We start from the raw sequence: 72,089 nt of genomic DNA on the forward strand, positions 1-72,089 counted from the left end.
TATATATCATATGAAAAAATTACATATTGAAAATTGGAAACAATTGGAATTTAAAACAAAACGATATACTGAATGAATTGCTTTTAGAAAACAGAACAACAAACATAGAAACACATTCGAACACAGTAAACATTAAATCTAAAAAAACAAACATTAAATTGGTTCTGCTATTTATCTATTTGCTCCTTCTGCTCCTTCCTCCATCTCTGTCTCTGGCATTGCGGAGCCATGTTTTGATGGCAGCTTCCACCTCGGATGCTGTGGCCCGGCTGCTTTTTGTCACAGCATCTAAAGAAAACAATTGAAATGTAAGTGCAAAGTATGAGTTAGCCACAGGTGGAACTTTTAAACTAGCCTGGGAGCAGAAGTTAAATTCGAGTTAGAAGTTAGATTACAAATAATAAATTAGCATAATTTAGCTAGGCTAATCTGTTTTATAATCAGAAACACAAAAATTGTCATAAAATATTCTCATTTGGCATTTATAATTAAATTCAAACTTTTGATTTTGTTCCCCTTCTAGGGTCTTTTTGCATATGAACATTACATACTGTACCTATGACTTATGACATATCCCCAAAAGCCAACTTCTGGCCAGAGCCCCGCCAGCACAGTTGTTGGGCCAATGGGGTGGTTAGCAGGCGGACAAGGATCCGTCTTCTGTTGGCAGATGTGTTGGGACCGCCAATTGTTGCCAGATACTTGGCCTAAACAGAGGTGGTAATACATTAGTGTATTGACAAGACAGCAACAAACTGTATTAGAAAATGTAATGAACTTGTGATCATAGAATATGGTATTTTAGGAAACCTAATGTACCACTTCACTGTAGCAGGTCTCCTCCTCAAGCATTGTTTCCACCTTGCTGGTGCATATTGTGGGCGGCAGTGTAGCATAGTGGTTAAGGAGCAGGACTCGTAACCGAAAGGTTGCCGGTTCAATAACCGCTGGGACACTGCTGCTGTACCCTTGGGCAAGGTACTTAACCCACAGTTGCCTCAGTAAATATCCAGCTGTATGAATGGATAACATTGTAAAGAACTGTAACCTATGTAAGTTGCTTTGGATAAAAGCGTCTGCCAAATGAATAAATGTAAATGTAAATATTGCCCATAGGCAGATGTATGCCCTCTGGTAGAATGGCAGCTGGAGAGGTGCGACTTGCGAGGGACATTAAGAGCTGCTTGATAACAGCCACCTCTTCTTTTAGGTGTTCCAGCTGGCTTATTATGTGCCTTTCTGTTGCTGTTGACACAGTAAGTTATAACATGCTATATATAAAACCCCACTGTGTTACCACAGTAATAAGACGCAACAATAGCATTTACTATTGTAATTTACAAATACATAAATAAATATGAGACTTGCAGGTGCCAAGAGAGAAAGACAGACAGAGAGAGAATATAATCTTTTGGAAAAATGTAGCATAAAAACATATGAGTGCTAACTCTTCACAGTTCATTTACAGTTTTGTGAATTTTAATTTATTTGTGTAATTTGTTTACTTTAACTTGTGAGACTAATTCAACAATATCAAATTTGTTACAGTGATATAGTGTAGCCAAGCGGAACCTAATATTGGGATAGTGTCCCCGTTAGGGGCAGAATGAGCGTGACGCACTTCCCCCCTAAAGTTTATTTATTTTTCGTGGTTACATTCGTTAGACCTCTTTCGTCTGCACACAAGGCGAGACGTGTACTGGTCTGGTCTACTGATCCATGTGTCTTGTGAGTATGAGAAGTAGATTTAACTCTTGTATAGCGATAATCTTCATTGAAGCGATTTTTTAAAGCATTCGTGGATGCAACTAACTAAATGCTTCCAACTTCGGTTGTTATCAAACATGGCAGAGAGTAACAAAATATTATCGAAAAGATCTTTAAGACGGCATGTAAAAAGAAATACAGAGGCCGTTGTAGCTACGCTACAGTCAATCACTAGGAACACTCACAACACCTTCATTGAGGATTCCAACACAGCCGTTTTGCCGATGGAGGTAGACAGTTGCGACGGTGATGCAGGAGGAGACTGGTTTCGTGCCACCTCCGGTCAGGAAGAAAACACAAAAAGTGATTATTATAGCTCTGATGAGCAAGACTAGGACAGCAACATTGATGACAGTAATACTGACAACTTACGTGACGATTTGAGGGCATGGGCAGCAGCAACCAACATACCTCTCACTCATCTCTCCAGTTTTCTCTCTGTGCTTAGGAAGCACTTGCCAAATGCCAATCTCCCAAAAGATGGCCGCACACTCCGGTCAACTCCAACCAGCACAGAGGTGCAATCAAAAGCAGGGGGCTCCATGCACTATTTTGGAGTAGCTTTAAAGCCCAACTACACAGTGACCATCACAGTGATGGTGAGATTGCTCTCATTAGAATTAACATTGGAATGGTCTCACAATTTGTGTTGGATTTCATGCATCTGGTATGTTTGGGACTTATGAGGAAGCTCATTTGGCTGTGGATGCGAGGCCCTCTTCCATCAAGGATTGGCAACCAGTCAATAACTGCCATCTCAGACAAACTGGTCCTACTTGGAAAAAAATTGCCCAAAGAATTTGGTAGAAAGGGAAGATCACTGAGAGAAGTTGATCGCTGGAAAGCCACTGAATTTCGAATGTTTCTCCTTTATACTGGTCCCATTGTGCTCAAAAACACACTGCCCAATGCTATGTACAACCACTTTCTCCTGCTGCATGTTGGCATAACCATTCTATGTAGTACACATTTATCTGAACACTATTGTGATTACACAGAGAAGGTTCTTACTGTTTTTGTCCAAAACTTTTCAGTCATTTATGGTGATTTTGTAGTTTATAATGTCCATGGTTTGATTCACCTAGCAAATGATGTCAGAAAATTTGGGCCCTTACCAAAAATTTCTGCCTTCCCATTTGAAAACTATTTGTATCAATTGAAAAGAAAGATCAGAAAGCCAAACCAGCCATTGAAACAAATTGTGAAACGACTCACTGAACAACCCCTAAACATCAGCAGTGTCAGTCAAAGTCAACGTACAAATGTCCTTTGTGCTAAGGCACCATCAATACACTGTCCAGTCTTGCGAAGTCCACTCTCCCACTATCCTGGCAACAAATTCACATCAGTGAATCACTTCACAATGGCAATAACATCATTTTGTGTGGTCACAACACATTCAAAATTGAACAAATATTCAACGCAGATGGCAGTATGTACTTTTCAGCCAGAAAATTTTTATACCAACAGTCATTTTTCACTTCCCCGGTGGACTCTCTTATTCTGGGAACTGCATTTGTTAACAATCTCTCTGCAGAGGGTGTAACTTTATCTGAGAACAACATTGACGCCAAAGTGGTTGCAACGCCATAATGCCGGCTGTGCAAAACCAGGAGGACCCTGATGAGACATGGGCGGAGTATTTTGTCAGGGTGCTGAAGAAATATGCTGTAAACACAAACACGCACACACACACAGAGAGAGAGAGAGAGAGAGAGAGAGAGAGAGAGAGAGAGTTTGAGTCATCATAGTGCCATTGCATTTCCATACATGCTACAATATGGTAACTTGTTCAACTAATGTTTCTCTCAAATACAAATTCTTATGAAGCAGCAAGGAAAAAACTGGCGAGGGCCACTAAAAGGGACTCTCACTTCTGAGGATGAGGGTGTAAAAAGAGCTAGAATGTACCAAACCTTTTGCTGGTCAGCAACAGAACTGAGAATTTCTGAGATGAATACATTAAACATGAATATCGAAGTCACAACAGAATTACTGAAGTAATGTGAAACATTTCTATTGTTCTATAAAACATTTTTGTTCTTACCTACAGAGCGCGACCAAATGATTTTGAGGGCCTTGGAGGAGATAAAGGCGCAAGTGCGTCAGAACACCCTCCTCCTCCAAGCGCTGGCCAAAAAACAGCCAGTGCAGAGAGCATCAAGTCTGTCCGAGGAATTCAGATTCCCTATAGAGAATGAAGAGGACTTGAAGAGGGTGGAGGAAATATTAAAGGAAAAAGCACAGGAGAAAGCCCTGGTATGGTTAATGTTCTTAATTTGTCAATAATTTCTCACTAGCTCACTAACACTCTCATCTTCTTCTTGGTTGCCCGTTGTGTCTATACTGGAAAAAAACGTACTCTCAAGTGTATGAACCTCTTAATCTACTTTACTGAAAGCATGCCAAACAGATGGATGCTTTTTGACCCTGAACCATTTTCAGTGTCTACTCCATAGTCCACTCAGATGAAGACGGTTCAGGGGCAAAACGCATCCGTCAATTTGGCATGCTTCCAACAAAGTAAATTAAGAATTAAGTACTGTTTAAATCTCTGCTTTTTCTCACACCCAAAGACTCTGAAATGCTGGGGTTGAGCACGCCTGCCTACCTGCTTGCCAATTGTCTCTGTCATTTGTTGTTCCACTCAGTCTGAATACAAGGGGGGGTTCCAGTAGGAGAGCGTAGTAGGCCAGTCTATATAGAAATTTGTTTACAATAAATAAAATAAATAAGTTTAAGTACCTGCCTTCTAAGCATATTAATTAGATGATTTTAAATTAAACGATACAGCCTTACCTCGTAGTTACCAAATGTCACACTCAAACGGGCACCATGAGCGATAGGCTATGCTATTCCTTACATAGGAAAATCCAAACTGACCTAATTATGTCGCGTGGCTCATGCATTAGGTGTCACATGCATTTCGCAATAGTAAGCAATATGAAAATTGCATTTTGCAATCGGCAATGCAATAAATACTACCAAGGAAATATACAAAGTGCAATGCAATCCTCAAATTAATTTGAATCATTTTGCTTCGAAATTAAAATGAAAATTCATTTAATTGCATTTACATTTGCCACGTCAATACTTGTAGTAACATTTCGTTTACAAAGACAAGTCTTTGGAGCAAAGGCATCAAAATTCAAATGCATTTTCATACTGCATAACCAGTTTGAACATTGCAGGCCTAATGGTCGGCGGAAATTAAACAATTAATAACTAAACAATTAAACAATTAAAAACTTTCTTACCTCATAGTTTCCAGTGATATCCTCTTGAACAGGAACGTGCTCACGTAAGGCGCCTGGCACTCGATCTGTCACTAAATGGTTGTGTATCTCCTTTTCTCCACAGGTGGTCAAACGCTGGTTTATTTCAGTTCAAGCGATTCCAAGTAAGTAGGGTAAAGACATGCGAGCACACATGACAAACAGCCTACATGCAAGTCTTTTCCATTGGTCTTTGAATATGTAGCCTATAGCCTATACATTGATCTAACGTATTTTTGTATTTTCTCAGGAACTAGGATCCGGTCCTGAAGACCTCCTGAAGACCTCTCTCTTTATGTATTCATTTATTTATTCATCCATTCATCTATTCAAACACTTCAATAAATATTGATAATATCTATAACAACTTGTAGCCTATCTGTCTCAATTGGTTAAGATATGTTTATCAGTGAATAAATTGGTTATCAGCAATAATTTTCTTGTTATGCCATAGCCCTATTATGTTGGTACAGACCTTACAGCTCACGAATAGGCATGTCTTGAAAAATTAGCCATTGCACATGATAACATGTCATGATGACCTGTTCATTATTGATTTGCGTAGTCTACATTGTAGACTCCACAATATTGTCTAAAAACCGAATTGAAAACAAAAACATAAAAGACGTCGGCAATTGGTTATAAGCCAACGTCTTGCCAACCAGAAACAAGCTGGATGGTTGGATTGTGACGTAGTGCAGATTAGTCGATGTCCAACGTAGAAACAAAGTACCCCGACAGCCAAAATGACGTTGACCCAAAGACCCAACGTTTGTCAAGCCGTTGTTCCAACGTCGGGCCAACGTATGCTTGCTATCTGGGGTAGGGTATTTAGCTCTCTTAGCGCGGTGAAGTTGGCTGGACGTTTGATATTAGGTGAATATTTGATTTTAATTTGTCTCCGATTCAGACTCGACAATGTACTTCAGCTTGGTAACGTGACCAGGGTCTAGAAAGGACACTTTATGACAATGTAGGCTAGGCTGTCAAAAGAGCTTCACGGTTCACCTAATGCTCTGTCGCTATGGTCTGTAAGGGACCGTCCTCAAATTACACCTTTATGTTTGATCGGCCTTCAGCAGTAGCCAGGACTAAGCTACAAGCGGGTACTGCCATCTACTGGACATTTAGAATATGACACTCCCATTTACTACATTCCTCCCCACTTCGGCTTTTTCCACACCTGAAACACGAAAATTACAAATATTTGCAGCATTAGAACAAAAAAAGTACAAATATTTGGCATCATTATAACAGTTTCATAGCATTTAACTAGTGTGTCACTTTATGTTAACATGACTCCAAGGTATAACAACTGACTTTTTTTTTTTTACAGAACACTCAGCATTCATAGTCCTTCAAATTTGGTTTAAACACCCTCCGTTGTGACCGTCGTGCCGATGTCACTGTCTTTGGTGGCTCTCTTGATGTGCTTGGGGATGGGATGTCACACACTGATGTTTTTGTTGTTGTTTGATCCTTCCCTTCCGAAGCACCACTATCACCCTCAGCACAACAACTCTCTGACACTGCAATAGCATCATCGGGTTCCATCGGCACCACTGGTGGTTCCAAGATCCTAGATTCTACTACGTCTTTGTCATCAGGTCTCGCCAGTATCTGGTCTACGTGTCTGTGTACCATGTTGCCATCTCCTAGCATGACCTTGTAAGAGGGCCCTGTGACTTTGGTAATAAAACCAGGGATCCACTTAGACCCATGACTGAAGTTTCTTGTGATCACAGCATCTCCTACCTGGAAATGTCTCCCTAATCCAGGCCTGTCATGATGTTTCTTTTGCACACACTGCTTCTGTTCCACTCTTGCTCTGAGATCGGGATGAGCTAGGTCTAGCGCTGATCTTAACCTCCTCCCTTGTAACATTTCAGCAGGTGACAGCCCTGTGGTGGACTGTGGGGTAATGTGGTAATTAAACAGCACCCTTGATACTATAGTGGTAAGGCTCCCTTTACCAGCCTTTTTCATCATCGACTTGAATGTTTCAACTGCTCGCTCTGCACAGCCATTTGAAGAAGCTTGGTAAGGAGCTGACGTGATGTGTGCAATACCATTCTTCCACATGAATTCCTCAAATTCTGCATTCACAAAACAAGAGCCGTTATCAGACACAATCATCTCGGGTGATCCTTGACTACTAAAACTTTTCCGTAGACAGTCAATTGTGATGGCTGAAGTTGCTGAGGTCACAGGGTAAGCATCCATCCACTTAGAGAGTAAGCATCCACCAGGATCAAAAACAGGTGGCCCATTAAAGGTCCCGCATAATCAATGTGTAACCTCTGCCATGGTTTACGCAGCCACTCCCAGGGGTGGAGAGGCGCTGGTGCTGGCTCGTTGCGATGTGCTTGACATGTGCTATATCTCTTTGCAAGATCTTCAATGTCAGCATTGAACTTGGGCCACCAGAAGTAAATTCTCGCTAACGATTTCATCCGGGTGATACCTGTGTGACCCTGATGTAGCCGGCATAGCAATGCTTCATGCCCTGGTGGAGGTATGACGACACGTGACCCCCACAGGGCACATCCATCCTGGACACTCAACTCTGTTTTCCTCACAGCATAGGGCTGGAAAGCTGGATCTGGGTGTTGTGGTGCCAACCGTGTTGAAAAAACTGTGTAACTCGGGACAACACAGGGTCTTTGCGTGTCCATTTGCTCATTTCAGCTGCTGACACCAGGGGTACATCCTCCATCATCAGTACTCTATCCTCTTGCTCTCTCTTTGTTGACTGCTGAGGCAGAGGCAGTCTACTCAGAGCATCTGTGTTGCCATGGTATTTTCCTGGCTTGTATAAGATCTCATACTCATACGCTCCCAATGTGACCGCCCATTGCTGAATACAGGGGGACACCATTTGAGGCACTGCTTTTATCTCACTGAAGAGAGGCAATAAGGGTTTGTGGTCAGTACAAATAACAAACTTCCTTCCATATAAGTATTTATGAAAACGCTGGATACCAAACATCACGGCCAGACCCTCTTCAGCTGCCGTAAGTGTTCCTGACATGAAGCTCATTGGTCTCTCCTGCCCGTCTGGCATGCGATGTGACAAAACTGCACCCACTCCGTAAGGCGAGGCACCACAAGACAGGATTAGATCTTTCTGCCTGTCATAATGCACCAACACTTCAGAAGATTGCATGGGTTATTTGGACTCCTCAAAAGCCCTCTCCTGTGTATCTTACCACTTCCATTGTGATCCTTTTCTTAACAGTTTACGCAAAGGGGCTAACACTGTTGACAGATTTGGCAGGAACCTGTTGTAGTAGTTGAGCAGGCCTAGGTATGCTCTCAGCTCCGGGACATTTGTTGGTGCTGGTGCTTTCTGAATGGTCGTTACCTTGTGTGGTAGAGGGTGAAGTCCAGCGGCATCCACTTTGTGTCCTAAGAACTCCTAAGAACTGCTCCATAAAGACACATTTGTTGCACTTTAAGTGTAGGCCTGCTTCCTGTAGCCATGCCAGGACCTTGTTCAGGGTAGCCAGGTTTTCCTGATCACATCACCCTGTTAGCAAGATGTCATCCAGGTAAACAGCTACATTTGGGATTCCTGCCATCAAACTCTCCATCATCCGCTGAAAAATGGCTGGACTGGAGGACACCCCAAAAGGTAGGCGATTTACCTTGAACAGGCCCTTATGTGTGTTGATAGTGACATAGGGCCTTGATGCCTCATCAAGGGTCACTTGTTGATATGCATGGCTCATGTCCAGTTTACTAAACTTTTCACCCTCTGACAGTTTCTCAAATAAGTCCTCCAATTTTGGTATTGGATACTGCTCCAACTTGGAAACTAGGTTTACTGTGAGCTTGTAGTCTCCACAGATATGCACAGAACTGTCAGGTTTCAGCACTGGCACAATTGGTGCTGCCCACTCTGAGAACTTAACAGGCTCAATTACGCCCTCCTTTGTGAGTCTCTCTAACTCAATCTCCACCTTCTTTCTCGTGGCGTATGGCACAGGCCTGGGCTTGCAGAACTTTGGAGCAACACCTTCTTTTATATATATTTTAGCTGGTGGGCCCTTCCAGGTTCCCAGTTCCTCTTTGAATACCTCTTAATTCTGTTTTAACACATTTTGCAATGTTAGTTCAGGCTGCTCCACCGTATTTACACGCACACAGTTCATTTCTAGCTCCAAGAGGTTTGGCCCTGTGCCTGCTACAACCACTACTGGTAACTGCTTAATTTGGTCTTTGTACTTTACAGTTACTTCTGCAACCCCTAATGTATATACGCTTTTGCCTGTATATGGCAAATATGTAAATGTATATGTTTTCAGCGTCATTGAGCAGTCTTGCAGCGCTTGAGTGCCCCCTGCTGTCAATAACTTGCCGTACTCCGTCTTCGTCAAAATTGTCACGCTACAGCCAGTATCCACCTCGAACTCTACGATTTTACCGTTTATGTTTAGCTCTACGGAAATGGGGTCAACTCTTGGTATTTTTGGTTCTTTTAGGCGGTGCATAGTAGACACCTCTTCATCACTTGAGTGATTCTCGAAGGATTCGGTCATGTGATGTGCAGACTGCTTTTTTTCTTCCCGATATCTTTTACAGGATGCTTGTGCTTCCCTCCCCCCTTAAGCTGTTGCTGGTCTGCAGAAGGAGGGGACTTGCACATTTTCTTCACGTGTCCCTTTTTTTCCACAATTATGGCACTTTTCATTGGTAAAACGACAGTCCTGTGCCATGTGTTCACCCCCCCATCTATAACACGTTACTGACGCCCGTTTGCCTTGCCATTTGTGTCTTGCATCCACATTATGCACTGCCACTTGTGCTGCGGTTTTGCTTACAGAACTATCCATCGTCTTCGGTTGCAGCTGCAGGTCACGCATCCCTTGTTGCCGTTTCAATAGCTTGCACGATTTTCAAAGCTTTTTCAAATGTTAGCTCAGGCTCCGCTAACAACCTCCGTTATATGCGATCGTCGGCCATGCCGCACACGAGCCTGTTGCATAGCATCTCATTCAATTTATCCCCATAGTTCCAATGTTGAGCATGCTCTCTTAGTACTGCCACATACTCTGCCACAGTCTCACTCGCCGCTCTGGTCCTTGAATTAAACTTAAATCTTTGGACTATTTCGCTGGGCTTTGGGTTATAATGTGACTGAAACACTTTAGTCAAGTCCTCAAATGACTTTGTACCGGGCTTATCTGGGCTTAGCAAGTTTCTCATCAAGCTATATGTCCGACTGCCCACTGAGCTCAATAATATAGTGTCAGGAGTTCCTCCCGACATGACCGCGCTGCACTCCCTGGGAGAGCGAGGGGGCTCGGGATGGAATAATTGGTAATTGACGGTGTTCGCTGCCTGGTGTGTGCTCCGCACCTGTTGCCTGTCTGTGTAATTTCGCTGGGACTATTTAGGCAGGTGAGTGGGAGTAGCACGGAGAGACGCTGACGGAGGTTGTCACACGGGGTTTTAGCGTGAAGCTAGGTTTTTGTGATTTCTTTCTTTTGAACGTGCCGGCACGGCTGAGTTTAGGGTTTGTTTTTTTGGTTTGCCGTTTTTTTTCTTTACGTTTAGCTTGGGCTCTGGGAGTCGCGACCCAGAGCGGGTTTTGAGTTTGCTTTGGTGTGCAGGGCCGTGTTTGTTTGTGTGTCTTAGGCGGTCTCAGAAGAGCGGCGACCGAAGGGGCTCCAGCGGCGAATCCCTGAGGGAGCGGGGAAAACATCACTTGGTTCCGGACGCAGCCGGGGTCAAAGAGAGCCCCCACCCCGTGGAAGCGCGTGCTGGGGAGGTGGATCCCCTAGCTGGAAGGGAGGTGGCACCACGGAACCTCAAGAGAGTGCGTGAGTCACCAGCACGAGGTGGAGAGGGAGGGCTGACCGGCTGCTGCTCTGTGTCTCCCTCAGTGTGATCCCGTGGAGCCGGCGGAGTTACTACCGGGGAGAAGACGTGGGTCGCCGCCGCAGCCGCCAGCCCCCGCCGGAGTGATGCGGGGGCCTTGTCTGGAGTTTAATTTTTTTGTTTTTTGTTTTTTTGGGACGTAGGCGAAGCCCGGCAGTGTGGCGCGGGCTGAGCTACGTCCCCACTTATATTTTCGTTTCATTTTGTATGTCTTGTGTGGTGTGCGTGTGCGTGCGTGCATGTGAGGAGCCTCCCCCACAGCGGCAGCACTTCCCCCTCGGCAGTGGAATTGAGTAGTCCTCTCTCTCCCGGCGTCCAGGTGGGCGGGGACGCCAGATCACGGGTGTGTGCAGTGAGGCTAAGTGTGTGTGTGGGGATTCCTTTTTTTCTTTTCTTTTGGTGTGAGCGGCTGGGTAGCGTTCCCGCCTGTTTGTAGCCGGGGAGGGCAGACAGGGGTGGATAGAAGGATAGGGGGAAGGGCTTCGCTGGGAGAGGGATAGTGGCGTCTCAGATTTTATGAATTGTGTTAAGTTTGTGTCTTTTTTAAAAAGAATAGAGTTGCTCCTACTCACCTTGTCCTGGCATTCTTGTGGCGGGCGGATCCCTAGGAGGGCAAACTATCTGGGCATAGTGTCACTCCTGACAATAGCCCGCTTCCTTCATGCACCAGTTATCCCATTTGCCTCGAAAAAATGCTCCAAGACCTCACAATACTCCTCCCAAGTCTGAGTCTGACTGTCAAATTCAGTAAGATTTCCTACCATGGTACCAGCCATTTCGCTGTCAGCGTTAGCCTCTTCGTCTGACTTTAGCCGAAAACCCGCGTTTCTGAGCTCGCAAACTGTTTTTCTTCATTAACAGCTTCCACCAAGCTCACCAGTTTCCTCGTCGCCAGATGTGATATTCTTACCACTAAAATAAGGATGCGAGGACAACGGAGTACAGTGTACCCTTTTTTTACTAAACATATGCGGGGATCATTACAGAGGGGAAAAACAACGCAGGAGCTTTTACTTCACTGCAACACTCTTGTTAAACACTGCTTCTCAAGCGGGTATCTACTGGACATTTAGAATATGACACTCCTATTTACTACAATGACAAAAAGAGAGGTTAAGCATCGCAGCGACCGCAGCGGTAATGAACATGAACAATTCAAATGTTAGAATTTAGAATGTATCTAATATATTACAACAAGGGCATTTGGATTGTTTTGGCTTTATATATATTGTAAAGATAATTCTGCTCTTGATCGCGTTATGAAAGAAAGTGTATCAAATGTGAAAATGTTCAAAGAGAATATGGCATTACAGTGCTATTATACTGTTTCCTTTTTTTCCAGTGTTTCCTATTTTTCTTATAGGATAGTACTGGCTGCTGTTTTGCCTGGTTACAATTGTAGACCCACACTAGTTCTTTTAACGCTGACGTCGAAACGAATACTAACTCGCTCAAGTAGTGCCGTCTCCACATAGTTTGCCGGTAGCTAGCACCGGCTACTTCGGTTGTATCTCTGTACGGAACTGCACTTACTTGATAACGGGCGTGCTCGCCATTACATTGTTTATGCTTCCCGGTTGACAAACCAACTGTGTATCAGGTTGGGGCTTGGGGTGTACATTTTTTATTGTTGCTCTATTTTGTTTTTAACTGTGCAGTCGGTTTGGGACTCCGTGCTGGTGTAGGAGGGGATGATCGCGCGCTTCGGAAGGTGGATCTTTCCTCACCGCTTGCTGTGTGTGCGTGTGTATGTACACGAATGTGTGAAGACTCTCAATTGAACGTACTCACTCGCTTGTATTTCACTTCGCTTTTTGCAGTGTGTGTGCCACCATCACTAGTGTTTCCTGTTCCTCTTCTTGCCCTCTAAGTTGCCCTCTCTCTCCCCGCAGCGCCCTTACCCGCATGCATCGCAGTAACGCCCCCGACGGTTGTAACTTCTACTGTATTTTTATAACCCGTGGTTTTTGTATGGTTTTGTTACTTTTATCGACTACTTTAATAAACTTGTTTGATTGCGGAACTCACGACTCTGTTTCACGCACAAGTCCCTCCAACTAAATGAAGCAACAAAGATCTTAAAAGGTGTTATTTCTTTGGGTGAAATTCCCAAAGTTGCGTAGTTGGAATTTGGCACCGGTTACAATAGAATAGAGGTTTACACAATTTTTTAAAAAAGTAAACTTTACATCCATGTGACTTTTTGCATATCGAAGTCCATTCTGGACTCTCACAAGGTATTCAAATCCAAAAAACGGAAAGCAAAACAAGAGATTAGATGCGTTCCCCATTTCACCTACATCGCTCCCCAGTGGTGGAACGAACTCCCTGTCCCGCTACGGACAGCTTCTTCACCCCATTCTTTCAGACGGGGCCTGAAGACGCACCTCTTCAGACTCTACCTGGACTGACCCAGCACACAATTGCTGCCCCCCCGCCCATCAGTGCTGTCGTAAATTGCTGTGCTTTTTAAATTGTGCTTTTTAAATTGTTTCTTGTTGCCGCCTTTACCCTGACGCTCATTGCGCCGTTTGAAGTTGTCGAAGTCCGCCGTTTGAAAGTGTATCATATTAGTTGCCCTATAGGCTGTAATTGTACAAATCTGATCGTACTGTGTCCTCAAACAGACCTTGCTCTCAGCTGAGAACTGTCTCATTGTGGAACTGTACACATCCTGTGCCCGTACTGTCGCTATACTTGCTGTATGCACTTTTGTAAGTCGCTTTGGATAAAAGTGTCAGGAGTGACACAATGCCCAACCAGTTCACCCTCCTAGGGATCCGCCCGCCACAAGAACGCCAGGACAAGGTGAGTAGGATGGCAACTCTATTTTTTTTGGTTAAAAAACACAAATTTAACAGAACAATTCATAAAATTTGAGACGCCGCTATCCCTCTCCCAGCGAAGCCCCTCCCCCCATCCTTCTGTCCACCCCCGTCTGCCCTCCCCGGCTACAAGCAGGCAGGAACGCTACCCAACCGCACACACCAAAAACAAAAGAGAAAAAAAAAGGAATCCCCACACACACACACACACACTCAGCCTCACTGCAAACACCCCGTGATCTGGTGTCCCGGCTGCGTCCGGAACCAAGTGATGTTTTCCCCGCTCCCTCAGGGATTCGCCGCTGGAGCCCCTTCGGTCGCCGCTCTTCTGAGACCGCCTAAGACACACAAACAAACACGGCCCTGCACACCAAAGCAAACTCAAAACCCGCTCTGGGTCGCGACTCCCAGAGCCCAAGCTAAACGTAAAGAAAAAAAACGGCAAACCAAAAAAACAAACCCTAAACTCAGCCGTGCCGGCACGTTCAAAGGAAAAAAAGAAATCAAAAAAAAACCTAACTTCACGCTAAAACCCCGTGTGACAACCTCCGTCAGCGTCTCTGCAGTGCTACTCCCACTCACCTGCCTAAATAGTCCCGGCGAAATCACTACGGACAGGCAACAGGTGCGGAGCACACACCAGGCAGCGAACACCGTCATTAGGCAATAATTCAGCCTGCTGCACACCCGAGCCCCCTCGCTCTCCCAGGGAGTGCAGCGCGATCATGTCAGGAGAAACTCCTGACAAAAGCGTCTGCTAAATAAATGTAAATGTAATAATGTTATTAATAAACTATGCTCTGCTTTTGTTGAGCATATATTAAGGTGGGATCCTTTTCTAACAACAATTCAAAGTAAAAGTTCTCCTGGCACCTGACTTGGCTCTTGTCTGCGAATGACACAATGTAATAATGTCTACATCAATGGCGGCTGGTGAGCTGGAAACGTTGTAGCTTTTGCAAGCACACAAACTACGGACAATCGCGCTGTTTCGCGAGCATAATCATTTACTCCATTTACGTGACTGGTGTCAATTATTCTGTGAATTATTTGTTTTATCTTCCTTGATTAACAATACAGGGGAACAGGTTGAAAGTAATGATAGATTTAAAGGTAATGTTTCAGCCTCCCCTGTTTCGAGCTCACCAGCCACCACTGGTGTACATACAATGTAATACAATGTAAAACCATGCACACACATATGTTTTCAAACGATTACATTTGCTTATATTACAAAATTACTACTCAATAAACATGAATACAGTAGACAGTAGTTTATATACAGTAATTTCTGCTCTCTGTCCTCTGAAAACATCAGCCACTAAACCTCTTCCAGCTCAAGATATTTAAATCGTCCCATAACATCTGTACGGAACATATGAATATTATACCTCTTGTTATACCTCATCTTAAATTGCATTGAATTGACGGCAAAGTGGTCCAAACTACAGTTCACACATTGAGGCAATTTAGGTTCATGCTGTTTGAAGTGCAAGTACTATTTAGGGGTACAAACATTGCATATGTGGCTGAACACTATGAAGTAATCTATAATAAGACACCACACCAAACTACGCCCCCTAAGGACTTACACCTTAAGATTTGTAACCAGCAATTCGAGTGGAGAGGCTCCCCAGCACGCAGACAAGTTGTATGAGAATGAGACAGAGACGTGTATTCCAGTTGACTGGGCAATTTTATTAAATAAATGACAAATTCTGAACAGGAATATTTCATTAGCAACAAGCCTTTATTATAAAAATAGATCCTATCGATAAAAACACTTTAGCTAGGGACAGGGCAGAGAATGGAAATCACAAGACCGGGGTACTGGCTGTCATAAATAAAAAAAAAAAAACAAGCCAATGCACTAGAATATAAATATGGGCCAATGAATGCAGTTACCTAGAAGGGTGGAGGCCAGCTCATCAAACTCACTCCAAGTGTCCCAGTACCTAGGATTACACACCACAAACACACACACACACAGCAAGCCGTAGGATAATGTGAAGGTGCTTGTAAATATTACGCCTAGTTCACCTCATGCAGTGCAGAGAGAAGGGAACCACCATCCAGTAACCCAAACACCGGCGCAGCTAACTGTCTCCTGCTGGTAAAAGCGAGAAGTAGAAATTATGATAAAATCCTATGGAGCTGAATATTGAAGCAAGGTGACAAGCCAGTACCCAGAAGTTGAGAGCCAGGAGCAAAAGAGCTCCCCAAATACAGCTGGCAGCAGCTAAAACATTGCCCAACCAACACCTCTATTAACAATAACCTAAACATTAACCAAACAACTGAAAAAAAAAAAAAAAAAAAAAAAAAAAAAAAAAAATACAAAGAAACAAAAAAAACAATACAAGAAAAAGTAAACAAGCACTTATAATCAGGCAAAACAGCAATGGCAGACACCTGTGAATACGAGCACACGGTTAACATAAGATAGCCACAATCTTAATTATGGGGCTAATAATTAAGCCATATATTCAGTTTTACCGGGGGCCGGTAATAAGTTTTTAATGGCCGACGCATCATACCTCCAACATTCAAGTAGGCACGCACTAACCCGTAGCCCGCGTACGCTGCATCAATCTATAAAAATAATTTATAGTTTAAAAAAACGAGCGTACGCAATCGACATAATTAAACAAGGAAAAGACTTTAAATACCGTTGTCACTGTTTCTGATGCATGCCTAAGAAGCCGAGCATGGAAGGGGGGAGAACTGGTAACTGTTTGGGGATACAATATATCATGAATATTATTTCAGAGAAATATTGAACTAAACTGAAACATCAAATAAGACCAACCTTTCTGCAGTCCCCGTCTATTCCCGCAGATAGAGAGTGGAGTGGAGTGAACGCATCCCGAATAAGCCGAGTCTTCCTTGTTTTAACCTCGCAGACGCTAGGTTAATTGCGAGAACAGAAACAGCTGTAAGGAGGGGGGACTTGCGCTTCTGGTAAACTACGGTGGCCAAAGAGAGACACTTGTCCAAGAAGTGCTGCCACTAGCTGGTTACACATAGATATGTTCTTGTAAGTACTATATTTTCTTCAGACATCTACAACTTAGTATCCGCAATGGAGGGAAGAATAAATCTAAACCCGATACCCCGGTCTCCTTGGGGGAACTAGCCTTGGGGATGGAGTGAGGCGGATGCTTCGGAAAATTGGGACCAATGGCCTCTACAGCATAAAGGGGAGGAATGGGAAAAGCTTTCAGCAACCTGAGTATTTGTGATGCTGTAATACATAAGTCATGTGAATGTAAAGAAGATGACCATGTTACAAAATAATGAAAGGGGAATTGTCAAACCATCACAGATCTTGGTGCCACTAAATAAGAGTAGAAAATGGTTAATTTTCAAAAACCAGAAACAAATTATGCTAGGTATGCTTTTTTGGCACCCTTGATTAGATTAAATCTGGAGGACAGCCAATAACTATGGTACATATTTTAGGGGGGATATTTGTCATTTTCTTCATATTTCTGGGCCATGCTGTACATTTTGATGCATTAACCTCTAGGCAAATTCTTATTATGCTCTATACACTGTTTGTTCTTTAACATGTTGTCAATTAACTATAATTACCATAAATCAGATCAAACTATCAGGATCTCCTTACTTACTTTGAAACCTCTGTAATGCCGGTCCCAATATTTGAGAGGGGTGGTATTAAAATTTCTTTTTAGATGGTTTATTGTAGAAGGAATTGAAAGAAATCGCAGAGTAAAGCAAAAATAAATAATTGAACATAATTAAAAGAGAAATTGATAGAAATAAGCATTTATAGCATTAAAGACTGAATGTAATGTAATCAGACATATGTTGTAAACATCTTTTCTTATTGTAAGTAAAGTGTACACTGTTAATCATTTACATGTACATGTATTTATATCATTGCAGGTGCCTGCTCCAAGGCCTATCAAAAGGTAGACTGCAGGGTCATTGAGGACTGCATTGCAGTAACCCTCAAATATGCTCCACACTGTGGGACAACAAACAACAGTGTGAGTTAATATGAACTATAATATCTGTGCTAAAGGTTTTAGATTGGTCACTGGTGAGTTGTAGGCCAGTATTTTAATCTTATAAATAACACATGAGATTAATTAGTGAAGTTACATGAAACCTTTTAGTTACACAGCCGTTCAGAAATTCTTGCTTTTGTGATTACGAGTCTAAAAATAGGCTTATTAAAGAATCACCACCTACAACTACGGTGACCAGACATCCTGATTAAATCGGGACAGCCCCTATTTTTCGAGGCATGTCCCACGTACCAACGTAGTTAGCCCTTAACCCAAAAATTAGAATGACATTTAAGTTTTGGTTGCTGTAAAGTAAGCACTTTCTACTGACATCACTGTGAATCGTGTGAAGAGTAGCGCAACTCATTGATCCAAAAGACTTTTACTGTAGATCAATGGCACAGCCTAATGTAACATTAGAGGGATAGGATATGTAGTTCTTTTATTCATTAATGTAATGTTACGTATTATATGCAAACATCTGTTGCTTACTGTCAGACCAAAAACTTTGCGTGGGAAAATCAAGTGAGTGCTTTGCAGGCAGGCAGCCTAGCTGTCAAAATACACTCCAGAGAAGGACCAGCCACAAAGAGACTTTAGTACAGGCAGGAATGTGAGAAACAATATGACTGGGTTCGAGCTTGGTATGAGTCCAAAAAAGCATTCTGCAAAGTCTGCATAAAAGACTTCGGTGTGTGCATTACAGCCTACACAAAGAAGAAGAATGGACCTTTTTTTTTTCAGAATTTGCGGTTGTCTGGATTTTTCATCATAGTCATCTAACAAACAGCTCCCTTGCAACTGTACATGCTGACCGACTCCAAGCATAACATTCTAGGCGCTATCTGCTGGATAGACAATGACTATTAAGAATAATAATAATAATAATAGTAATAATAATAACTAGAAAAGTGCATTTCCTGAAGAAAATGCAGAGTGTGATTGCGACCCAGCAGTGAAAACGTGCTAACATATATGAGACGATCGCTAGGATGTGGCTAAATGGTTGCTAGGGTGTTGCTAGGTGGTTGCTAACCTGTTGCTAGGTGGTTGCTAGGGTGAAAGGTAACCCCAATATTGTTGATTGTCGGTCTGTACTGGAATTGTAATCTCATAAACCAGCGTTTTCAAAAACCACAAGCAGAAATCGGCTTTATTAAATTGCAGTGGCACTGTCTGGAAAATGCAACTTTGCAATGTCATTGTTGTTGCTGTGTTTTCCCAAATGTTTCGCTAACAAGCTAATTATCTGCATGCTTGTGTTTAAGTGACAGATTACTGACATGTTTTCCCCAATTGTCCATGCTAATAAAATCTAGGCCATTAGTAACAGTAATCTCGATTGGTAATACATTTTGATTAAAATTAGGTTTTAAATATGTAAAAATGTTTCCCCCTTTTCTGTATAAACACTACTCTGTTCTGTGATGTTTGTGAAATGTGTTGAATGACAAATACAGCTACAGCTGATACAGTGCATAAATACTATTACATTATTTGTTGGTTTGTAGTAATCAACTCAACAATTAATTCAATTCAATTCAATTCATTTTTATTTGTATAGCGCTTTTTACAACACAAGTTGTCACAAAGCAGCTTTACATTGTTCCCAGGCCTGAGACCCCCTGAGAGCAAGCCTAAGGCAACAGTGGCAAGGAAAAACTCCCTATCAGGAAGAAACCTTGAGCAGAACCGGGCTCATAGGGGGGCCCATCTGCTTCTGGCCGGCACTGGGCAGATAGAGTTAGAGACAAATTATGCAATGTACTTTAAGACATTTATGATTGACAGACAATAGTAGTTAACAGTAGAGTGATTATAAGAATGTCTCCTAGGATGTCCGGTTCTTGGAATGCAGTTGGCTTTGATGGGCAGGGCAGCGAGGTAGCAGGACTGGAAAACGGGATGAGACGCTCGGGCTACAGCTCCGGACAGGAGCCCGGAGCAGGGATAGGAAGCAAACAGAAAACAGTGGTTAGTGGATGATAAGAATGGCACGGATGTAGAACAGAGAGGCAGGAGAGGAGGGGCAGTGAAAAAGGTGCCAGTGTGCAACAAGGAAAAAACCCCGGCAGGCTAACATTATGGCAGCATACCTAGGGGACGGGAGGCAAGGGATCGGCATAGTCATGAGGGCAACCCTAAGACAGTCATCACCAGATCATGGCACAGATCTGTTAGGCAGGCCTCCATGTTTGATATATTCAGAGGGACATCGGGTTTGACTGATATGTATAACTGAGTGTCATCTGCGTAACAGTGGAAATTAATGTCATGTTTATGGATGATATCGCCAAGAGGCAACATGTATAACGAGAAGAGCAGAGGCCCAAGCACAGATCCTTGAGGTATACCATATCTTACTCTGGAACGAGCGGAGGATTCGTTGTTAATGGAGACAAATTGATATCGTTCTGATAGATAAGACCTAAACCAAGATAGGGCCTGTCCACCTATGCCAACCAGGTTTTCGAGGCGGTCGAGGAGGATACGATAATCGATGGTATCAAAGGCTGCACTTAGGTCTAGTAGCACAAGAAGAGAGATACAGCCATTGTCACAGGAGAGTAGAAGGTCGTTGAGCACTTTCAGGAGAGCAGTGTCCGTACTGTGGTGAGGCCTAAATCCGGACTGAAAAACTTCCAAAATGTTGTTAGAGTGTAAAAAGGCACACAGTTGCTTTGATACTGCTTTTTCCAGAATTTTTGAGAGGAATGGAAGGTTCGAGATGGGCCTATAGTTTGACAGGTCTTTGGGATCAAGATTGGGCTTTTTCAGAATAGGCTTGATTACTGCTACTTTGAAGGGCTGAGGTACGTGTCCAGACGTAAGGGAGGCGTTAATAAGATTTAATAGCGGTGTGCCAATTGCAGGCAGTAGCTGTTTTAGGAAGCCAGTTGGTATGGGGTCAAATTGGCTGGTAGAGTTATTAGATGAATCGATAAAAGAAGAAAAGTTGCTAAATTCAATGAGTATAAAAGAGTCAAAGCGTGAGGCGAGCCTAATAGACATACCTACATAATCTGGAACAGGACTGGCCAGGCAGGAGGCAGAAGTCGAGAATTTTTGTATTGTGTCTCTTATCTTTAAGGTTTTACTATCAAAGAAGTTCTTGAAATCATTGCTATTATAAATTGCTGCTATGGTAGGGTTAACTGATGCAGGACTCTTGGTTAATCTGGCGATAGTGCTAAACAGGTACCTAGGATTGTCCTTATTTCTCTCAATAAGGGTAGAGAAATATTTGGATCTGGTAGCTGTGAGGGCATGCTTGTAGGTTAGGAGACTTTATTTCCACGGCAAGAGAAAAACCTGTAATTTGGTGGAGCGCCATTTTCTTTCAAGTTTTTGCGTAGCTTGTTTGAGAGCACGAGTATGGTCGTTATACCAAGGTGCTAGCTTCTTGTCTGTGTTCTTCCTTTTGAGGGGAGCAACGGCATCCAGAGTTTTATGCAAAGTAGAGTCAATACTGTCCACGAGTAGGTTAATTTCAGTTGAGCTAGGGTTTGAACATAAACTAGAGGAGATTTCGTTGTGCAGGTAGTATGATGTAGGGAGCTCGTCGATAAAGGCATTTGCTGTAAGAGAGCAAAAAGTGCGCCTAGAAGATGATCTAGGCTCCGAGTATGTGAAGCACGTTAGTGGTAAATTGAAAGAGATGAGATAGTGGTCGGATAACACAGGATTGTGTGGCATAATTTCTAAATTTCATAATTTCTAACTGGTATCTGATAACTGATATCTGTAATATCGGTAATATCTGCTCCATGTGTGAGGACCAAATCTAGAGTATGGTTGCGGTAATGTACAGTTGTGACAAACAGTTGTGGTCTGTTTTGGTTGTACATGTGCTGTCATAGTGGTTTTAAAAGTCTTTGGAGAGGGCTCACCCAGTCCGCCGGGTGGTGGAGAGGGCTCAGCCAGTCTGCCGGGTGGTGGAGAGGTGTACGAAAGGCTCTGCGCAAGCGCAAAGTTTCATACTTCTGATGTACAAGACCCAACGAGATAGGAAGAAGAAACAGGCCAGGTAGTTGCACAGCGCCCTGCAGCAGTCCAGAAAAGCAGCCTCCATTCGCAACAAGTGTGCGTCGTTGATTAATGCAGGATTGTTTCTTACTTCTCGGTACACTAATTCGTATTGTTAATGTTGGGTTTTCTCGTTAATCGACGCACTTTTCCTTTATTTAGCAATGCTATATTCGCCGTGTTTATGTGTATGTAAATACTGATCGTGTGCCTGTAAATTATACGCGAGTATTTGTATATCCTATAGTTTACGTTACCGCCGTGCATGTTAGTACACAAACGTTGTGTTAATTTGCTAAATACCGTCTCTATTATATTAAGTTGGTAGCAATCGCGGTTGTATGCTACATGCTGTTATTGTGTATGATTCAGCGCCTCTCTAAGTAAATGTGCAGTTGAACGGTGGCGCTGCTGTTACATAGTTTATATTGTAATCGGTAGCCACGTAGTGCATGTTAATGGAACGCTACCACCACTTTAGAAACCATGTATAAATATGTTTAAAGTATATTTCTTGTAATAAGCAGCATGTTTCTTGAAGTAATCCATATTACACTTGACTGTTTCATTTGCAGACAGAATACTCTACAATCTCCCTGTGGCACTACCAGAAAGAGTGCCCATGCGTTACTGTGCTGTTTTAATTTCCTCCCATGTCAGATGCAAATTCCTTTATTAAACAAAAAAGACTGTCATCCTGCCTCCTCATTGTGTTCTAACCGACACCCCGTGGCGAAGGCTATATCCACCTGAACAATCAATTACCTCCTATAATCACCTCTACAACAAGAGGGCTCAGCCAGTCCGCCGAGTGGTGGAGAGGGTTCAGCAAGTCCGCCGGGTGGTGGAGAGGGCTCAGGCAGTCTGCTGGGTGGTGGAGAGGGCTTGGATGACTCTTTACACACCAGCAGGTGTGTTGTCATGTCATTCTTCCTGATAATGGTTCTGTCACAAAAAGGGCAGTGAAAATGGCCTTGTGTCCTGCAGTCCAGTGTACACTTGCAAATGACGTTGTCTACAAAAGGGGAACAGTTATGAATAAAGGACATGACCATGATTGAAAGAATGGTAAATCCATGAACTACAAGATTATAACATTACCATAACTTTGAAAGACAATGCAGTTCTGATATGTTTATCTACATGAAGCTGCACTCTTATCAAACCGCTGGTTGCCTTGAAGTTGAGGCAGAGCAGACAGTGGTATAGTTTGCAGCAGGTTGTACATCTTATTACTGCTGGCTTAGTACCAATTGGTAGAATGGAAAGGTGCATCTGCAAAAACAGAACATAATGTAAGAGCTGGACTAATATGCACGACAGTCAATACCTTGGACCAAGACTTAAAGAAGTAGTGCATGTGTGACTTGTCTGTCATCTGATTACTGTTCTGTTAATGCTATAAAGAAGCTTGTGAAATGCTGGACCATGTACATTGTGAAAGGAGGGGACTATGTTAAAAAGTTGGGTCTTATAGTAGAAAAGACATGATGAAAATACTGTCCTTTCCTACCCCTTTGCAATGTATTACAACACAGGCAGACAAAAAGCAGTAGCACAAAGTTATTTAAACCCCCAAAAAAAAAAAATGCAATCACAAAATGAATTCAATTCAATTCAAAATCGTAAGAGCACCTGTCATCGGTTGGGTTATTCGTGACGAAATTGAATGATTGCTATCGTACATAACGGACAACTGCAGTACCTCCCCTATTTTTTTCCCTGTTTCCACAGACAAACCACAAGTCCCCCAGTCATAGTGTAACGTGGATTGTCTCCCCTCTCCGTGGCACTCCGCGTTGTGTTGTGTGTGGAACAGGGACGCCACAAAGGACCTGATTTTAAGAATTTTATTTCTGACAAAACACAGGGAAGAAAACAAAATCAGGCACGGAGCGAGCCAGGCGCGTCACACTCCTCTGCCTCTGATAAGTCGCAAAAGAGCACAAAACGAGTGCAAACAATTTACACAAAATAAACAGAATATAGGGAAAACACAAAGCATGGCATACCTGACAAAACACAGGGAAGAAAACAAAATCAGGCACGGAGCGAGCCAGGCGCGTCACACTCCTGCCAACACACAGGCAACCACACTTTAAAATACTAGCATCCACAGTCGCATCCACTAGTAGGCTATGCAACGGAACTGTATAGTAATATCCCTGATACCTGCAGCTGCGCTAGCTAGCTGCAGCATGGCAAACTCAATATGCAGCTGAAAACTCTAAAACTCGCGCATATTACGCACAACATCCTGACATTCACTGCTGAAAATTTCCCCATGACAATATACAACAATTTAATGGTTGATTTATTAAAACAACAAAACAGCACAATGACACACGTACCTCTGCCTCTGATAAGTCGCAAAAGAGGCAGAGTAAGGGTAACCTTGTCATTTAAGGTGCCAGCGTGGGAAAACCACACCCACTGTCAGGAAAAAGATACAATATGTAACAATCCTTGAGAAAAAAAAATCACCGTGAGAGGGGAAATTCAGGGAATCACATTGCCCCTGCTACACTCACCCCCACTGACTTCACTGAATTTCATCAACAGACTCCACATGACATAAAGCAAAACCAAAATCAATAAAAAAAAAATCATTAAGTATGTAGATAGATGTACCCCAAAGCAAAGACATACAGTCTACCAGCCAAGAACGCTGTCCCACGTAGGACTAGAGAGGTGAGGAGCCAGCTAGAGGGGTTAACTAGTCCCACACCAATCACAGTGAAGGTGCCATATACACCTTACAAACTGGGGATACACTCCATCATACAGTAACAGTCTAACGTGATAGACAGTAGATGGCAATACCACTCTCTCACAAAGAGAGATACAGAATGGAGAGGAGAGACTCAAGAAAGAAAAAAAAAATGAAAGGAAACTTATCACAATACCCATGTGACAACCATAAAGAGAAAGTGAGCATTCTCTAATGAGTTCCTCTAAAAAGACTCCCAACCCACTGAGCAGACATGGTCTGTATGAGCCGGTTCACTGGCTTAATCAATCTACCCCGTCTGGTGCGAACCCCTGTCCGGCCTGGTGACACACATGTAGTGGGGACATCCGTGTATGTAGGGGAGTTAACAGACGGCAGGAGGTCAGTTGACAGAGCTTCAGTAGCACCCGTATCAGAGGCAGCACATACAGGACTATCACATACTGAGGACACTGAGGTATTTCCTATTCCCACTCCCATCGAGTCTGGAACCATAACATCCCCTCTGTCAACAGCCGCTGGCCCAAGATCGTCCGTATCACAGCTACTTGTGCCCGAGCCACCAGTAAGACTGGCAACCCACCTCACAGTCCTGTCATCTGTGTCAATGTCCACACTGGACTGCAAGCTACCCGCAACACTCATGCTGCCCCCAGAAAATGACACATGCTCGTCCCCCTCATCTGTCTCAGGAAGTGGTAGAAAGTTAACTGGCATGATGAGGTTCCTGTGCACTGTCTTCACACCCCCAGATGAACTCCTGATTTGGTATGTGTGCGTGTCCTTGTTCTTGGAAACTACAGTGTACAGTGTGCCATCCCACTTATCTGCCAGCTTCTTTTTCCCTCGTTCCCCCTTATTAGCGAGCAGGACTCTGTCACCAACACTAACAGGTTGACCCCTTGCTTTCCTATTATAAAGCTCTGCTTGCCTGCACTGCTGCTTCTCAGCATTAGACTGAGCTAAAGCCATGGCCTCCCTCAAATCCCTCCCCAGAGACTCAACATAAGTGTCCATGTCTACTGTATCCCCATCCAGCAGAACACTCTGAAACATCAAGTCCACGGGCAACCTGGGAGTGCGGCCATACATTAAAAAGAAAGGGGGAAAACCTGTGGTCTCATGCACAGTACAGTTGTATGCAAAGGTAAGACTGTTAAGCATTTGAGGCCACTTGACCTTTGACCTGGGTGGAAGGGCCCTAATCATGTTTCCTAGTGTGCGGTTCATTCTCTCTGCTTGACCATTCCCCATTGGGTGATACGGAGTGGTGTGCGATTTTTCCACCCCAGCTAACAAAAGCATCTCTGCAATCAAAGCACTCTCAAAATTAGCCCCCTGATCTGAATGAATACAAGCTGGAAACCCATACACACAGAAAAATTTGTTCCAAAGGACCTGAGCAACCACCTTAGCAGACTGATTGGGACAAGGATATGCACAAGCCAGCTTGGTAAAATGGTCAGTAACCACCAAAACGTCAACAGACTTGTTATTAGAATCTTCTGCAGACCAAAAGTCAATGCAGACCAATTCCAGTGGAGCAGAGGTAGCAATGGAAACGAGAGGAGCCTAGCCTCAGGTTCTGGAGCCTTGCTAACTACACACCTCATGCACCTGTGCACATAATCCCTGACATCTTTTTCAAGCGTGTCCCAATAAAACCTCTGTCTAGCCAGCCACAGAGTACGCTGCTGGCCCTGGTGACCTGCGTCGTCATGCACTCCTTTTAGAACAGTGGCCCTCAGTGCCTCAGGCACCACAAACTGGAAGGCATTCTTTTTAGACACAGGGTTCTTCGACACTTTGTAAAGCACACCTAACCGTGTTGTGAGTTTACCCCACTGTCTCAAAGTCCTTAGCGTCTCCCGGGACTCATGCACCCGCTCACACCTGGACGGGCGTCGCCCCCTATCAACAAAGAACCTGACCCTGCTAATGGTAGGATCCTGACACTGTTTGTCATACAGTTCTTCATGACTAAAAACAGGCAAAGTATCCTGACCAGCCATGGACATGGTCCTCAACTCCTGAGCATGAGAGATAGCCCTAAGCTTAGCACCATCCTCCCAGTTACGAGACGACTGCAAAACCGCAGAGACCTCGTCACGTGAGACCCTGCCCCCCGCAATTTCCTGAGTGGCACGTGTGGCCCCAACACACGTGCCAACAGACGCGGAAGTCTCACCCTGACCAACATGCGTGGGCCCAACACACACATTGTCAGATAAGGAGGTTCCGGGGACATGTGTGGCCCCAACACACACACCTTCAGTCACAGAAGTCTCGCCCTGAACAGCATATGTGGCCCCAACACACACACCATCAGTCACGGAAGCAGCTCTCTGCTCTCTCATTTCAGCAAGCTCGGAGGATAGGCGAAACATGTCCTGAACTGAATCCACCTGCAAGTTCTCAGCCTCTTTAAGCAAGTCAACATAGGCGGATCTGGTCAGGCGATGCATGACTCTGTGTCCTACAAACGGCTCCCTGCTCAGCGCATCTGCAACCACATTCTTAGGGCCTGGAATATACAAAATATCAAAATCAAACGCCGCCAGCCTAGCCACCCAGCGTTGCTCACAAGCATCCAGTTTTGGCTTCGTCAAAACATACTTAAGTGGGTTGTTATCGGTCCACACTGTGAACCTGTGACCCCGCAACCAGTGACTAAACTTATCACAAATAGCCCACTTCATATCGAAAAACTCAAGCCGATGAGCAGGATATTTAGACTGGGCATGATTCAACGACTTGCTTGCAAAAGCAATAGGCCGGGCTTTGTCCTCACCAGGCTGTAACTGTGACAGAACAGCCCCAAGACCACTAGTGGAAGCATCCACCGACAACAGAAAAGGCTTTGAGAAATCTGGATGTGCTAACGGCACACTACTCACCAGTGCAGACTTAAGATTCCGAAAAGCCTCTGCACACTCAGGGGACCAGTCCTGAGGGCAGAGCTTCCTCCTGTGCACAGGCCTACTTGCACCTTTACCTCTGTGCGGTCGCTTAGACCCACCTGTAAGCGCAAAAAGTGGCCTCGCAATCACAGAACAGTTCTCAATGAAGTGTTGGTAGTAAACGACCATGCCTAAGAAGGAGCGGATCTTACACGCAGATGGTGTGACCCCATCAGCCTCCATTAAATCTGACTGTGAAACATTCACAATAGCCTCAACCTTGTCCGGATCACTAGCAACGCCATCCTGAGAAATGATATGCCCCAGAAATTTCACAGACCTTCTAAGAAAATTGCACTTCGCTGGCGACAACTTTAAGTTGTGCTCTTTGAGCCGCTCAAACACCATGCGCAAGCGCTGCAAACTCTCTTCTTCTGACCTGCCAAACACTAGGACGTCGTCCAAATAGCACAACAGGCTTAAGAAATTCTGATCACCAAAGACAGAGAGCATCATCCTCATGAAAGTGGCTGGTGAATTACACAGCCCCTGAGGTAGCCGGTTGTACTCATGCAACCCTAATGGCGATGAGAAGGCTGTATACTTCCTATCATCCTCATGCAATAGCACATTGTAATAGCCCGACGTGAGGTCCATGATGGAGAAAAATACATTACCACCTAAAGCTGCGAGGACATCAGCCTGGTGGGGGAGCGGGTGGGCATCTTTCACAGTGCGCGCGTTAAGCCACCTAAAGTCAGTGCATATACGCAAGTCACCATTTTTCTTCCACACCAGCACCAATGGAGAAGCGTACTCACTACTAGACTTCCTAATGATTTCCTTCTCCTCCATCTCATCCAAAGTCTCTTTCAACTTTTGGTAGTGGGCTGGTGACAACCTGCGATATGGCAATCTGAAGGGACGATCATCCGTCAACCTAATCCTGTGGCAAAACCCCCGCGCCTCACCACAGTCAAGGTGATGGCGAGAAAAGACAGACTCATACTCTTTTATTAGATCAACCAACTTATCCTTCCAATAAGAAGAGACCTGACAACCATCAATCGTTATAGCACTCAGCCCCAGACTCTGCAGCGAACAGTCACCATTACCTGCACCGCCGCCTGAATCACCCTGGACAGATAAGCTGCCATGAGAACTGCCTGAACTCACCTTAGCCACATGCTGTGAAATAAAATCCTGATCAAAATCCTCCAAAGCGACGCATGGATATACGTCAGCTACCTTCGCATTTCGGCGCAAAGTTACTGCAGCCGATGTAGGGTTAAAAACCTTGACTGGAAGCCACCCGTCTCCCCACATGGGAGAGACAACACGCCCTACCAGCATCTGTCTATTAATGCAGCGCGAAGTGCTGGGCTCCACAACAACCGTGCTGCCGACAGAGATGCGTGTCTTAGGCGGTAACCTACCCCACACCAGGTGCTCAGTCATGGGCTGTAGCGTGACTGCACTCCTCAGCCTCAGTGTGCCCACTTTATCTGGGACGGACCCCCCTCTCCATCTCTCCAGACTGGATAGCAGACGTAAAAATTGACTGTTATCATCCTGGCCTGCAACATCAGGCTGGCACACAACCCGCCAGAAAGCATCACTGGACTTAAACTGCCTAATCAAAGGCTTCAAAACGTTTGTGCCGATAATCAATGGATCCACCTGTCCCTCAACAATTAACACCGGGACCTCAAAACAGAATCCATACATTTCAACTGTCAAAACACATACACCCAGAGGACTAGTCTGCTTACCCCCACAGCCAACCAGGACAATATCAACAGGGGCTGGAGACTCACCTGACAACACACTTGCTTCCCTCAGACGCGGTACAGCGTCTGCACTAAGCGTGGTCGCCATTGACCCAGTATCCAACATCCCCTTCAATTCAACCTTGCCCTGTACTAACACAGACGTGTAAAACAGACTGTCACTCTGCGCAGCTCTCATGGTGTTTTGCATGACTATTTTACTTGATTTCGGCAAAGTCTCACACAAATACGAATAGACAGACTCAATATCATCATTTAAATTGGAGGGTAAACTCAGATGCCTGCCACTGCCCTCCTCCGAATGGAGGCTTTCTAGTTTCCCTGTGCTGGCCACGGCCTCTGCGCCGCCCCCCCAGCAGCAGAGCCAACAGCACGCCCAGCATCCTGAGTCCTACTCTGACACTGTGAGCGTGTGTGCCCAGGACTGAAACACAAAAAGCACAACCTATGCATCCTACAGTGAGACTGGGTAGAGTGGTCAACACTCTCACACACGTCACATTTGAAAGAGCGTCTCCCCACCTGTTTAGGGTGGCCCTGCTGAGCAGCCTGGACGTTGCATGCTAATGCCTTCTCTAGCACGCCCAGTAACTTGTCTAGAGTGACGCCCTCTGTAGTTGCACTATCTGGCACGCCCACCCCCACTGAAGACTCACCAGACGACACATTGCCACTCACAGCCTCGTTTACAGGCGTGACAGCAGCAACAGTGTGCTGCGACACATGACCCCTCTGACCCTTGCGGTTTCGTAAATACTCATCCAGACGAGCCTGAACTTCACAGGACGTCCACTCACTCTGAGGCTTGCTTAGAAACACCAAAGAAAGATCACGATCAGGACAATGCCTAATAAACATGGCAGCAACTTCTACAGTCTGCAGCCACACTGACTTAGCTACACTTCCAAGGGCCTGTTCCGCCACTTCTGCCGCTTTATTCAACCTAATCCAGTAATCAAGCGGTTGCTCATTGGTATGAGGTGTGGTTGCGTAAAAATCCGCAAGAGGCATGCCAGAATGCACAACACTGTCAAAATGCTGTCTGAGGATGCAAAAGACAGCATCCACATCACCAGAGGTCGACACTTGGACATTACTACGGAGCCAAATCCGAGTTACATCCCTGGCACGGCCCAACAGTCTGCTCAGGAGCTCATCCACAAGTTCCTTCCCAGTGCAGCTACTCTTACTCAGATACACCCTCATTAATCCCTCCCACTCACACAGAGAGTACTTATCAGTGCTATCGCCTCTAAAGAACGGTGGCTCCTTCCTCTCAGACTTTAGGACGAGATTCAACTTTGAAGCATCAATAAGAGTACCACCCAACAAGGAATGGTCTGCAGCGAGCGGCGTAGGAGAACCTGACTGAACATTACTCAACAGACTGGCAGTGACAGACTGACTAATATTGGCACTGATCTCCCTCACTTGTTCACTACTCAGTTTTACTGGAGTGTCAGACTCTGTGAAATTGAATGGCGGGACATTCTGATGCATGGGTGTAACTGGCACAAATCTAGGGCCACCCGGAGTACTACATGTGAGAAGGCCCCTCCCCCTCCCAACACTAGAGTACCCACTGTCCACCCCCTTGCACCAGCCAGACTAGAGCTATCCAAGGTAAATGTCAGATGGCCCCTCCCAAAACTAGAGCGCCCTCGACTACCACCGCCAACATCCATGGTAATCTAACCATTCAAAACTTGAGAGGAAAAAGAAAGAAAAAAATAGAAAGAAAGGAAATAAAAATCATAAGCTATACACACATATACAGTGCTCTTTCGTATCACCTTCAACAGATGCACACTTGGAAAACTATATATGCAACATCAGTGTCTCTGCAAAAGATACGTGCACAGGAAGACAGTTCGTGCAGACGAAAGGCTCCGATGACGACAACAGCACAGCAGCAGTCAGCAACAGGTCCGGTGGAACGTCCCATCCAAGCAGCAGCAGCAACCCCAGCGTTCGGCTTCAGCTGAACAAACGACGGGTCAAACGGCACCAATGTAACGTGGATTGTCTCCCCTCTCCGTGGCACTCCGCGTTGTGTTGTGTGTGGAACAGGGACGCCACAAAGGACCTGATTTTAAGAATTTTATTTCTGACAAAACACAGGGAAGAAAACAAAATCAGGCACGGAGCGAGCCAGGCGCGTCACACTCCTCTGCCTCTGATAAGTCGCAAAAGAGCACAAAACGAGTGCAAACAATTTACACAAAATAAACAGAATATAGGGAAAACACAAAGCATGGCATACCTGACAAAACACAGGGAAGAAAACAAAATCAGGCACGGAGCGAGCCAGGCGCGTCACACTCCTGCCAACACACAGGCAACCACACTTTAAAATACTAGCATCCACAGTCGCATCCACTAGTAGGCTATGCAACGGAACTGTATAGTAATATCCCTGATACCTGCAGCTGCGCTAGCTAGCTGCAGCATGGCAAACTCAATATGCAGCTGAAAACTCTAAAACTCGCGCATATTACGCACAACATCCTGACATTCACTGCTGAAAATTTCCCCATGACAATATACAACAATTTAATGGTTGATTTATTAAAACAACAAAACAGCACAATGACACACGTACCTCTGCCTCTGATAAGTCGCAAAAGAGGCAGAGTAAGGGTAACCTTGTCATTTAAGGTGCCGGCGTGGGAAAACCACACCCACTGTCAGGAAAAAGATACAATATGTAACAATCCTTGAGAAAAAAAAATCACCGTGAGAGGGGAAATTCAGGGAATCACATTGCCCCTGCTACAATAGCATTAGTGGTGTTAGCTAGTCGGGGGCTGTTTATCAGCCATTTTTATGAAGAAGCAATCATTTTCACTTGACTGTCACTATTAAGGAATTCCGAGCGTGCGCCAATCTAAAAGTTCATATTGTAAAGGAGGCTGTATTAGTACATCAAATGAAATGAAGTTGATTCTTCTTGTGTAGATAATTTATATTGTGTTTTTTCATGGGACAAACCTTTCACTGCCCTTTCCTGAATACATTGGAAATTAATACGTTAGTGTTTGAGGTGTTTGATAAAAGGTGTCACTGCGGTAATCATATAGTCAGTGAATTAATTACTATCGTTATACGAGGAAGATAAATGGGAACGGGTTGACCATAATGACAGGTTTAAAGGTGAAGTTTTAACAAACACTATATCGTGAAGAATAATGGTGATTATTTAGTGATCATTTATCGTAGCTGGTAAGCAGTATAATGGTTAGTCTGGTATAATCAGTATACACAGTATAATATGACTGTGTTTATGTAGTGTGTAGGGTGATCACATAATCAGGTTATGTGACGCACAATCCAATGTGATGCTGCTATTGAACGAATCACGCGCACATGTACTATGTGTGCATATGTTGCAGGCCCTCCAACGGAGAGGCCCTGATTACCATGAAGTTGTTCTTAGATCAATCACTATGTGTATGATTACTGACAGGGCCTGTTTTGATATATTAGTTCTGTACGTCCTATCCCAGGCCTGGGCCTACTCTTTGTATATTCTAAGGCTTGGGCTCCCAGGCTCGGTCCCACTCTTTTGTGTGACCTATGGTCTTCTACCTCATAGCTAAAGTTCTGAACCCACTCTTGATGATGTGCCTTTTGCTTGGTGGTACCATTCAGTTGTGCCCCTCGACCTACTCTCTCCACTCTGCCTCCCCTGTCAAGGTCTGTGACAGAGAGGAGCTGGGTCAGTGTGTTCTCATTATCAATCCAAGGGTGCCTTTTGAAGCAGTGTTTTTCCAATTGGGCGCCATTGCCCAGGCCATGACAAGGTTGAGCAAACCTAAACATCTTACCAGGCTTGTGTAAGCACTTCTAACTATTTAGGTTGCTGCAGAGTTGCCCCCCGGGAACAGACACCAGACAGCAGAAAGCAGAGACAGACGGGACCGCGAGAGTTTGAGGAGTGTGTAAGGTGTAAGATTGTAAGCACGAGACTTTGTACGTGTAACATCTGAAACTCTGCTGAGCCAACCATCGCCAGTGACACCTTGCTGTATTGAAGATCATCAATAAACATTTTTACCTCTCCTTCAACCACGGTCCAGACTAAAGTTCTTTGTGTAACAGTTTTATTAGTTAGCTTGCAAGTACGTCAATTTCACCGAAATCCAACAATAGCTCACCACACTGGACAACTACAGTTAAATAAGACATAACCCAAATGTAACTCTTATTAGCTTCACACTATTCCCACCCTGGAGGCAAATGGCAGCATGCACCCACGACGCAAAGTACTTACCATATACAGTACTCAAAATTCCACTTGTGGTTGCTGGCTCACAGTCCGGGGGGTCAAGAAAGGGCCACAGACTTATTTTGGGGGAGGTATCTGTGTTTCTATTTCCATTGGCTTAGGATCAAAGGGACATCTTGCATTGATAGGTCAGAGGGCTAGGAGTGACATGAGCTGCCATAGATATAGAAAATAGGACTGACCTCAACACTTTCATTGAGGAAATGATTGACAACTGTAAACTTATTTTTTTGTCCAGTTGAAGATGACTAGTTATTCTGTTTGTTTTAAGTTTTTTTGTTTCAATATATTTGTTTAACAATGTTTCATGTATAATAAATACTATGACAAAATACATAATACCATATATTCTTGTTATTTGTGTTATTAATAGTAGTGGTATTACCAATGCTGCATTACAGCAACTTTCACAAAACGCCATGTGACAGACGTTGAAAGGGTAGTTGGTCTGCAGTGAAGAGGAAACTGCATGGAGGAACACTTTCTATTAATGTGAATCTTGAGTCTGTAATTGTTGAGTTGATTACTACAAATCAACAAATAATGTAATAGTATTTATGCACTGTATCAGCTGTATCATACATTTGTCATTCAACACATTTCACAATGTAAACGTCACAGAACAGAGTAGTATTTATACAGAAAAGGGGAAAACATCTAATGACTGAGATTTTTTTAGCATGGACAATTGGGGAAAACATGTCAGTAATGAGTCACTTAAACACAAGCATGCAGATAATTAGCTTGTTAGCGAAACATTTGGGAAAACACAGCAACAACAATGACATTGCAAAGTTGCATTTCCCAGACTGAGACCATGTTGCAGTGCTGCTGCAATTTAATAAAGCCGATTTCTGCCCGTGGTTTTTTCAAACGCCGGTTTATGAGACTACAGCTCCAGTACAGGCCGACATTTCAATAGCATCAACAATGTTGGGGGGGGGGGGGGGGCACCATATACAAAGCATCACTTTAAAAAAGCACGCAGTTAGTTGGCTTTTTAGCTGATGATGTTTTAAAATGAAAGGAGTTGTAAGCACAATAGCGATGATAATAATATGAAAGCAACAACACGACCTTACAAATGCATAAGGCAAGCAACATTGCTAGGCTACTGATAGCCATTGCATTGAGGTTTATATCTTGAAAACTGTGGGAGGAGAAGCGGGACAAAATTTGGTGGAATAAGAAGAAGAGGAATAAAACTTTTGCAAAAACACTATTGCAAACAATGTAAATGCTTTGCTTCGCAATCACACTAATAAGCAGTTGTCTTATGTGCAATTGTTGTAACAAAAAACTATAATATTTTAATACTCTAAAATGACTTGAGTGTATTGATCTAAGCAATAACGTCAGTGATAACCGTCCTTTAAAAATTTGAACTCAGACTGAATGTGATCACAATGTGCCCTCTCATGGCGATTTATGCATCTGACTGACCATCAGGATTGCCTGTGATACTGTGCGGTATGCAGTATAACATGCAGTTGAAGAGAGGGTACCTCTGTCTTACATTCCCATTCAAACAGTGCGGGGCATGGCATTTGCATTCCTTTCAGGCCAAAACGAGTGGCTTTTCTGAAGCAGTGCGATTAATTATGTGTCTGAGTGACTTTGGATCAAAGTCAAATAGGGGTGTTTTTTATTCATAATCTATTACCAAAACTATTAGTCCACCTACTACTGTTATTTAATAATAATAACAATTGATATTAGATAAGTTATATTGATAATTGCACTACTGATAACAATAGTGGCAGTTGCATTGTGGAAGATTTTTTAATCAGTTGTCAGTCAAATCATGATTTAGTATAAATGTGTGAAAAGAGACCACTGAAACCATTTTTATTTAAAACCATAATTTATTATGAGTAGCCCTCAGAGCAGGAGGGAGGGAGCAGTGATGAATGAACTGTAGTTTGAATTGGCTCTGTTAAAAGCCCAAGCAAGGATAACAAATAAGCATACTGACCTCTGGTTCAACAGGGGAAAAAAAGTAATAAATGTGGCTGCCAATAAATGCTATTACCAGCCAATCATTTTCTAACCAGGCTGTTGAACATGGAGAGGACTGTTTGTAGCCTGATTTGTTGGGTCTTTGAAGGGTGATTTTCAGAGGTAGAGAATGGGGCAGAGGGGCTTGTCCCTTTAAACGGATAAGCCCAGGGTAAATGTGCTCCCTATGGAGCAGGTTTAAGATGGTGAGTCATGTGGAGATCAAGGTCTTAAATTCACCATAATCCCCCCAGAGAAGAAGAGGGAGGGAAAGAAAGAGGGAGTGACAGAAAGAGAGGGAGGGAGCCCCGGACACCAACAGGCTAGAGTCAGATGAGAAGCCACCAGTGAGAAGCCTTGTGCTGGTGATTCTGCCATACATACGTGCACAGGTATTATAAATCTGTATCCCAGCACCATGGACCAACCTGATGCAGATGTTGCACTTGACCAGCAGTTCTCTGATGGAGCAGTGATCCACAGCCCCACAGGGCTGGTCATGGAGCTGGATGGTCTGATAGAGGAGGACGTGGAGTTAGCCGAGGAGGTTGACGAGGACATTGAGGGCATGGGAGAGAGGAAAGGTCCAGTCAAGCAAGAGGGCGAGGGAGGAAGAATTGAGGAGGAGGAAGTTAAGAATGAAGGAGATAGCAGAAAACTGTCAGCAGCACTGGCTGTGGAGGAGCGCAAGAAAAAAAAAACTAACAGAGAGTCTGGAGCTGCAGAAGCAGAGACTGGAATGTGTCCCTTCATAACCTCCAGTGTCACTGACAACCCTGGGCTAGGGAATCCTATTGGTGGAACAATACCCACAGAGGAAGAGGAGGAGTCGGTAACCCTGTGTAAAGAGGACACAAAGAACAGCAAAGAAAAACACCAACAACAACACATTCTGACTGGAGACAGCGACAGTGAGGTAGCAAGAGAGAAGTATCTGCAATCCAGTAATACTGAGGCAGGACCAGGAGAACATCAGGAAGCCAATGGAAATGAAGGAAGAAAGGCACAGAGAGGAGGGTATGAGAATGCAGAGGAACAACAACCACACACAACTTATATGGAATTAGAATCCAAAGAGGGAGGGCACAAGAAGACAGAAGAGCAGCCAAAGGCTATCAAGGGTCTCTCCAGTAAAGACAAGGAGGGAGGGTGTGTGAAAACAGAACAGGAGCAGCAAGTGGTTCGGGATAAGAGTAAAAAAGTCAGGGAGAGAGGTAAGGAGATGGAGCAGTCTCAACAGGCTTTTGAGGGTGAGGATGTGAAGATAGAGATGGGAGGGTATCAGGAGACAGAGCAGAACACTCAGGCTGCTGATGGTAGTGATAGGGTGGTAAAGGATAGTCACACAGGTACGAGGAAGCAGTCACATGTAGATGAAGATCAGGGTGGGTGTACAAACATGGCAGGGTACAAGGGGACTGTGAAACAGCTAGCAGAGGTCACTGAGGATGGGCTGGAGGGAGTAGGTAGAGTGACACACGATCAGCCAGTGCTCACTGTGGAAGATGAGTCTGGAGAGACTGAGGAGGGAGGGTACACAGGCATGGAGTTAGCTGAGGAGGAGACAGAGGAAGCCCGAAACCAAGAGCACATCAGCAGTAAGACAGAGATGGGGATGGAGAGCCACAAGGCAAGGATGGAGAACGGCCTTCCGCAGTCAATGGGAAGAAAGGAGGTGGAGGAGGATCAGGAGCTTCCCTGCAAGGAGGTGTCAGAGACCTTTAGGAAGATAGTCAGAATGGAGAGCCCGGTGCCAGAAAGGGATGACTACAGCCCAGAGCCCCAGGAGTTTGAAATCTCCCTCTACGTCAAGGTAAATCTTCTGGTGTAGTGGAGGAAAGTGTGTCTTGATATGCAGAAGAAGCCATATATCCACCCCCCCCTCCTTGCAGCTCTGAAGCCATAAATATACCTAATTAATAGGATGCCTCAAATCAAATACAGTCATCTAGCCTGTTAAATACCCATATAATGCAATACATTACAGTATGACAGATCTGTGGTAGGCCATATATGTTGTTTAGCAGTTATGTGCAGAAGAAGTGTTTTGCAGTGGTAACATTGCCATTCCTGAGAGATGGACATGCAGTAGGTATTTCAACATACTTCTTACAAAAGAAACCTGTGGTTGTTTAGTGCTCGAAAGGTGGCACTTTGGCCTCTAGATAAAGTGCAAGACATATGTAAAATATGATATCATAGCAGGGGCCTAACCACCATAGTCCAAGCTGTCTGCACAGAGACCCATTCAGTCCTCTTAAAACAATAATCACAGGAGGGATCCATAGGAGGGGCTTGAAACTTGAGCCACAATTTGTGTGGCTGTGCTTTTGGGACAGTTTTGGGGAAATTACAAATCTGGTTTTGACCTAGTACAAATGCCCTACATGAATTAGGCAGGTCTGGACGGCTCAGCTCAAGCGGATCAAGGGTCCACAACGTTCTAATTATTTCTGATTATTCCTCTGAAGTGCTTCTTGTTTGTGATACACAAAGTTAAAACCAATGCAATCACAGCATGATTGGAGAATATACTCATACATGGATCCATAAGTAGCCCAACCAGGTCCAAGACTGACAGTTATGTGGAGGCCAAAAAAAGCTTCCAGAAGTCTGAGAAAGTACTTGCTTAATTGAATGGAAGCTACACTGAGCCAATGGAAATTTTGTTGGGAAAGCCTGAAACCAACATGCTAATCAAAGACAGGCAATTGTGAATTGGAAAAAAGTAGTGACAAATAAAAAACATGGCATATGGGGAAATGTAAGGCCATTCCCTCTTCCTCTATAAATCTCCTCAGCACAAGGAAGCCAGGGAAGCATCTCCAACCCACAGCAGCTGTGCAGAACAAAAGACAAAAAGGAGAAAATCTGTACAAGGATGTGATATTTGAGTCTATTGAGCCCAAAATTTCTGTTGTGACAGCTTATTTGGTTGGTATTGCATTCATTATCGTCAGAAACAGCTAGAGCACGGCATCCACATTTGTGTTTATAACATCTTTGAGATGATAGGATGACGTTGAGTAGCCTCATAATCTTTCTTCTCTCACACTGTTGGGAGGCTGAACATGTGATTTTGTCAACAGCCTTGGTGAGGTAGAACCATTTGGATTTGAGAAGGGTCATTTCATTCACATATAGACAGAATTTAATAGTTTTTGGGAGATGGCAAAAACATTGACTTGCTCCAATGTGTAGTTGTATGTGTGGCACATGTAATAAGCTGCAGTCATAAAATTTGTTCAAGGACAAATAACAACTAACAACCAATAGATTTATTCTAAAAACAGTAAGATTGATTGTATACATGCTACACAGACAAAATTGTTTGTACATGTGAATCTGGACCTTTGATTTTGGGCATCAAAAGTCACTCTCCTCACAGTCAATCCCAAAAAAGCAATTTTACTGGTCAAGCAGTCAAGAGTGAGAAGCAGGCCTACTTTATCTTTCCTTAGCTGTGAATCTCTGAGGTGACTAGCAATGCAAAGAGTCTGGAGACATCATGACATTTAGGGGTTCCCTGTTTAGTGAAGCACCCCTCAATAAAGTGCCCATTCAACCCACGGTGTGGGTCATTGGGAGAAACACAACAAAATACTAAATCCTTGTTTAATAACACCACCAGGCGCAAAGCTGAGACTATAATCCTGCAGAAAAATGTCCTAATATCCTTCTTTCCACTGTTTTGAGGTCTTTCCTTGCACAAGGACTTCCTTTGTTGCTGGGCTCTGAAAAGCAGCAAGTGTTGGGTGGTGTGGCTATGTCAGAAAGATTTACCAGCTCCCTTTGTTTGCTTTTAATTAGTTTGGGTGCATTGTTTGATGGGTGTATGTTGTCATGTTGATCACCTATCAAAATTTAATATGAAATTTTTACAGCTCAGCACTAATCTATTGTAAGCTCATGTTGACTGGAGACAGGCCTTTTTTAGTACTTGACAAACAGTCCATGGTGTGTTTTTTTGCCTTATGCTCTCTAAACAATTTTGGAGTGGAACAGACAGAGTTGAACTATATCCTTTGTCAGAAAACAACCACTTCAGTGGTTACCCCTGACTAGACGGCACATTCTTATTCACATATCCTCAAAACTCATAACCTCAGATGTTCAAAAGAGAACATTTTACACCCTGTGCAGTATGGCATACCTGCTTATGAGCCTCTGCTTACCAGTATCATTTGCTGCAATCTTGCGTTCCCTCCAAAACAACAGCCAAAGTACAGACATTGGGATTTCCTCTTCCACGGTCATCCTGTGGGCAAACACACAGGTTCCAAAAAATTTATTTATTATGAATATATATATATATATATTCATTATTTCATTATTATTCATTTATTTTTGTGTAATGTATTTCACTACCAGAAGAGTTCAGTTCTAAAATATGTTTAGAAAGAGTCAGTACTTAGGGAGTAGATAGACATCCACTAGAACATACTGGGCCGCAATAGAACAACACTGACACAGTTCAGTTAAGCCATTTGAAATCAAGCCTCAGGGCAAATTTCACAGAACACATACACTGCATAATTCATTGCAGGTTATACTCCGATGAGCCAAAACATTATGATCACCTGCCTAATATGCTGTTGGTCCTCTGTGTACCGCCAAAACAGCGCCGACCCGCCAAGGCATGGACTCTACAAGAACCCTAAAGGTGTCCTGTGGTATCTGGCACCAAAACATTTGCAGCAGATCCTTCAAGTCCTGTAAGTTGCAAGGTGGAGCTGCTGTGGATCGGACTTGTCAGTCCAGCACATCCCACAGATGCTCAATCGGATTGAGATCTGGAGAATTTGGAGGCCAGGGCAACATCTTGAACACTTCATCATGTTCCTCAAATCATTCCCGAACAATGTGTGCAAGTGTAGCAGGGTGCATTATCCTGCTGAAAGAGGCCACTGCCATCAGGGAATACCATTGCCATGAAGTGGTGTACCTAGTCTGCAACGATGTTTAGGTAGGTGGAACGTGCCAAATTGATGTCCGCATGAATGGCCGGACCCACGGTTTCCCAGCAGAACATTGCCCAGAGCATCACACTCCCTCCACCAGCTTGTCATCTTCCCACAGTTCATCCTGGTGCCATCAGTTCCCCAGGTAAATGGTGCACATGTACATGGCCATCTACGTGATCTAAAGGAAAACGGAAACAGGAAAACAGACCAGGCGACCTTCTTCCACTGCTCCAAGGTCCAGCTCTGACGCTTGCATGCCCATTGTAGGTGCTGGACAGTGGACAGGGGTCATCATGGGCACTCTGACCTGTCTGCGGTTACGCAGCCCCATACGCAGCAGGGTGTGATGCACTGTGTGTTGTGACACATTCCTCCCGTAACCATCATTAAAATTTTCTATGACTTGTGCCACAGTAGACCTCTGTTGGTTCGGACCAGAGGGGAGAGCCTTTGTTGCCCTTGTGCATCGATGAGTCTTGGTCGCCCAACACCCTGTGGCTGGTTTGTGGTTTGTCCCTCCTCGGACCACTGTTGGTAGGTACTCACCCCTGCTGCACGGGAGCACCCCACACCCCGCATTCAGAGATGCTCTGACCCAGTCATCTGGCCATAACAATTTGGCCCTTGTCAAAGTCGCTCAGGTCTTTACTGCAGCCCATTTTTCCTGCATCCAACACGTTGACTACGAGAACTGATTGTTCACTTACCATCTAACCTTGGGAAGTTGTGCTTTGTTTTGCCATCATCTCATATGGTGTTTGGCCCCTCTGACTGCAGTCAGACAGAACATTCTTCTCTTTCCAACATTTTATTACTCTAGCAATTCTATAATTTAATTACCAATGGAGATATAACAGGGATTGTGTGCATGCGTGTGTGTGTGTGTGTGTGTGTGTGTATGGTTGTAACAGAGAGGTTCCCTTTGTAACCAGTATTCAGATTGCCTTACCTTATTTACACATTGGTCTTTCAGAGTCTTATTCTTTCACTTCCCCAATCACCCAGCTCTCCTTTGCTCTGTTATCTTTAGTTTTTCATAGTTCATTTAAATTTGCCTTGATATTTATGTATTTCCCAATTCAGGCCCTGCACTATGCAGCCATATTTGGCAAAAGGTTAAATAATGGATTTGAGCTTCATCAGCTTACTTGTAGTCTTTAGTCTAGACCAATATGGAGTGTTACGGTTCAGGCAAGGACTCAGTCGCAGACCACAAGAGCGTTGGGTTCCCGGTGAATTTATTAAATCCACAGGCAAGATCGCAAACACTAAACAAGCAGGGTCAAAACCAGAAAGGCAGTCCATGGCAAATCCAGGTTCAGGAAACCGAAGCAGGCAGGGTCAAACACTGGGCAGGCAGAAATATTGGGCGATCAGGACAAAGTGGCAGACAGGTATCAGGTCGATAACAGGCAGGTTGAAAAACGGGAAAACAGCACACAGATGAGAAACGGCGGGGACGAAACAGGCGGAATACACACTGCTACGAACTAGCAACAGGACAGGGACACGCAGGGAAGATAAAGGGCAGGGCAGACAAGGGGATGGGAAGCAGGTGTGCAGGCAATCAGGCGGGTGGAGACCAGGCGGGGAGCGGGGCAGGGCTAGAACACAAGGAAAACAAAAGCACATGGACAGGGAAAAACAAAAACACAACAGCTAGGGGGGCAGGAGTACTGACAATGGAGATTTCAGTGTTATACTGTAATAGCACCTAATCTGAAAGGTCATATTTTTTCCTTTTATATAGTATGTTTATTACTAGGGACCAGGTCGGACGGTACCTCACCATCTTCTGTGGTTGATGGTCGGAACAGTTTGTTATTTTGTTTCTGTTATAGAGCAGGAATTTTATTTCTTGATCTTTCAGTGTTACACTAGAAGCTGCAAGTGGCACCATCACTGTGACCAGATTTAGGCCAATGACCCCTCTTGCTACATATCCTTAAGTGAGGAGTTCTTTTTTTTCTAATTTTATGTTGTACAGGAAAGATTTTACCTCTGCTTCAGGTTCTAGAAGTTGGTAAAAAGTAGTTTCTTTCTCACTCGCTTTTTCTCTCTCCCTCTCTCACAAATAGAGTGGGTTAATCTCCTCATTGGTTTGCATTCCTTCTCTGAGCTGTAATCTGATTATGATGCCTGCTGGTTTGGGCCTGATAAGGGGTAGGGGGTGAGAGGGGATAAGCACGGGGTATGATAGGGAGGGGGGAAGGTGTGTGTGGGGGGCGGGTGTTGGGGGGGGGGGGTTTAAGCACTAAGCCCTCTCTGCATGCACATTGCTCTTATGTAATGCTTTTCTTGTATGTTTTGTATAATAAGTAAATATACATGCTAAATTTCAGGCAATGGAGTGTAGTTGTGTGAGATAATGTTGATTTGCAACCAGAAGACTGCATGTTTTAAGTCATATTAGTGTAATTTCTTTGAGTAAAATGTGTAAGGTAATTTGCTCTAGTCAATTCAGATATCCAGTTGTAAAAATGGATTATTTAATGTAAAGCAGATGGTATACAAATTCTTTATACAAGCCTTGGATAAAGCCATTTTGCTAAGCAAATAACTGAAGTAGTATAATAGACAGGGTATCAAATGAAAGCGGACCTCTAAGTACTTCTAAGTTTGCATCTGCAGACCAGTCTCTCCTGATTTCAGACATAAAATGGAGGGCAATGGCAAAGAAAGAGGAAGCATTAGTAGTTGTTCCCTTTTTTAGATGCTCCTGATGATACCCATGTAATGTGACAGTACATATGCTTCAGAACCAGAAACCCTCAGTCACATCAGTCAGGCAATGACCTGGAAGCTTACACAGGTAAAAATACAGAGGAAATTTGCCGCTTTAGTACAGCTTTTGGTAAAAAGTGTGTATCTCTGAAGGCAAATCAAACCTGTGCCTCCTATTAGTAACAGCAATGTTTAGGGTTTGAGGTCATAAATACGCTTTCCCTAGTGATGACAAATGCCCTTCTTTCCATGAAAGCAAGCATGCTGCCATTCAACACAGAGAGACCACCTTTGTCTTGGGTCACATGGCTTCAGAGATTCAGAGAACCATTCAGTGCTGCCACCAAAGGCTGATGCTCATGCAAACCCAGTTCTAACACACATACACACACACACACACACACACATACACACGCAGAAGCATCCAGAATCAGAATCAGAATTTCTTTATTGTCATTGTAACATGTACAACGAAATTTGAGTGCAATCCTCAACAGTGCAAAAGATCAATAAAAAGCTAGTAAAATAATCTATTTAAAAAAATTAAAAGTAAGGCTATATAAAAAGTAAAAATGGTAGAACACAAGTAAAAACACACAGAGATATCTACATTGAAAAAATGCACAGATCCCTTGTGTTTGTTTTGTGGCATTTAAAGCTTGTACAGCTGTGGGATAAAAACTGTTTTTGAATCGGTTTATCCTTGTTCTAATGGCTCTATACTGTCTACCGTCTATATCCATTGATGCTTCATGCTCTGTACATAAATAATGTGGTAGCAGTGGTAGAGTAGTAGGAACTGATTGTGAGATGTGTTTTATAGATTGGAGTTTAACTTGGGAATGGTGAATGCTGAAAGCAACACTGCCTTTGCTGTGACAGCTATAATGCATACTTCACACCTTCCTGCTCTCTGATTGACTCAAGAGGTTAAAGGGCCTTTGTTGATGGCAGACCAGCATTGGTCAACGTCTGTTCCTGACCAGCTGGCATGGTAGACCAGATGGGTATTCTGTGCTGACTGCTCAGTGGCCTGTAACCAGCCCTGTCTGTATTGGCTTTTTGAAGTGCACACTGTGATACCCTTCCACCAGCGGGGGCAGCGAGGCTATTGTGAGTCTGGCACACTCCTCCTTGGAGAGTGGGCCCACACAATTCCACACATGCCAACTAAATGGCCAACCCAGCTCCTCCATCAAACTGCCAGACACAGAGGAGACTGGAGAGCCTTCTCTTAGTGTTGCTGGGGAACTAGGCCATTGTTCATTCAAGACAACTCCCATTGCTTTTTCTCTTAGGAGATTTAGGGAGAAGTCTCACACATTCAGTGGCCCATTTCCACTGTAGTGTGTTTACTGGACTAACTGAGGTAGTGTGCTTTACTCAGGGGAACAACAGTACTATCAAACCAAACCATGTCACTAATGAGCCTGATTGATTTAATTCCTGAAGAAACAAACCACAAATTTCCGGTCCGTATTTTAACCATGTAAATACACATTACTTGGAACCCAGATAAGTACAAATTATTATCTGACACTGCATGTATTTAGCTGTGAGAGGTAATTTCATGCACTGGGCCGCAATGAAAATGAAGTCGTGTTCACAGTTAGAGAATAGAAGCAGAACAGACTGTCCTTTGAGAGATGTGCTCTGGAAACAAAGGGAGAGTGTGTTCTCCAGAGCAGCATATCTGTGCCCACTGCCACCCACAGCTCCCAGAGCCTCGGAACCACAGGCGTCTGCTTACAGTAGACCTGGCTGGGCTGTGGACTGGGATCTGTATCTGTATCAGCAGAGGCAGTGAGTAGCATTGCCTTAGGTTTAATTGTTAGCAACTAACAGTAGGCCAGTGTCCAGCCTCCTCATGTGCAGGTGTACGTCATGGCCTGGTTTGACGTAGCTGGGAAAAGGATCGGATTTCCTCATATTGAGCTCTTTGTTAAGGTAAGACTTGGGGCTTGTCGCTGTTCAAGTTGTTTCTTTTCCACGTTGATTAGGCTGGTATTGGAGTGCTTTCTCCTCTCATTCAGAGAACATTTATAGATAATTATGTTTGCTGGTAGTAACTGCAATATAAATTCAACAGATCTTTGGCAAAGGAACAACAAAATATTGATTGACCCTGCTTGTCCATTCAGCTGAATAAATTAATATTTAACACTAAAACGATGTTTATGGTCTGGTTTTTCAATGTTTGTAATTCATTTTGAATGCATTTTAGGTGTCATCTGTTTAACACCGATAAACACCAGTTATGTAATAATTCAATTACCCCACTAGACTATCAGTTATTCCTTAGTAGTGGTTGAGTTGGACCAAAGAGCTTTGTGATCAAATTATGTTGCTCATTCTGTGTCACAGTCACAATGAGCAGCAGTCAGCGATAAGCTTGTGCCCATATTTTAAAAATGTTCAGTGATTGGACATTCCAACCACAGATCAATTTGTGATGTGACTATTACATAAAAGAATGTATGGTAGTATATTTGGCGAGTCAGATTGGCGAGTCACAATTTAACTTGTAGTAAGGCTTGAACAGTATTGTGCTCACACTCACTGGTCTGGGAGTGCTGTTAGCCTAGTTGTTGCTCATTCTACTTGAATGGATACATTTCTGTTCTTTTGTGCTGGAAGTCACTCTGGATAAGAGTGTCTGCTAAATGAATGTAATGTAGTGTAATGCATGTTGGGTGTCAGAGCATTTCACTAATCAGATGCTTTTGGCAGATAAATAAATATCACAGGGGACTACAGGAGAGATGCTATTTTTGGTTATAATCACACATCAATACATATTCTTAAGTAAGAACAATATTTAAAAAATGTACATTTCCTTCATGTCTTTCAATGAATATTTGAATCAGAAATAAATGGCTGACCCTGGCAATATCATGTGATTGCAAATCCATTTTAGCATTGCAATCATTCTCACATCAATTCCTCTTAAGAAGTAATTAACAGTTTGCAGAAATGTACGCTGTAAAAAGGCATTGCGTGAAATGTGCATTTTTAAAGTGACCTAAAGAAGGATTTGTGCTCAGTCACATAGAAAATGGGACATTATTATTTGAGACAACTTGGGACATCCGGGGGTCTTTTGTCAGTACCATAAAAATGGATACACAATCAGCAGTTTTCTTGGGAATATCAAGGTGAAGTTAATTTGTTTGAGCATGCTATAGATACAGTGCTTCATCTTTTATGGCCATTTCTGACATCTCTTCCTTATATAGAGTATGTACATATTACATTGTATATCATAAAAGTTAATCTTAATTGTCCAAACCTAAATATACCACAAAAATATTGACATTTTAGAAGATGGGTGCACTGTTCTAAACCTTTTTCAGAATCTGAATCCGATACTGTCATCCTTGCATGTAATTTTCTGAAGTCATCAGGTCTGTACATGAGGCAAGTTGTCATCAGAAAAGCATCATTGCCACATACAGCATTATGATATAAATCATATATGTACTATATCACTCCATAAAAGAAAATGTTGGAAGTTAAGACACAAATAAAACAAATAGCAAACAGAAAATAGCATGTGTCAGTCACAGTGTTTAATTTCATTAATTCAAGGCTAAAGAGGATCACATTCAGAATTAGAGGACATCCAGCTGGCTGAAATTCTGCAGTGGATCATGTGTATTTCAGGCTTGGGTGATTGTTGGTGTATCTGCTATTTACTATGGCTATGAGATTTATTTTTGTGGGTACCTGTGTGTGTGTGTGTGTGTGTGTGTGTATGTATGTGCATGTATGAATGTATGTGGGTGTGTGTGTATTTCTATGTGTGTGTGTATTTGTGTATTAACTGTGTCTATATCTGTGTATAAACTCCAGGCAGGCAGTGATGGAGAGAGCATTGGAAACTGCCCCTTCTCTCAAAGACTCTTTATGATCCTATGGCTGAAAGGGGTCATCTTCAATGTCACTACTGTGGATCTTAAGAGGTGAGAGTCAGTACTGTTACCCTTAAGAGCTGAGAGTCACCACCATGGGTGAGAGATTGATGAATGAAACAAGAGTAAAAAATGGCTTAAATGGCAAGATTTACTTTTCTCCTTGAGTTTTTGTGTGTTGTAGTGTTATTTTCATAAAGTGAACCTGCAAGGTGAGCTGAGGGAAGCATATTTGTTTTATCTTTTCAGTGTGTGTGCTGTCTTATTTGTATAACATTGCTTCTACAGGAAAAAGATAAACTAGCAAATTTATGAAGAAGTTTCTAGGAATACATTCTGGCATAAAAGCACCAGCTGCCTGTATTCATGCTCATACACAGTATGTAAACCTGATGTGATTTTACCTGTTTTGTGAGAGCAGGGATACCTTCAGACCACAGCTCTCCTTTTGAGAGATTTGAGGGTCACACTGCACCCCTGCATCCTGAAAAACATGACAGCTTTGGGGATTTGTGTTGTCTAGGAAACCAGCTGACTTGCAGGACCTGGCTCCAGGTACCAATCCGCCATTTGTCACATTTAATGGAGAGGTGAAGATCGATGTCAACAAGATCGAGGAGTTCCTGGAGGAGAAGCTGGTTCCACCACGGTAATGCTGGAGTTACTCTCTGTGTCACTCACGTCATATGACATCAGTTATTCATTTCACCTCAGTCACACAGGCTGCAGAGGGACATGAAAATCAAATTTTTGTGTTTTTGGTTGTGTTTCGACTGCACAGCATTCATTGAGTCACTCCTAAATTTACATTTATTAACATTTACATTTACATTACTCATTACATTATTACATTTGGCAGACACTTTTATCCAAAGCGACTTACAAGTGAGGCAGAGTATAACACAAGAAAAAGCCATACATGGAGTCACAGTATTAGAAGTGCTGTATGACCAAGTTTCAATTGCACAACCAAGTTCCAACCACAAAATACACTTTTTCACCTACTTTTCCATGAAAATTTCAAAAAATAATGATTATTTCAAAGGGTTACTAATGACACATGATTTGGAATTAAATCTGTGCACTCATCTCACAGGAGAACCATTTTCGAGATTTTTTATCCAGTTGTATTTAGCTTCAAATTTTATTTTTGGCTCTAAAAAAATTACTGAGGTACGGCTGGTTGGGATGATGAGGAGTTCCATCTTCGGTTGAGTTGAAGGTGGTGTTCCTTCATCCAGGCTGAGATGTCTGAGAGGCAGGCCAAGATTCGTGCTGAGACCGTGGGGCCATCAGGATAGAAGGAGAAGTAGAGCTGAGGGAAGAAAAAAAAATTCAAAATTTTTAACTTTATATTTTTTACTAATACTACTTTAACACTATTATTTCGAAATATTATAAAAAAGCCCACAACAACATAACTACATTGCCTATTTTCTGAGTCACCCGCAACATTACTCAGGCGCATCAGATGCCCCCCCCCCCCCCACGCGCTCTTAATTAGTTAGGATGGGCGAGTTATCTGAACTAGTGAGTGACACTGACCGTGAAACGTAATATGATTAACAGCAGCAGCCTAATTTAAATATATATATCATGTCAAAAAGACCAAAGCCCTCTGGTGCCCAGGGAAGAAAAAGAAGAAGAGAAGATGAGGAAAAACAGGAAGCAAACAGAGATAATGTGATGAATGAACAGTTTATCGTTGGAGCAGAGTGTTACTAGCTTACTTTGGATGATAGTACATTCGCTAATTTAATTAATAGCTAGAGTTAACGTCAGTTACTTCCACCTTAAATTCATTAGGGAAAATTGGAAAGACTGTTCAGGTGTTTGGGGAATAATCTACAACATAATTTTGAGAAATACACTTTTTCTTTTAAGTGTGCTGCACGAACCATCCACTGTCTGCTTCAAGAAACCAGGCATACATTTTTATTGACATCATAGTCTAGTTAGCAAACGTTAGCCCTGCTTGTAATAGTCAATTAAAATGCTTTTCCTTTTCCATCCCTTTTTGTAATTAATAGTTGTAAGTAGGGCTGGGCGATATAACGATAACCATAATTATCGCGATATAATTTTACTCGATAGAAATATAACAAATGTTCAACATAATTAATTTTCATGCTTAGATAGCATGCACAGAAATGAATCACAAACTGCCAATCATGTCGCAGGAATAGAGGTATGCATTGCACAGGTTAGGTTGCATGGTGAGTGGTATAAATTCAGGCCAGCACGTTGTATTATTTACAGACACAGCGGCTGACAGGTTTGTAATTGGAGCGGAATGAGCTGTCAGTGCTCCCACCCCCTAGCTGTAGTGTTTTTGTTTTTCCCTGTCCATGTGCTTTTGTTTTCCTTGTGTTCTAGCCCTGCCCCCCGCCTGGTTCTCCACCCGCCTGATTGCTCATCGCCTTCACCTGCCTGCCTGCACACCTGCTTCCCATCCCCTTGTCAGCCCTGCCCTATATCTGCCCTGCGTGCCCCTGTTGCTAGTTCGTAGCAGTGTTTTTTCTGACTGTTTCGTCCCCACCGTTTTTTCCATGTGTTTGCTGTTTCCCGTTTTCAACCTGCCTGTTTTTCGATCTGATTGTTGCCTGCCGCTCTGTATTGTTCGCCCGATCTCTCTGCCTGCCCGTTGTCTGACCCTGCCTGTTCCGGTTTTCCCGTACCTGGATTTTCCCTCTGACTGCCTCTCTGGTTTAGACCCTGCCTGTGAACTGTTTTACTGTTTAAATCTGCCCGGAAACCGACGCACTTGTGGTCTGCGATTGAGTCCTTGCCTGAGCCCTGACATGAGCAAAATAAGCGAAATAAGTGACACCGAAGAAAAAGCAGTGCCCATGACCAGCTCGAAGGACGAAGACATCATCAACAAAAAAGGTCACTCAACTTCAGTAGTTTGGAGATATTTTGGCTATTTACAATCCAACAAAAAACAGAACAGCGTGCACTGCAAACTGTGCCGAAGACACATGCCATCGAAGACAGGCAACACCACAAACCTGTTTCATCATTTGAAACAATATCACACATTAGAACACGCAGAAAGTAAGAAATTACAGTCCCAAACGAGTGTTGTTAGTGGACCCTCAACAAGAACCAGGCCAGTACCCAGTGCAACTATCCAGCAGCAAACCATCGTATCAGCATTTTCCAGCACTGTGCTTTACGACAAAAAAGACACACAGACATCACAAATGCAATTGCATATTGCATTGCAAAAGACATGCTTCCCATTAGCACTGTCGAAAAATTAGGGATTCAAGGAGCTTATCAGCTGTCACAGGGCAGCTTTAAAACCTGAGACTGTAGACAGACTTGTCTTTCTTGCCTGTAACTTGTAGAGTAATGGCTTTGCTTGTTAGAAACTTGTACAGAAGATACTGACCACAGTTGAGATTTTTCTTTTGTCTATTTCAGTGTTTCCCAAACCTCTCCTGGAGGACCCCTTGTCCTGCATGTTTTAGATCTCTCCCTGCTCCAACACAGCTGATTCAAATGATCAACTTATGAATTCCTGAAGCTGCTTAATAACAACCTGATCATTTGAATCAGCTGTGTTGGAGCAGGGAGAGATCTAAAACATGCAGGACAAGGGGTCCTCCAGGAGAGGTTTGGGAAACGCTAGTCTATTCATTTTGTTTACATTGTCAGCTAAAACACTTATAAAATGTTTCAAACAGTCTGTACAAAGGGTTTGGTGTGCTGTGTCACACTGCAGCACTTTTTCTGTTAAGATATTTATTTTGTTAAGGAAAAAGGACTGAAAAAGGATTTTACTTAATTTTATTCATGCATATTTTGATGTTGAAAAAAGATTTTATCATTATAATTGTTTTGAATGTTCTACCTCAGATTTGTGAAATGTTCCACTGTTTGGCAAATGTTTGTCATGTTCTGACCATAAAGAAGAGTTTAAAACCACAATTAACCGTGGAGGTGGAATTGGCTGCGATGCAAGGGGCACCAGCTAAAATCTTGCCTAGGGCACCAAATTGGTCAGGGCCAGCTCTGGCCCAAATGATTGGACCCAGTGAGGTTGTGTACAGTGAGAAGAGCAGGGGGCAAGTACTTATCCTTGAGGTAGCCCAGTAGTTAGTGACTTAGATACCCTGCCCATCCAAGATAGATCCACCATGGTACTGTATCTGTGGAGTAGGACTCACAGCAGAGTGCAGTGCCAGTGATGCCCAGATCATTGAGAGCGGCTAGAAGGATCTGGTGATTCACCATGTCGAAGGTGGCAGTCAGGTCTAGTAGAATGAGGGCCGATTGTCTTGGAGGCAGATCTTGCTGACTGCAGGGTGTCGACAATGGACAGGAGGGCCGTCTCAATGGAGTGGCCAGTTTTGAAGCCAAGTAAAACTTGTAAGGTCACTTAACAGCCCCTCAAAGAGAGGAGGCTAACAAGTGATATAAGGTGTAACACACATAAATGAAACAGAGCTGGAATAAGCTAATGTGGTTCCATATCAAACTATACAGATACCCCAGACTGGCCACAAAGCATCCAGAGTCAAACACTGCAGGAATCGACGTGTTCGCAAAGTTCTCTGCTTACATCAAAAACCCTCGCAAGGATGCCAATGATGGTGAGGCACTCCCATCGTTAACAACCAAAGCCAGTGTATTAGTTCATTAACTGTCACCAGGGATCTTGGAGTTCACATCATGATATTTACACATCAATTATTATTTGCCCTATTTAAATAAGGTTGAAGTAAGAGTATGCTGTTGTAATGATGGGATGACTTTACTGAAATTTCAGAGTACATCATCAGCTGGTATTTGAAGCTCTAACAGGTTTTAACAGGTCAACGAATCTGGTTCTGTTGTGAAAATACAAAAAAAACATTCTTAGAGCTGTGTCTGTATATGTCTATGTTTTCATTACTGTGTGCACATGCATGTGTCTATGCGTGTGTGTGTGTGCACACGCGCAGCCCTGGAGAAGGCACTGCTGAAGTCCCTGAAAAGGCTGGATGAGTACCTGAAGACACCTCTCCCAGAAGAGATTGATGCAGACAGTACCGATGACTTGCCAGAGTCTACCCGCAGCTTCCTAGATGGACCAGAACTCACCCTGGCAGACTGCAACTTGCTGCCCAAACTACACATCATGAAGGTACTGACTTCCCCCCACTGCCCGGACTCTGTATCATCAGTGCACTGCACATTTACTTTAAATTTACATTTTTTCATTTGGTGGATACTTTTGTCCATATCGATTTACAAGTGAGGCAGAGTATATCCCAAGCAAAAAGCCACATAAGAAGTCAACAATATTAGAAGCGCAGGATGACCAAGTTTCAATAGTTAACCAGACAAGGTACAAGCTAGCTGGTAGAGATATGAGTGCATGACACTATAGAGTAATTTCTTGTGGAAAACAAAGTTTATGACATAAAGGTGGCAGTGCTTCAAGTGTTTAGGTGAGCACAGAGGAGGTGTGTCATCAGATTTTTCTTGAAGATAGTGACTCACTCAGCAGAAAAGATGAAGTGTGTAAGTTCATTCCACCATCGGGGGACAATGGCAGAGAAGGTTCTGGAAAGTGATTTTGTGCCACGATGCGATGGGACCACTAGACACTGTTTGGTAGCAGAGCATAGTGGTCAGGAGGGAACATAGACTTGTAGTAGTGAGTTCTGTCAGGGCTTCAAAGACTGCTTCTCGCAACAACCAGCAGGCGTCCTTGTGACAGCATGTCTGGCCCGGTTGCCTGCTGCTTCCCCGAACTTCCGCCAGAGGGACTGTCTTCCTGCCTGTACTGTGTGTGCCTAATCTTGTCAGATTGTTTTCACATGTTTGTAATTAATTTGTGTGTGTTTGGTCTATTTAAACACTGCCTGTAGTTTTGTTCCCTGCTTAGTCTTGAGCTAGCCTCTGTTGTGTGCTTTCCCTTGCCCAAGTCTGCTTATTGTTAGTAAAGATTCTTTGTCTTTTGAAACCTTTCTGTGTTTTGAATGATCTCTGAGTTTGGGTCCCTCCTGCTCAACTGTTACAAGTTCAGGTAGGTAGCTGCAGTTTTGTTGGATGTTCTGAATGCAAGCTGTGCAAGCGTGTGCAGCTACAGGGAGCCAGTGGAGCGAAACAAGGAGAGGTGTAATGTGGGCCCTCTTTGATTGAAGACCAGACTTGCTGCTGCGTTCTATATTAGCTGCAGAGGCTTAATGGTGCATGCAGGAAGGCCAGCCAAGAGAGTGTTGCAGTAGTCCAGTCTTGAGATGGCAAGAGCCTGGACAAGGAGCTGTGTAGCATACTCAGATAGGTAGGGCCTGATTTTTCCGGATATTGTACAGAACAAATCTGTATGACCTGTCAGTCATCGAGCTTTGGTTGCTAAAGTTTAGCTGGTTGTCAATCACTACTCCCAGGTTCCTTGCAGACCTAGACGAAGTTGGTGTCATTGAGCCAAGCTGTATGGACGGGCTGGCTGGGATCACAAGGAGCCCCATCTTAGATTTAGCTGAAGGTGGCACTCCTTCATTCAGGCTGACATGTCCAAGAGGCAGGCGGAGATTCCGTGAAACTGTGGGGTCATCGGGTTGGAACGAGAGGTAGAGCTGGGTATCATGAGCATAACGATGGTCGGAGAAACTGTCTGAAAGATTGGGCTCAGTGAGGTTGCGTATAGTGAGAAGAGAAGGGGGCCAAGCCCTGATCCCTGAGGTACCCTGCTGACCCCTCCAAGATACCTTGAAGGATCTACCTGTCGGGCAGGACTCGAACCGATGAAATGCGGAACCAGTGATGCCCAAATCAGTGAGAGTGGACAGGATCTGGTGATTCACTATGTTGAAGGTGACAGAAAGCCCTGCACTGCCCCGTCCTGCCCAAACTCTGTATCATCAGTGCACTGCACTGCCCCCTGTTTTTGAAATTGTGGCTTATTATGTGATAATTGTAAGGTCATTGTTTAATATGCCTGTATTGTTTCTTTCAAAGTATTCATTTCAGAAGGGTGATTTATGTGTAATTTTGGAAACAGGAAAAGATTTCCCAGTCATTTATTTCAAAATATTGATTTCAGCATTTGCAGCAGAAAATTAGACAAAGATATTGCGATATAGAAATTCATATCATAGGGGGTGCCATGACATCCAGAGGTCAAAAGGTCATCTTACATTGTACTGTATAAAACTTATAAATTACCCCCATGCCTCCACCCACCCCAAAAGTAACAGTCAACCTACTTAATTTAGGTAGTATCGCATATCTGAATTGATAACTTATTTAATCAGTTTGCTTCATATAAAACAATCTAATCTTTCACAAAATGCCAACTGATATTGTAATGAAACAGCAATTATACTTAAATCCTGTACAGATGAAGGGATAGATTCAGTAATGCACGCTTTAGTAGTTGTGAGCATCATCTATGCTTACAACAACATATCTCATAGGTTGTTTTTTTTTTACATAAGTGTAATAACAATTTATTAGTTATGGCAAAACCCTATAGAAATGTGTTCTAGAAAAACTTGCAGGTTTATCACAATCCATGCATTGGACACCAGGGCTATAGGGGTAACTGATGACTCAGAGTTTCATGTAGTGTTAAGCAGCAGGTGTTGTGTTCTGTGCCTTATGTTACATTCTAAAACAGAGGGGACCGGTGATCCCCTCTTATTGGTCAATTCAGTGTTCCAGCCATGTGTCTCCTGTCCATTGTGCCTTACAATATCCAATATACCACAGCCTCCGGTGCCTTTTTGCTTGATTGTAGGTGTCTCAGTCCCTTTCTCTTCTGTCCTAGATTGTGGCCAAAAAGTACAGGGACTTTGAGATCCCTGAGGACATGACTGGAGTGTGGCGTTACCTGCAGAATGCGTACGAGAGAGACGAGTTCATCAACACCTGCCCTGCTGACCATGAGATCGAGTTCGCCTACCTGGATGTTGCCAAGAGGATTAAATAGGGGGTTTGACTATGGATATAGCTTAGTGTGGAGCAGTGTGTGTGTGTGTGTGTGTGTGTGTGTATGCTCTCACTGGTTGAGCAGCACATGCTGCAGTGCTATATTCTTGCATCATCCATGTCCTGATTGTATCACAAACCTTCTCTCTGCTGTCACATCTGCAATCACCTTCCTCATCCCAAAGTCTTCCCTCATACAGTGAAGACTGTCTGTCTGCCTGTTGGGGGGTCAAAACCTCCTCTCTGGTTTCCAAGCTGTGGTGTCCTTCCTTCTCCTGGGATACAAACCCATTTCTGAATGACTAAATCCCAGAGGAAACGCCTGTGGTGTTGTCATCAACAAATCAGTGCTTTGTCACAGCATCGTCCAGTCAGCAGGGTGCAAAGTGCATGGGACAGGAGGTGCGAATCTTCACTGGTTTCACGATTCGATTACAATTCGATTACAAAAAGATTCTCGATGCATCATGATGCATCTTTTCCTCCATGTTTTTTTTTTTTTATTAATACAAGAATACAAGCCCTCAGATTTGAACTGTTTTTAGTTTTCAACTTTTTGTTAAATATCTGTTTTCAAAAATCATATCAAGTGATACAACATAAAAATCTTTTTCAAGTATAATTACCACAAGGTATATGTAAGCTAAACAGTAACGCAAAACATTTTTGTTTTTCAAGAAGAAGTTCAAGAAAATCCACTGTTTAAAAGACAAAAGTTTTTTTTTTCAACCTTTTCGCGTGTATGTTCACACCGGTGTGGTTTGCCGTACGCTAAAACCGGTGCAATTAGAACACTAGATTGGAAAAATTCTAGCTGATTTTAGCTTCGAGGAAACAGCGATTTAACGTTAAAAAATACAGCAAATGCTAACTGAAAACTATTAAAAGCTTAATAACGCTAAAAATCAGCAAAAGTTTCTTCTAGTCATTACAATATTAATAATTCATTAATTATATTTTTCCTAAACATGAAATAGGCCTATAGTTAAATGTGCAGGGCGAGACATGGTGAAAAAGGTTTATAACAATATAACGATTAGGAATTATTTAAGACGGGTATAGCAGAAAACGGGAGAGTTCGCTCTGTAGGTGTTTTAATCCTCAGTTTTGCGATAGAAATAAAGACTCGCCCCCTGATTTACTGAGGTAGGTGCAAATCAGACAGATTTAAAAATAATTTTTATCTGTGAGCCTAACTTAAAACATGCTTTCACTGGGCGGTATAGTGTGATTAAATAAGCTGTTTTTTTTTCCTTTAAATCACGCGCAAGGAGCTAATATAATAATTAGAATAAACCCATCCTTCATTTTTGCGCTCTCTGGCTGACACTCCTTGAAATACACATTCATCAGTTCTATGGCTCAAGTTGAGCCCCGGGGAAATCCCCGCAAATAAGTAATAAATATATATTTTTACGTTATAGCAGAGACACTGGAATTATAATGTGTGTGTGCCAGGATGCGCCCCGATGTCTGTGGCGGGGGTGCGGTTTAAATCACGATGCCGGCTAATCACACCGGTGTGACCGTACGAGACCATACGAAATGGTTAATTACAGTTTTTAAGAATCGATTATTTTCTTTTTCTGCATCGATGCAGAATCTTTCACTTTCGCATCGCGATGCATCGTAAAAACGATTATTTTCCCAAGCTCTACATGGGACAGTATGTTTGTCCAAGTGCTGGCTGTCTGCTGAGGCAGAGTGAGTTTTAATACACACTCGACTTCCACAGCAATGGCAGGACCAGAAAGCTCCGCTATGCCACAGGCGATGCAAAAACAATGAGTTATTTAACAATGCCTGCCCACCCTCGGACAGTGCTATTGCCTTGACCGAATTAAGAACGTTTCTCACAATTTATTTTAAGTGTTGAAAATGAATGATTTAGTTTAGTTTAGTTTTTAAAAGTCTAATCAAGCTAATTTTAATGCATATTGATAGGCAGGAAAGCAATGTGCTCATTTTCTTTGTGTGATTTTTTTTTTTTTTTTATGATGGATGGTTGTGGGTTGTGTGTTGACAGATTCCAATTGCCAGGGTGCCACTGACACACATTTCCTGAATAATTCTTATGCTATAATTCATTGTGATTGTTTTGTATCATGCCCCAAATGTGCTGTTTGTAGCTATATGTTTGAGCAACAGCATCATTTTGTAAACACTTCGTGTATCTGACTACAGACTTAATTAAAATGATCAAATGAACGGGTGTGCTCTTTGTTTTCTGTAGACATGCATGAGATCATATTGTTCTACCATGTGCCAGAGGTGTTGACAACCATGTGGTTGACAGCAACTGGTCTGGAATTAGGTCAAGCAGCTGATCTGTTTTTGAGCTGATAGAAAATGCTTTATCTTTACTTGTACAGCATCCTTTATCTGAGGATCTCAAAGTGTTTTACAGAAGTGGCAGAGCTCATCTCACCCATGAGTGGACCCAGCTTGTGTGATGCACGCATCAGTTGCAGTGGAGATGTGAGTGGTTTTGATTTACTGAGTAGACATGGGGTACGGCTGACCATCAAGACTGAACACACAGGGAATTTGGCCCATTGGTTGTCAATGAGCCCTGTGACCTTGGCCAGAACAGACTTCCCTTCTCATCCCACAACACAGTGTCCTCATGACTGTGCTGGACCATTAATCTCTGCTCAGCCCAAAAAAGAACAGCACCACCATGTAGCCTCCCCACACCACTTCCAGAAGCAAATTTATTTTCAGGATTTTTCAGTAGTGTAGACATAGTGGAACCAGGTCCGCCTACAATCTTCTGTCTCTGTTAGTTTTTCCCAGAGCTCACAGGTCTTCTAGTGCATGCATGCTATTTTAGCTTGGCTGCTGCTCCCTCATTAAAATATTCCTGGAATAACAGAAGGCTTGACATCTGCCTGGACCCTTGCTTTTTAGAGACTTTCTTTAACCTGCTGCTAACCACTAATTTAATGCAGTGGACTGCACTCTGTTGTCAAAGAGCTGCCCTCATGGATAATTTAGGGCAGAGTTCAAAAAGGAGAGGGCATGGCAAGGAAGTAAGGGAACATTAATTAGAGAGGGTGATTTATGCAAGGGGAAAACTCTAAAACAGCACACACACTCCAAAATGCATCCCATCAGAAACGCAACCATGGTAGCAGAGCCCAAGGAATTCTCTACATTTTTCACTGTTAGTGAGTTGCTTGTTTCCACAAACTTTGCAATGAACACTGACAGTGACATAGAAAAATACATTTCTGTTTATTTCTTTAATTTCATGAGTTGCAATTTATTTGAATTCTACATGGCTCATTTGTTAAGAGTTTCATGTACAAGGTACACAAGTCACAGTCACTGGATGGCAGTAGTGTCAGTAAAATGACTAATGACCTGTTAAAAAGGTCTTTGTCAGAGTCTTACAGTGTTGCTAAGCACCCAGATCAAGAGGAGGGAGTTGAAGTGTTCGTTTTTGGTCAGGTGTGAGGGTCCACAAGGCAGGGGTGGAAGCTGATGATCAGTTTTGAGAGCAGTACTTCCAAAAGCACACTGAGAAGAAAGAGGATGACATTAATCGCCTAAAAAAATAAAAATAAAATAAAAAACAATAATAAAGTAGTAATCTCGGATCTGCCTAAATGTTTCCCACCAAAACTACAGACAAAAAATCCAGCTGACTTATTTTCAAATCTTATTTTTAGAGATTTTGCCAATCCCCTGAGCTCTGTTAAAAAAGTGTCTATGCTGGAAACATGCATGTTTGTTCAGTACTGCATTTGTTGTTATTCTGGTTAAGCCCATGGCTTAATACACATACTGCTGTCAGTGCAGACTCACCTCTCTTATTGGGTTTCTTTGGAGTCTGGGGAAGGGACTTTTTGAAACCTTTCCCACCCAGACTAGGGGACTCTGGCAGGTTGTCACTGGGGATTGAAACTGTTCCACCATCATCGACAGGGGGCAGAGTGGCAACTCTTTGGGGTTCTTCTGATACCACCTGTGGATACAGCACAGTATCACACTGTACAGTACATACAGTACCAGTCAAAAGTTTGTACGCACCTAATTAAGATAATACGAAACATGCATTCAAAGACATTTTGATCTAAAGACTTACGCTTCAGTGCTTGAAATTTGTTTCTTTGACAAATATACATTGTGAAGTTGATGCCTATGTATGAATTTCTTTCCAAAAAAAAATGTATTAAAAAATATTTTGGCTATTTTGAAGAATCTAAAATGTAAGGGAGTTTTGATTTGTTTATAACACTTTTTTGGTCACTGCATAATTCCATTTGTGTTATTTCATAGTTTAATATTTATTTATTTATTATTTTAAAATGTGGAAAATAGTAAAAATAAAGAAAGAAAAGTATGTCCAAACTTTTCACTGGTACTGTACATGTATACTCCTAATGCCTGATACAATGTTTGGTAAAGACACACACACATACACACATGTGCACACAAACTCTGTGACAGGCACTTACCGGTAGGTTCTTTTTCCCTGCCCCCCAAGCATTAGCTAAAACAAAACAAAGTTAGGCAAAGATGAGTCCAATAAGTTTCTTTGTGTTTGTGTGAGTGAGAAAGAGAGAGAGAGAGAGAGAGAGTGTGTGTGTGTGTGTGTGTGTACACATGTGTGATTCTCACCACGGGGAATCATGGTGATTCTGCTGCTCACAGTGTTGTTGAAGGATCTGTGAAACTCTTCCAGGGCCATTAGGATTTTCAAGAACTTGTCTCGTCTGTCTGGACTGCTTTCTTGGAACATCATCTTCTCTTTTCTCTCCAGACTCCTGTTTGATAATACAGTCCTCTCTTGTCTCTCTGGACTAATCAGCACAGGGTGTGGGGTCTTCCTGTCACCTGGTAAGCACACACAGTACAGTCTCATGCAGAGTGTGCTTTAGAGTCAGGCTGTGCCACCTGATAATGAAACCACAACACAGTTACTCTGAAAGTGCCTGCACATGTTGTCTACAGATTTTGTTTTTCAGTCACAAAACACCACTGGTTAAGCTCAGAGGTCAACACGGCCAGCTACATACAATAAATGTTTTATCACAGTGGGAAATTTGGTGTACATGAATGGAATGTAATGCGAGATCTCCAAAAGCCCAAAAGATTCAAATGCAGTGATTTTTGCAGTAAAGTAATATATGATGGTAGTGGGATTTTGTTCCTCTGAACTTCAGCTTCACTAAAGGTAGAGGCCAATTTGCACATGTAGAAAGTTTACAATAAAGCTTACAACTTAATGGTTTCAGTTATGCTGTGTCATAATTTTGTACATGCTTTCAGACTGTGAGCAACGAATACTGTGAACAGAATGTTTCAATACATTTCTTTATAAAAAGTAGTCCAAAATATCACTACAGCCAGTATAACCATCTATTTTTGCCACATAGACATCCAGCTTTTTAAAGATCAGCTTATACAATAGCAAAAGGTACCACCAGCAAGACACCACAGACCATATACTGTTGCCATGCAATATGTTAACATTTTAGCTTGACAAGGCACTGCTGTTGCTCTGCTGGTTGCATCACTTTCAGCAATCTTAAAGTTAAGCCTTCAGAGTACAAAGCAGAAACAGGTGTATTACACATTACACAACTTTGAGAGCTTTGACTTCCTAAATTCTACCCCCCCCCCCCCCCCCCAGAGAAGTAAAGGGTTGAATACACATATGCAAGCCTTGTTGTTTGTTTCATTCATCATTCACAAAGTCTAACCAGTCACCATATCAGAAAAGCATGGTGACTGGCTGGCTGTTTGTTGCCTCTTTTCTTGTCTTCTGCCTTTCTAAATTATGAACAGCACAGACAAAATAGTGCCTCATTACTTTCAAGGACAGGGTCTGTTTCTTCTTAGTTACTTTTGCAAAGACTGCACAGTGCTGTAGAGCTGCTTATACCATTCGATTATTTTATCCTAAGGACCGTGTAGGTTTCACAGAACAGCACCACTTCTCACTGTGCCTGTAGTGTAAGGATGTTGACTGAGGAGGTGGTACATTAATTTAGGCAATGAGTTAAACATGTCCATCACTCTTACATCCTATTGAAACCACCATCATAACTAAAGATCTAAATACTAATTGTTTGATGTAAATGTTGTAAATGATGTAAGTGTCATGTATGGTGCCATATTCAAGTTTTCCATGAAGAAACAGATATCTTTTACGTGAGTAATTATGTTTGTGAGAGATTAATGACTGACCTAAAGCCAATAATACTATCTTTCATGAAGTGTAAATGCCTGTTATACATTGTTTCAGCTCTGTGTCCTCCAATGACTCTCAGCTCTTCTGTTTTTTATCAAAAATTTGAATAGATGGTTGTGATATCTATGGTACAGCATATGAAAAATCCACAACTGTTGTTATTTTTTCAACAATCTGCCATAGACATTCTATAGTGTGACTGCCAGTGTGATGTCACTTCCCCAGTCTTTATTAACCTCTCTGTCAATGTAAATAGGTTCTAACTTCCCCAAACAATCCTGTATGATCCTACATACACACATATGCATTTGTACACAAACTGCCCACACATTGGGCAGTTGGGAACAACTGGGAATTGCAATCCTAAGGGGTTGCTTGGAAACCATAAAAGAGGTGATGATGTCAAGAGGAATAGCATTCAGAGGTTTGTGGTCCCATGCTGAAGTGACACCCCAGTCCCCATGCCCAGAGAGATTCCAAAGAACATAACAGAATGTCCTCTGGGAAGAAAAAGTGAAGAAAAAGTATGAATTCACATTAACTGTCTTAATGTGTACAGTATGCATGTTCTGTGAAAATACTATCTATCATGTGGTCTCTGTGCACTTTTTCCAATCTCTCACCTCCCAAGGTTCCCATGGTTTTTCCCATGGAAAATCATTGAAAATATTATCATCCTTGAAACTTAGGGAAAATTCATGGTCAAAATGTTCAAAGATCTCACTGTCCTCGAAAGGCAATGGAAATTCCCCAAAACAAAAGGGCAAGTCTAGTCTTTCTTTTTGGTAAAGCAGAAATGTTGATTTTTCTTGTTAGTTCTTTACCTTGATTTCTTCCATTGTCAAGCTGAGCAATGTGAGTGTGGAGATAATACACCCTGATGACTGATATTCCTTGCTAAAAGCATCCCCAACCATGTTTCCATACAGACACAAAACATTTTGAAAGCTATTGGTTCCCCTCAAATTATAGTAAAACTGAGCTACATGAAGAGTTCTGACTGTATTATTAAATTCTTATGTCTTAGATCATCACTGAAAAGGCATGTAATATATATAAAACTGATCTGATGGGGAACCATCATTTCTTCCTTCCCTTACAGATGCTCTCTGGAGCAGTATTCAAACTCTTCAGATACAGATCAATTTTTCTTTCCCATTTCTTTCTGTGATGAAAACATACAATATCCCCTACAATGAAACCACACAGTTTCAAGTTTGTTTTGCATTGAAACCACAGCACCTCTGCTGAACTCAAATTGTGCACTTAGTACTGTGATGAAACCATACAATATCAGTGCCTTACATTTGTGGCACACTGATATGTCAAAACTTCTGTCTTCATCTTAAAAAATCAATAGTTTTCAGAACTAGTTAGAACTAGAATAGTTTTCATTTCATTGCATTTTTAATACAATGACAATAAAGGCATTATGATGATTATGATTATGATTATGAAGTTGACACATCAATGTAAAGTCCCATCCACCCAAACACAGTACCACCATTGTCCACCTGTTCCCCATCTGCCAGATGTATCCTTACCTCCCCTTGTCAGCTTTGGTGCCAGGCTGGCAGGAGCACTGCCCACACCTGGTGCCATTGCTAACACCGCCTCCGCAATCAACACCATTGTTATTACCACTGCTCGAACCCAGGCTGTGCTCTGCATCTTCATGTTATTAGGTTCTCTCCGTGAGACTGAAACACTGCTGTAGTTCTGTATGTCAGTCTGTCTGTCTGTCACACGCTGCTGTACAGGAGTGTAGCGCCTCTGTGGAGAGGGCTTGTCAAGAGTGTGTGGGTATGTCCACGCGTGCGTTTTTGCCCTAACTCTCTCTTGGGCTTCTGTCCCCTCTATTTAAACCCCTGGGACGGGCTGGGCTGGGTCAGGCTGCTGGCTTTCTAACTGCCTATCAAAGGGAACGCCATAGGCCCCCAGTCGCCCTGACATTTGGAGCGGTGTTTGTGCCCATGGCCCCTGGCGTCAGGGGCCTTCGTTGTGAGGCAGGCGGTGGGCAGCAGGCTCTCCTGCGTCACAGCTCCTTTCTCCCTCCATCTCCTTCTGTCTCCCCCAGCCCCTGAGCAAACACATTAAGGCCCTTATCATTGCTTGCTCAGCACAGAGACCCGGCCAGCATGCCTCCTCCCCCTCAATGAGGGTCAGTGGACGGCCTGGACCTGCCAAGGGGCTCCTCTCCCCCTGACAGGACAGCACTGTTACCCACATACACAAACACATGTATGCATGCACACACACACACACACACACACACACACACACATACACTTACATGTGCACACACAAACACACACAAACTGTGTAACTCCTGGACAAATTATATGAAACACCAGTGCAGGCTTCAATCTGTAACAACAGGATTAGTGATGCTGAATGCATCCATTCACCTTTATATTCTGTTTTACCAAATATATAGTATTATATTATCTGATACTTCTGCAATGCCAAAAATATGGTCAACATTTATATGTGCAGTTTAGCACTTATAAGCTCTCACAACCTCTAATGTAAGCCTTCAACACAACCGTAAATCCTTAATTATTATCTCTGAGCAAAAGAGTAAACTGTGGCCCAAACACTATTTTGCTAACAAAATAGTGCCATGGTAATGGTCCATGTGATGCAGTGGATACAATGACCGTGCCCTTTGATGGGCATCACTGTGTATTTACTGTGTGTGTGTGTGTCTCTGCGGTTAATCACACAGGAAGTGGACAGGTTCATGGATGTCTGTTTACCCTTGCTCTTGTGATGTCATAAGCATGAATGGAGAGAGGGGTTGGACAGAATTCAGAATAGAACTCTGGAGGGGGTTGGTGGTGGGGGTGTATGGAGGGAGTTCTATTCCTCATTTGCTGGGAGGGTGAATCTAACTTAGCGTCCTGGTAAGAATTAATTTCATTCTTCCAATCCGAATAGGATTTTCATCTCATCTCCTCTCATCATTGCTCTCATCCTTTACTGCACTCTGATCACTGCCTGGCTTTCTCTCACACATCCATCAGTTTTATCATCTCTTTGTTTAGCACCCTGGCCAAGAGTGCCTGGTAAATGAGAACATGTAAATACATCTGTGCCTAATCTACCCCCAGGGTTCTCACCTATACTGATGCACTTCACATTCTCCTCATTTTGGCAGATCAAATGATCCACAGTCGTTCCACACATAAGCACAGTGCCAGACCCCCCTCCTTCAGAAAACACACAGACTCACAGACACCCCACTCCCCCAATGAAAACCCCGCAGTGAACGCATTAGTCCATTCCCTGCAATGTTGAGTCAGCTTCCCCCCACCTCTCTCAGGAGGGCTTGGTCCATTTGTGGAGTGGCATTTCCTTGACATGTGTGCCTGATGGTTCCTGGGGTCACTAGATCACTCTTGAGAGGAGCAGAGAACACTCTCACAACCTCTATGACTCTATCATTAAACCATTAGATTTGGTGATTGTGCGTCTTTGTCAGTGCTCCCGCCCCCTAGCTATTGTGTTTTGTTCTTCCCTGTCCATGTGCTTTTGTTTTCCTTGTGTTCTAGCCCTGCCCCACTCTCCGCCCTGTCTCCGCCCACCCGATCATCCCCTCCTGCCTGCTTACACACCTGCTTCCCATCTCCTCATCAGCCCAGCCCTATATCTACCCTGCTTGTCTCTGTCTTGTTGCCAGTTCGCTGCAGTGTGCCTTTACCTGTCTCGTTCCCGCCGTGTTTTCTGCCTGATCGCTATTCCCCGAATCGACCCTGCCTGCTCTTTGACCTTGCTCCTGCCTGCTGTCCTGCCTTGTTCACCTGATCTTCCTGACTACCTGGTTTGACCCTGCCTGTCCCCGGCTTTGATTCCTGTCTGTGTTTGGACTGCCTTCCTGGTATTTTGACCCTGCCTGTTTTGGACTGCCTCTACGATTCTACGATTTTGTTAATAAACGCCTGGACTCTGGAGTTCTTGTGGTCCGCGCCTGAGTCCTTGCCTGTGCCTTGTCAGTACGAACTGGCCATCATGGACTCAGCGGACCTTCCTCAGCTGAGAGCAGCGTTGGAGTTGCAAGGTACCCTGCTGGGAACCCATCAGAGCCAGTTGGAGGCAATCGGCAGGTCCCTGGAGAGCTTCGCCACCAGCATGGCCAGCATCACGGCTCAGCTGCTGCAGCTGCAGCAGAGCCGCCCAGCGCCACCTGCAGCCGTCTCTCCCCCTGTTCCGCCTGCACCTCCGAGTCTGGAACCCCTACTGCCACCTCCTGAGTCGTATGCCGGTGATCCAGGTACCTGCAGGTCGTTCCTCTCCCAGTGCTCCCTGGTGTTCGAGCTCCAGCCCTCTATGTTCCCCACGGACCGGACGAGGATCGCATACGTGATCACCCTGCTGACGGGCCGTGCCAGGGAGTGGGGCACCGCAGTCTGGGACGCCGGTGCCTCTTTCTGCCACTCCTACGCAGCCTTCACCGAAGAGATGAAAAAGGTGTTCGACTGTTCTAAGCACGGTCGTGAGGCTGCCCGGGAGATGCTGCTGACCCGCCAGGGGGGCCGATCGGTGTCGGATTTCGCTATTGATTTCCGCACCCTCGCCGCCTCCAGCGGGTGGAACTTGGAGGCTCAGTATGATGCGTTCCTCAATGGCCTCTCGGAGCCCATCAAGGACGAGCTAGCCACCCGGGAGCTACCTGCCAGCTTCGATGCCTTGGTGGGCCTGGCCATTCGTGTGGACCAGCGCCTGATGCTGCACCGCAGGGAGAGGGGTTCCCGAAGTCCGCCCAGTCCCTCCCGGGAGCAGTCCTCTGTTTGGGCTGCACGGGGTCCTGCATCTCCTCCACCTACCCCTCCAGGACCGATGCAGGTCGACCGGACTCGTCTGTCACCTGCCGAACGTCAGAGGAGGATCAGCACTGGGTCCTGTCTGTACTGTGGGCAGTCAGGGCACTTTGTGGCAATCTGCCCAGCAAAGGCCAGTGCTCACCCAGTAGTGAGGGGATTACGGGTGAGCGGCACCCCCTTACACCAGTCCCCTGAAGTCCATCCTCTGTTCACCGCCACCCTGATCGTCGGGGGTCAGTCTCACACCGTTTCTGTCCTAATAGATTCGGGAGCTGACGGAAACTTCATTGACGCCAACCTGGCGGCCCAGCTGCACCTGCCCCGCATCCCACTGCACTCACCATTGGAGGCCCATGCCCTCACCGGGGCCCCGCTGGTCCGCATCACCCACACCACCCACCCGGTGAGTTTCCTCATTTCCGGCAACCACCGTGAAGAGATAGTGCTGCATCTCCTCAACACCCCTCAAGCCTCTGTGGTCCTGGGTCACCCCTGGCTAGTGCAGCACAATCCACACATCGACTGGGAGGGCAATAAGATCCTGGGCTGGAGCCCCTTCTGCCACTCACACTGCCTTCGCGATGCCTTGGTCCCTGCTTCACCAGCCCCCCCTGCACCTGAGGATTTTCCTGACCTCTCGGCAGTACCGCCAGAGTATCTGGACCTTAAGCCGGTGTTCAGCAAGTCCCGTGCCACTTCGCTGCCCCCGCATCGTCCTTATGACTGCGCCATAGAGCTCCTGCCCGGTTCATCACCCCCTAGGGGGCGCCTGTTCTCCCTGTCCCCACCGGAGACCGAGGCTATGAACCGGTACATCCAGGAGTCCCTGGCAGCAGGGATAATCCGCCCGTCCTCCTCGCCCGCAGGGGCTGGCTTTTTCTTTGTTGGAAAGAAGGACGGCTCTCTTCGTCCCTGCATTGATTATCGGGGTCTCAACGCCATAACTGTTAAGAACCGCTACCCCCTACCACTCCTGTCGTCTGCCTTCGAGTCACTACAGGGCGCCACCATCTTCACCAAGCTGGATCTCCGCAATGCCTACCACCTGGTCAGAATTCGAGAGGGGGACGAGTGGAAGACAGCTTTCAACACCCCCTCTGGGCATTATGAATATCTGGTCATGCCATTCGGTCTGATGAATTCCCTGGCTGTTTTCCAGTCCCTGGTGAACGACGTCCTCCGGGATATGCTCAATCGGTTTGTGTTTGTTTATTTGGACGATATCTTGATCTTTTCTCGCTCCCGGTCCGAACACGTCCAGCACGTTCGTCGCGTCCTTCAGCGCCTGCTGGAGAACCAGCTATACGTGAAAGCAGAGAAGTGTGAATTCCATCGGGGCACCATCGCCTTCCTGGGTTTTGTCATCTCCGCGGGAAGCATCCAGATGGACAGGCAGAAGGTCCAGGCGGTAGAGGAGTGGCCTCGCCCCACTTCACGTCGGGAGCTGCAACGCTTCCTGGGGTTTGCAAACTTCTACTGCCGCTTCATCCGCAATTATGGCATGGTGGCTGCTCCTCTCACCTCTCTGACTTCTGTTAAGACGGCATTCTCCTGGTCCCCTGAAGCCGAGAAGGCATTCGTCGACCTGAAAACCCGGTTCACCTTAGCGCCTGTCCTGACCCAGCCGGATCCTGCCCAGCAATTCATTGTGGAAGTGGACGCTTCAGACATAGGAGTGGGGGCCATCCTGTCTCAACGCTCGCCGACAGACAACAAACTTCACCCCTGCGCCTTTTTCTCCCACCGCCTCACACCCACCGAACGCAACTATGACATCAGTGATCGGGAATTACTGGCAGTCAAACTGGCGCTGGAGGAATGGAGGCACTGGCTGGAGGGGACGAGCATCCCATTCCTGGTGTGGACCGACCACAAGAATTTAGAGTATCTCAAGTCGGCCAAACGTCTGAACCCCAGGCAAGCCCGCTGGTCCCTGTTCTTTTCCAGGTTTGACTTCACCCTGTCATACCGCCCCGGTTCCAAGAATGGTAAGCCAGATGCCCTTTCACGCCAGTTTTCACCCGCAGAGGTACCCCAGGAGCCCAGCACCATCCTGCCCGCCCGATGTGTGGTCGGGGCTGCTCAGTGGGACATCGAGACCGTCGTCCGCACTGCTCTTCGGGCCGAACCGGGCCCTAGCACCTGTCCCCCTAACCGTCTTTATGTTCCCCAGTCTGCTCGCTCTCAGGTCCTGCAGTGGGGGCACTCCTCCAGACTCACCTGCCATCCCGGTGCCCGACGTACTGCGGCGTTCATTAGCCAACGGTTTTGGTGGCCTACCATGAACGATGACGTCCGGACCTTCGTCTCCGCCTGCTCAGTCTGCGCCCGGAACAAGACGTCCACCTTGCCGCCCGCCGGCCTGCTACAACCCCTGCCAATTCCCAGATGACCCTGGTCCCACATCGCCCTGGATTTTGTCACTGGCTTGCCCTTGTCTGACGGTAACACCGCCATCCTCACTGTCATAGATCGCTTTTCCAAGTCAGTACATCTCATTCCACTGCTCAAGTTACCCTCTGCCAAGGAAACAGCCCAGCTGCTCATTCACCATGTTTTCCGTTTGCATGGACTACCCACTGACGTGGTGTCCGACCGGGGGCCCCAATTCACCTCTCATTTCTGGAGAGCTTTTTGCAGGCTACTGGGTGCCACGGTCAGCCTGTCATCTGGGTTTCACCCCCAGTCTAACGGCCAGACCGAGCGGGCCAACCAGCAGCTAGAAGTGGTACTGCGTTGCCTCACGTCTCAGGAGCCCACGGCGTGGAGCCAGCAGCTACCCTGGGTGGAGTACGCCATCAACTCCCTGCCCTCTGCATCCACAGGGCTGTCCCCCTTCCAGTGCTGTGTGGGCTACCAACCTCCCCTATTCCCGGCCCAGGAGGAGGAGGTGGGGGTCCCCTCGGTGACGGCGTTTGTCCAGCGCTGCCGTCGCACCTGGAGACGTGCACGCACCGCACTGCTCCGCTCCTCAGCTCGAGTCAAGCGGTTTGCTGACCGCCATCGCTCCAAGGCACCCCGCTATCGCCAAGGTCAGCGAGTGTGGCTCTCCACCCGGGACCTTCCCCTCAAGGTGGACTCCCGCAAGCTGGCTCCCCGCTTCATCGGCCCCTTTCCCATCACCAAGGTGATCAGCCCCGTGGCGGTCCGGCTGAAGCTCCCGCTCTCCCTTCGCCGCATCCACCCTACCTTCCACGTCTCCAGGATCAAACCCGTCGTCCGCAGCCCTCTCTGCCCGGCTCCCCGGGCTCCTCCGCCTCCCCGCCTGATTGATGGAGCACAAGCCTACACTGTACGCCGTCTACTGGGGGTTCGGCGTCGGGGGCGCGGTCTCCAGTACCTGGTGGACTGGGAGGGCTACGGACCTGAGGAGAGATGCTGGGTCCCAGCCAGGGACATCCTGGACCCTGGCTTGATCCGGGATTTCCACCGCCGGAACCCGGGCTCGCCTGCTGTGACGCCTGGTGGCGTCCGTAGGGGGGGGGGTACTGTCAGTGCTCCCGCCCCCTAGCTATTGTGTTTTGTTCTTCCCTGTCCATGTGCTTTTGTTTTCCTTGTGTTCTAGCCCTGCCCCACTCTCCGCCCTGTCTCCGCCCACCCGATCGTCCCCTCCTGCCTGCTTACACACCTGCTTCCCATCTCCTCATCAGCCCAGCCCTATATCTACCCTGCTTGTCTCTGTCTTGTTGCCAGTTCGCTGCAGTGTGCCTTTACCTGTCTCGTTCCCGCCGTGTTTTCTGCCTGATCGCTATTCCCCGAATCGACCCTGCCTGCTCTTTGACCTTGCTCCTGCCTGCTGTCCTGCCTTGTTCACCTGATCTTCCTGACTACCTGGTTTGACCCTGCCTGTCCCCGGCTTTGATTCCTGTCTGTGTTTGGACTGCCTTCCTGGTATTTTGACCCTGCCTGTTTTGGACTGCCTCTACGATTCTACGATTTTGTTAATAAACGCCTGGACTTTGGAGTTCTTGTGGTCCGCGCCTGAGTCCTTGCCTGTGCCTTGTCAGTCTTCACCATTGGTCAGAAATTTGTCCATCTGTCTGTCTACCTGTTTGCCCGTGTTTGTCTGCATTTCCATATTTGCTCATTCCCCACTTTCCTCTGGAAGCTAACACAACATTTGTATACAGAAGTTACATATTGAATCTGCATTCAGCTTCAAATTATGTTAAGTATGGTAAACACAAATATATAAAATTGATATAAGGTTTAATTTTAATTACACACTTTTCAATGTATTTTTGGTTTAGAGTAAAATGTTAAAGAGGTAGATGATCACATCTCTACAATTATACAAAACTAATGAAAAGATTCATGGGTTTCTGCCTACCTCTTGATATCAAGAGTGGAAAGGAAGCTCTAAGAGGAGTAATGCTGCCCTCATCTGGCTGTTGTTTTGAATTACGAAGACATGGTATGGGTTGTACAGCTCCATTGAAAAAGAGATGAATAATGTGTTTGCAGGGAAAAAATAAAAAAGAAGTACTATTACAACTAAATGAGAACTTTTGGTTGTTAAATGTTTTCATTTCCTTCTAAAATATGCATGACTTGTACAAAATGTATATATGACTGCCGCATACTGCCTGTTGCTCCAACCACATACTGTACATAGGACATAATACTGCGTACAGTATGTGGTTGGAGCAACAGGCAGTATGACTGCCGCATACTGCCTGTTGCTCCAACCACATACTGTACATAGGACATAATACTGCATTAAGGAGTTCATTCTGTTGTCCCAAAGTTCTAAATGCTCTCCAGTTTAGCATGGTAAACATCATAGAAATCCCATTTACATATTCTTTGTTCAGATGCCTTTCGGTTATCAGAAATTACACTACAGAGAGCATACAGGGGAAATGGGAATCATTTGTGCACCTCAAGCTGCTTTCCTGTATAAAGACCAAGGTAAGTCTGCAACCTCTGCAGCAATACTAACACAATTTATTTATCAATGATTGCTGCAGCAGTTTCTACTGTGATTATCATATAAAGTCACAGCTGTGTCCTGTATTTTCCTACAGTACCATAAAGCTCATGGTTACACACTGATGAAGCCCTTGTGGGCCAGTGGTTGTAGTACCCCCTGCTGATGCTCCATGGGAACTGCACTGCTGTAGTGATCCACAGTCACGGCTCCACAGCTCTGTGATGCTATCCATGATAGATTTCAGATATATACAGCTCTGCACCTTTGACTGATTTAAATGAATGAAGTTCTCTAGCAATGCCAAAATATTTTTGTTTCTCTGTTAGCCCACTTTATTGTAGAAGTCACATATGAGACATAGAAGATAGTAGTGTAACACAGAACATGTGAAAAGTTGATGTACACAAGATGTTCAAGCTAGATATTGGTGAAAAAATCAAATGGCCATGTGGAGTCAGACTTGTTTTCCATTCTTCTCTCATTCCTGTTTGGTTTCTGAGAAGCTTTAAGAGAATTTCTACAGCTTAGTTTCTAATAGCTGAACCAGGCTACCATGCAGTGGCAGAACTACAGTTTTATACATGGGGTGGCCAGGGGGTGGCCAAGGGTACTTCAGGGGGTTCATAGACCATGACAGAAAATTAGTGTGTAACCCTAACCTGGCATCTAAGGAGCATGAATGAATCCTATGATTGCTGATTAAAGGTAGAAGTGATAATTCACTTACCTTTCAATGTGTTCAATATGTTCTTCAATGAGTTCTTCAATGTGGCAGATAGTGTGGTCCACTAGGGTTACTTCACTAGAATTCTTTAACATAGTATGAATAGCCAGTGTCTCTACCTCGGAACTGCAGCTCAATTTCTTTCTCTGTCTCTCTCTCTCTCTCTCTCTCTCTCTCTCTCTAACACACACACACACACACACACACACACACACACACACACAGTAATTTACTCACATACTGGAGAGACTTGGGTCACTGTTTTCACGAATATATAATCACAATAAAAATGCCACAGCCATAAAAACAAGAACACACATCAATCAACAACCAACATTTTAAAGTGAGGCTTAATCTGACAA

At 44.2% G+C, this 72,089-nt stretch overlaps 1 protein-coding gene and 3 long non-coding RNA genes across 4 annotated transcripts; 1 reads left to right on the forward strand and 3 right to left on the reverse strand.

Annotated features, from left to right (window-relative positions):
- Positions 1 to 212: 212 nt before the first annotated feature.
- Positions 213 to 2,179, reverse strand: LOC118786141. Its single transcript, XR_005005308.1, has 3 exons — positions 1,958 to 2,179; positions 557 to 707; positions 213 to 288 (listed from the first exon to the last, which is right to left on the reverse strand). It is a non-coding gene; the product is annotated as an uncharacterized LOC118786141 (long non-coding RNA).
- Positions 2,180 to 23,632: 21,453 nt separating this feature from the next.
- LOC118785321 lies at positions 23,633 to 24,253 on the reverse strand. Its single transcript, XR_005005280.1, has 3 exons — positions 24,162 to 24,253; positions 23,823 to 23,883; positions 23,633 to 23,666 (listed from the first exon to the last, which is right to left on the reverse strand). It is a non-coding gene; the product is annotated as an uncharacterized LOC118785321 (long non-coding RNA).
- Positions 24,254 to 31,304: 7,051 nt separating this feature from the next.
- LOC118785332 lies at positions 31,305 to 31,851 on the reverse strand. Its single transcript, XR_005005282.1, has 3 exons — positions 31,834 to 31,851; positions 31,495 to 31,555; positions 31,305 to 31,338 (listed from the first exon to the last, which is right to left on the reverse strand). It is a non-coding gene; the product is annotated as an uncharacterized LOC118785332 (long non-coding RNA).
- A 13,248-nt stretch (positions 31,852 to 45,099) lies between these two features.
- LOC118785782 (chloride intracellular channel protein 4-like) lies at positions 45,100 to 55,046 on the forward strand. Its single transcript, XM_036540714.1, has 6 exons — positions 45,100 to 45,152; positions 47,058 to 47,167; positions 47,640 to 47,765; positions 51,611 to 51,717; positions 52,069 to 52,250; positions 54,885 to 55,046. Exons 2-6 carry the CDS (start codon positions 47,112 to 47,114, stop codon positions 55,044 to 55,046), a joined length of 633 nt encoding a protein of 210 aa, XP_036396607.1. The 5' UTR covers positions 45,100 to 45,152; positions 47,058 to 47,111.
- Positions 55,047 to 72,089: the final 17,043 nt, after the last annotated feature.

The sequence above is a fragment of the Megalops cyprinoides genome, chromosome 11, assembly GCF_013368585.1.
Source record: "Megalops cyprinoides isolate fMegCyp1 chromosome 11, fMegCyp1.pri, whole genome shotgun sequence".
Lineage (NCBI taxonomy): Eukaryota > Metazoa > Chordata > Actinopteri > Elopiformes > Megalopidae > Megalops > Megalops cyprinoides.

What these genes read in the sequence shown, in the direction of transcription:
- LOC118785782 (XM_036540714.1), top strand. Translation starts at nt 47,112, where the DNA reads ATGATCCTATGGCTGAAAGGGGTCATCTTCAATGTCACTACTGTGGAT. An exon ending in ACTACTGTGGATCTTAAGAG is followed by an intron (nt 47,168 to 47,639) that starts GTGAGAGTCAGT and finishes TGTGTTGTCTAG; the next exon opens with GAAACCAGCTGACTTGCAGG. An exon ending in CCAAACTACACATCATGAAG is followed by an intron (nt 52,251 to 54,884) that starts GTACTGACTTCC and finishes CTTCTGTCCTAG; the next exon opens with ATTGTGGCCAAAAAGTACAG.